We start from the raw sequence: 72,089 nt of genomic DNA on the forward strand, positions 1-72,089 counted from the left end.
GTGCTGGAGACCAACCTAGGAGCTTTGGATAGATGAAACAGGTGCTCTACATCAAGCTACAACTCCAAACCTCTTTCTGGTTTCTGTTTCAGGAAGACAGTGAAATTCCACTTCGGATGCATCTTTCACAATCTTTGTTTTATTTCTAATAGTGGCAGCATTTTTTAAAAAAAATCTTGCATAGGTTGCCATTGCTCCTAAGATACTCTGAATCCTTAGCATCATGGGCAGCACCCTCCAGCAACTTTCCCTTACCTGGACCTTGTACCTCCTTGAGCCTGTAAGTCCTCAACTCTAATTTCGATGAACTTCTCCAGTCCCCCCCACCATACCTCTTCCTATCCTTCAACTAAGACACCACATGTGCTTTTCACCTATGTAGAATACTTTCCCTTTATTCTCCCCATCATACCAGAAAACTCCAACAAGGCTTTCCACAATCCCATAGGAAATGTGTCCTGGCCATTAATCCTAGGTAAGGTACATCACATCTAAGTCTCCATGACAACTGCAGGCCTAGTATTTATTTAGAATATTACAGTAGATTATATGTTATGCTGTATTGGTATAAAGTAAGCTTCTTCCTAATGGCAATTGCTTTTATCTTTCTCTGGACTGCAATAAAGTGAAGATAAATCTCTAATGAAAAAGACTCCTTCATTCACTGCTGTGAATAAAATCCACATAACTTATCATTGTATCTAATAAGTAATATTATGTGGATGAATGAAGGCATTATCATTACAAATAACTATCATTCAAGATCAAACTCTCATTATGTGTCCATGTAATAATCTATGCTAATTTAACCAATATACATCAAAATATTGCTATGTAATTAATCACTGTACAACAATAATGAAAATCAATGACTTACCTCCAACTCCATCAGCATCAGAAGAAGATATTGATCCTTTTGTAAGTAAATCTGGTTGGAATTCCTGTGATTGTTAATATAATTAATTTGTAATTAATGTCATAATTAGATATAAATCATAAATTTGAGTTGTATGTCCATGTTAATGTTTGTCTTTCATCTATTTCATATCAATTAGCTTGACTGGAAGGTTTTTTATAGACAAGTTTTGGGTTTACTGAATCTGGTCTTAGAGAACTGAAAACAAGTTTAAGGTTTCTTACTTACTGACTTTACAAGGACATTTCACAAAAGTAAAGATTTATCTAATTGACTGATCCTGGGCTAATAAATACTACTTGAACTTATAATCATCCCAAGAGCATTGGATGCAATTTTCATGACAGTTATTTTACAGTTTTATGGAGGTACGAATTATATATTTTACAATTAACTGATTTTCAGTGGAGAGTTTGATTTTAGTACATTTATGTAGTTACGTATGCATAGTTGTAATCCACTTTTATAATACAGCCCTCACCTCTAAAAGTTGTGTTCATCAATCAGCTCCTGCTCTCTTTCTAGATTCTAGGTAATCAGACACCCTTACTGTTAAAATAAATTTCATCTTTAAAGGGGTCATATAATGTGTACTTGTGTCTTTTTTTTACTTAGTACAGTTTGGAGAGATAGCATCCACGTTTGTATTCATTACTAACCAGCTTACATAACTGTTATTTCACATTTTACTGGAAAGAAATGACATGTTCTTTTTATCTACTCACTGGTTGGTGTATCCTCACAATTTTGGACAAGTTTTTTATTATTATTAACAACATTATCAGGAACCTTTATCTATAAGAATTAGTGTGGTTACACAACTTTCTTTCTCTTAAGTAGATAGTTAGGAGTTCAGTTGTTTAGATCTGTGTGTGAAGTTTACATTCAACTTTCCTAAAAAGCTAACAAATTGATTTCCAAAGGAACTCTATCACTATACATCACAACAATTAATCAATGATTACTTCAGGTTACCTCATCCTGCCCCAAAACGAGTAACGTCAGATTAACTTTGATGATGCAAACTTTTGTCTATTTATAATAATCTCTTTGGGATTTAAAGAATGGATATACTATATATTTTATATATATTAACTATTTATTTTTGTTGCTGTGTCTGTACATTTTGCTGATTTTTAATTGGTCATATATATATTACTGCTTAGTTGGGCACAAGTGCTTTATGGACTATATAATTTGTAAATACTTTCTTTATGTAGTTGGATGATAGATACATGATTTGCAAATATTTTCTTTCACTCTATGTCCTGTCCATGTTTGTTTTAAGTGGTACTTTTCTACACTAATGCTTCTAGTTTCTAAGTATTAATTTTATGTGTATGTATGTGTGCTTAGTGTGCATATGTGTACCACATGCATGCAGGTGCATGCAGGGGACAGAAGAGGGCATTGGATCTCCAGAAACTGGAGTTGTAGGAAGTTGAGAACTACCCAGTATAGGTGCTTAGACTCAAACTCAGGTCCTCTGTTAGAACAGCAAATGCATCTCTTGAGCCTCTAATGTTTCTACTTTTGATGTAGTATAATTTATAACTTTTCATAAAATGGAATTTTGTGTAGTGAGAACTTTCTGCCTAGGTAAAGATCATAAAGATCTTCATGTATTTTGTTCTATAATTTTGAGTATATTTTCTGTATATATAAGATATAGTTCATCTTAATGTATGTGTATAATTTTCCAGTACCAATTGTTAACAAAACTGTCATTTACTCCATTGAATTTATTTGGTATTCTTTCAGTTACTTTTAAGTTACTATGACCACATATCTTACACAACCACATGTAGGGGAAGAATATTTGCTTTGGATTCATTCCATCATGGTGGGCAGTGTCATGGCTGGAACAGCTCCATTACTGGTAGTGGGACCTATCATATCACAGTGGCAGAGAAAAAGCAAAAACCTTGGGCCGAAGTGTACCCAATCTAGGATCTTGGCAGGCCTATCCTCAGTGTTGCACATCCTCCAGCAATACCTCCCACCCCTCCAGTCCCATAACCTCCCAAAACAGTGTCCCCAGTTGGGGACCACATACTCAAACACATGAGGCTGGGGACACTTCCCATTCAAATCACAGAGGGCATTTCATTAACAACCAATGAGTCCTTAACATGAGTGTTTATTTCTATACTGACAAGTCACTTATGAAAATCATTGTTATGAGTTTATATTTTATATTGAATTAATTCTGCAGCAAAACAATTGCTGTATATTCTGGCCATCCCTGCTCATCGAATAACTGTTCTCACCAACTGAGACGCTCACAGTGGTAGACTTCTTTTATACAAAAAGACATGAAATAGCACTGTTGTTTTACAAATCTGTGGCAGCTTTGCAAGAATAAATACATACAAGCTGGCCTACTCTGGCCAATGTGTGCACCCCCAGAATGATTGTTTTTTATAATGTCATGTAGTGTTATGGATGTTTGTGGTAAGAATGTTCTGAGCATTTTACAGAGTCATTGTTGGAATGTTCTTCCCAGTTCTGATTTTTATGGGGAAAATATGTTGTTTAACCTCATTTCAGAACACTTTCCCACAGGAGTTCCATCAAATTATATCACAAAGTAATTTTGGAACATCTGTGTCCATATGGCAGATTGAATCTACATGTTTATTTCCTGCTCCCTACAGAATGTCCCCAAAATAGCATCATAGACTAAAACATTCTTCAATGACAGAAAGTAAAAAGGAGAGAGAGAGAGAGAGAGAGAGAGAGAGAGAGAGAGAGAGAAACTGACACTGCTATTTTGAAAATACTATCTAAACAGAGCAGTGAGATATGAAAATTACCTGTCACCAAGAATGACAGAAAGATCTAAGTTAGCAACACACCAGAAATCCAGAAGGCTTGGGTACTGAAGCTACAAGAAGCTATTTAGTTTGCTGGCAAAACAGGACTAAATTAGAAGACAAGGGAAGTCTTTAAAAGGCAATCTCTGCTCTGGGCTTTCCAACCTATTCTGGATGCCTAAAAAGATAGTCTTCATATATTGATGTTAGCACTGAGGTTCTGTCATACAGAGAGACTAAACTAGAAAGAGTCTATGTTAGGGGACATCAGGGATAACTGAAGTCATGGTGAGCCACAGAAGACAAAGAAAAAGTTAAAATGAACCTATAGAGATTTAAATGCTACCCATAATCAAATGCAATTAGGGAGATATGTATGTCACACTGGGCCAAAGATTAGAGTACCCTAAGTGAATTGTCCAGGACAGGAAAAAGGTCTAAAAATAATAAGAATAGATGGCTATTTATAAATTAGGGAATCACTATCATTTTATCCTATATTACTGTAGTTCCAATCCGTGAATGTCCTGGTTTCAATTTTGTTGGTGTGATAACCTCACTAAAAAGCAATTTAGTGTAGAAAGGGTTAGCTCACACTTCCAGGTGACAGTTCATCATAACATGAAAATTAAAGCAGCAAGCATTCAAAGCAGCGAGTCACATCATATCCATAGTCAAAAGCAGAATGAATGATTGAATACATGCTTACTACTCAGACCACTTTTCCACTCTTAAACAGTCCATGACACAGGCCCAGGGAATAGTTCCACCCACAGTGGGCTAAGTCTTCCTACATCAATAAACATAATGAAGTCATTCCCCTACAGACATACCCACAGGCCCACCTAATCTAGACAATCCCTCACTAAGACACTGTTCTTGGGTGATTATAATTGCATTGACAATTAAAACTTATCATCACAATCCAGTCAACTAATTCCATTTATAGACATAGAGCTTCCTCATATCATTTCATAGTACTTAACTATGAATGGATTAGCGTGGAGTGGCCAGACATTTTAACAGAGATAGTGATAAGAAATACATAATTTTAAACAAACAGAAATTGGGAAATTTATACTAAATAGGCACAATCTAAGAAACAGAAAATGTGTCTCTGAAAACTGTAATGGATATAAAGATAAGGTAATAAATTATTGAAACAAAGACAGGCCTAACAGCCAAACACTAGTGGCACAAGCCTGTGATCCTAGTGATTAAAGAGACCAAGGCGAGAGGATCATAAATTCAAGGTCTGTCTGAGCTATAGAAGAAGCTCAAGACTAGCCTGAGAAACTGAGCAACTGAGCAACAGTGTCTCTCAAAAGAAAGGGTAAAAAGAAGGCTGGGGATATAGCTCAGTGAAGAAGTGCTTGCCTGGCATTCATAAGACAGATAACCTTATGAAGGATATGCAAAGGCCAACCTCAAGGTCATATTGCTAACTTTACAGAATATGCAAACATCTTCAGAGAAGAGGACAGAAAACTTGCTACAAAATGTAGAAAACGTGCACAACATTAAATTTCTCAATTGCAAAACCAGAGCAATGTCTTCACACATCAGGGTGAAAGTTATTTTTACCCTGGGATTCTATACCCAGCAAAACTATCACATGATATAAAGGTGTAATTATTATATTTTCAGAAATATATTGTCTCTAAATTTAATCTACAGTTCACTTTGTCCCAACAAACTACTATGGAACATATTGCACAAAAATGAGAGATTACACCTACAGAAAAGTACATGGATATCAGAAAAGGGACTATAATTCAGATCCCTAGACAATGACAAAGAGAAATTGCAGCATAACTGCTCTGTAACAAGCATATTAGCCTAACTAAAGCAATAAGCAGAAGGATTCCAGAAAAGATATATCTAAGAAGAACAGTAAAAACTAATTGAACATTTTACATATCTGTGGAAGCAATGAATCTCAAAGAATTTGTGTTTATATTAGGACTGGTACATTGAAATCTATGCAAAAGAAAATAATACAATAATTAAATTCCAGAAAAAATAGTACAAAATGCAATTATAATGCATTTTGTGACTTGACTGTGAGTAATTTTTGTGAAGCAGCCATAAAAATAGATATTGACTATTGTTCCAAATTTACACTATTATTAAATTGCAAAGATAAAATCAGCAGAAATACATATAGGGCAGCTGGAGGATAAAAGAGGAAAAGAATTTTCTGTCTTCCATATTAAGAAGCCAATATGTATCTACATTTAAAAAATATCATAATTACCTATTTGTTATTTAAAATGTAGAAGAGATAAATGAATAAACACTAAAATTGTTAGGATAGTTTCCTTGTGGGAACAATAATCAGGAGTGGAATGCAAGGAGCATTGAGCTTCGTTTTTTATTTCCTGAGTCTGCTAACACCATTTGAGTTTTTAAATTATGCTTTCATCCATATTTAATTTGAAATATAAAATGTAAAATAATGATGGGTATATTTGCACACTGTCTTCTAAATATGTGCTATAAAAGCCATTCTACTGAATTCCATTGCTTCCAAACTCCATCACATTTAGTCAACCCACAGGGAAAACTAAAATCTAATAAAGCATTTACAAGAATGGACAACGCCAAAAGTCCAAAGCTCCAATGTCAAGTTCTATCAGCTTGTCAGGAAACCCCTTGTAGGTGGTTGTTCCACTTGTTGTTTTTGCTGGTAAAACACTTCTGCCTTAGGATATGCTCATTTCATGCTTTGGATTTGGTTTTCTCCAGATACCATCCAAGCTGGATACATGATAATTAAAATGCACAAGGACAGATGTTTCTAGGTCTCTGTCAGGCACTGACAAATATTTTCATGTGTCATTTCTTCCAGTAACTGTGCACGAAAATCACGAGAATGGCATTTCAGATTTGTAGGACTGCTGTAACAAATTAGCTCAAACTTGGGCTAAAACAACAGGAACTTATTACCTCATGCTTCTTAAGGCCAAAGATCCAAGCTCAAGGTGTCAGCATGGCTGAGCTCACTCTGAGCTCATGGTGAGACTGTTTCACAGCCTTTTACATCTTCTAGCAGATGCAAGGCTATTGCTTAGCTTATGGTTGCCTAACTCCAGTCCCTGTTTCTATCTTCACATGTGTTTCTACTCTTGTCCTTGTCACTCTGTTTGGGTGCCTCCTACAGGGACTCCTGCCATTGGACTTAAGGCCAACCCAGATAATCCATGATCTCATTTTAAAATGTCTTGCTTAATTACATCTGCTAAACACTTCTGCCTGCTAAGGTCCAATTCACAACTTCAGGGTCAGGATATGGATATACATCTACAGGAAGCTGCCACTCACACTCAACCCATTCAAATTGTGCAGGAGAATAATGGAAAGAAAAGTCATGTGCTATTCACTTTAATGGCATGTCATATTTGGCCACTGCTAAAACTGAAATGTATTGTCCTAGAAATTGGAAGATGAAAGGAGTCAAGAAAATGTTGAATTCTGGAGACAGATTTGAAAGCCAGCCATAGATTCTTCTCTTTGGGAATCTAGATTTAACAATCTTCCAATTTGATTGTAGCTGTAAACTTGTTGGGCTTTTCTGTTTCAACACAGTGTTCTAAAGTAAAACCAATGTTGACTTGAATTTCTCAGTTGCTTCAGTTTGGGGAGTAAGTGAAAGTGAAGTCTTAGAAATGCCAGTCCAAGTCTCCCTGGGCAGCAGGAGGTATTTTTAGCACACTAAAGGAAACACATTTAACATAACTTGACAATTTCAAAGTTCTGTTTTAAAATCTCTGTCATCCCATATTTATTGGAACATCAAGGAGCTTGGGTAAGCCTTTGCATAATGTTAGTACCATGCACATAACCTGCTGCCTTAAATGAGTCACAAGAGGGTTCCTATCAACACTTCCTAGTATTATTGTTTTTCATTCATCAACAAACTTGTCAAGAAACCAGTGCTGACTCCATTGGCTCATTTGTCATGCTGCTTAGGTTTAACTGCATTCTTATTTAAACATTGCTAAGAAGAAATAATCCTTGGTTTCCAGGTGGTGAGAGTAAGTAATTAAGGTAATAAGACTTGGGAACCATTCAAAGACATCCACCTTTGTTCATTTGTGTTCTAAACCACATTTCTTACAGATTTTCTTTTGTTTTGTGATATGTGGGTATGTGTATTTGCTTTCCTTAACAATTAATGTTAAAGGTTAAATTATTTGTTCATTAAGTTATCACAGTGCCAGGCACATGACAAAAAAATTCAGTAATAATAAGTGTTCCTCTTATTAGTTTGTTACTACCATCATCAGTGTTGAATAATGACTTTCTCAGGCCTAGGGTGTTACTCTGTCATTTCTTTAGTTTAAATCATTCCACTTAGTGGTCTATTACATTCACAAATTATTTTTGTAAATTACTGACATCTAAATCCTATAGCTTTGCTCAGCCTTTATCTCATGCTTCTAAGGCTTGGTTGATGTGGATGGTATATGTCTAAACTTTCTTTTCTTTTGGTTTGCATTACAGGTAGTTAATTCTCTGTGTATAAGCTAATACCCGAATAAAGACTCTCTCAAAATTTATTTTCTAGAAATTCTCCTTCAATATTCTATTTTCACCTACAATCTCTATACCTGTGTGTCCCCCAAAGAAATACCAGTTCTAGAATTGCACCCATATTTAAGACCTGCATTCCAATCTCCTTGTTTATAATCTCCATTCTGTTATTTCTTTAACCCAAAAGGTCTAACTGTTTTTAATTCAAAGGTATTTCTTTACCAGATTCACTTAGAGGAATAGTATGTTTCCAAGTCCTCCAAATTAGCCATGGTATAATTTTTGAGCAACCTTTTTAGCTAAAAGATGGGATATATGGTATATGTATCATATATCTCTGATACTCCCTAATATATGAAAGTCCTCTTTGAATACCATAGCTATAAGCTCCCATGTTTATCAGTGATAAAGAAACAGGACTATAGTTTCGAAGCCAAAAAATAAGAACAAAATCTGAAAACAAATGGCATAAGAGAGATGAGTATAATATAACATCTTAAGTTGTTTGTTTCTTTTTATCTATGGTTTGTAACATTCAACGAATTCACAAGCATGTGCATTTGCCTCCCTTAAGGGCCAAAAAAAGTGAACACAGACTAGCTGCAGAGATGAAAATGATGCCCATTACATTGTTATTCACACTGATAACATCAATAAGGTCTAAAATGCCCCCAATAACATATAATATATAGTTAGATATAATTTTATATGTAAAATATGTGAATAATGCATAACAACTTAAATTTTGATGTAAGATTCTATGGATAGATATAAAATGGTACTTTATACACTGTTTAGTAAGGGGTCATGATTGAAGATGTAAGAAATAAATGATGCCAAGGAAAGATACTAAGCCTGGCCTTTCCTTCAGATTGCTAGAAAGAGCATCCCTGTGTATAAATTTAACAAGTCTACTTTCACTGTGTTCTTGGGAATCATTGAAAAGAAACAAAAGAAGTGAAATAGATTCAGATTAGGATAAGTAATTTAAAGGGCATCAATTTCTAAAGAACATTAGATTTAAAGTCAAAGCTCACTTTATGTGCTGCATGGCCATTGAAATGGAGTCATTTTTCACTGCTGTGTATCTACTAGTGACAGATGTGGAATTTGAGGCTTCTAGCATCACTGTGGTTGTCCTCAGTTTCTTCCTGTCACTGTCAACCTGATAACTACATCCACTCTGGGCATCCTAAATGACTGAAAATCAATGCATCCTCAAAACTTGAGAGCATCCACCCTTGTGGAAACCAAATTGTATTTTAAGAGCAAGGATTTGGGGAAACAATTTGCATTTGATCTTGTGTGTTTGGCTTCTTCAATGCTTGCCTTTAGACAAACTGCTTAAACTTTCTGAGCATCAGCTGCTTTATCTGCAAAATGGATGGCTTGCTATCTGTTCTACAGGGTGGGCCTGGGACTAAAACGAGGTAATATTGAGATCAGTCATCTCTTGTCTATAATGATGCTTCTATCAATGTCAGTTCCCTTCCTTCCTCTTCTCTGGATTTTGTGAACAGTTTACTCACTCCATAAACTTGTTGCTACTGAGAGTAATGGTTCCCTCTCACCCAGGAAGTACTTCAGTACAAATTTCTGCTGCTCAAGTACTCAATTTTAGGTGCTTTGTTATGCCAGCACTGAGAAGTTAGTGTACAAGCATTTTTTTTAAAGATTGGCCGTTATTTGTAATGAGATCTCTGAAGAACTAAGTCTTAGTCATACTTGTAAGGACTTTCATTTCCAAACTGAAGAAGAATGGGTTGGAAATGTCTTCCATCCAACTCTAGACAGCATATCTAGCAATATAATAATTTAATAATGAAGAATATAAGGGTCTGGGGAGATAAATCAGTTGGTAAAATGCTTGACATAAGAGTATGGGGACCTGATTTTCATACCCAATATCCATATAAAGAAGCCAGGTGCAGTGACCTACACCTGTAATCCCAGTGCTCAGGGAGTGGAGATAAGAGGATCCTAGGAGATTGTTGGCCAGCCAGCCGCCCTAACCAAACTGGCAAGTTCCAGGTACAGTGAGAGACATAATCTTAAAAAATAAGGTAGATAGCAATTGACATCTAATGTTGACCCCTGGCCTCGACACACACATCTTGCATGTGCTCTTACCTATACACATGTATACACCACACAGAGAGAGAGAGAGAGAGAGAAAGAGAGAGAGAGACAGACAGACAGACAGACAGAGTGATAATTTTTAAAAAAGAATATTAGGAGTCCAATGTTAATGACTGATTCTGAATTTTCAATAAATATATAGTTAAGTCTAGACTGTTTGTAGTAAAATAGACAGACACATGAGATTAGAGATACTAGAGAAATAGAGAGACCTCAATCCCTACTGTCATGTTTACATCAAATCCATACAATCTATATAAAAACCTTGTCTTTTAAGGCATATAATTGGACACTTTCTCCCCAATTAAGTAAAGAACTTACAACAAACATCATACTTGCACATTTCTATTTCACCAAAATTTGTCAACTATTACTATGTGAATAGGCAAACCATCGTCTTGCCCATTTTGTCACATTTTTCAAATAAAGCTGTCTTCATTTCACATTATTTCCCTGAGATGGTGTGCTTGAAGGACAATTGCCAAGCCTAAAGTTATAAGTATGTTTAATAGCCAGATTTATAACCAAATTGATTTGCAGAAAATCTGGTTATTCATTCATCTGGGGCTTACTCCCAAGGTAATTTTTGGTCTCAAGAGAAAGAGCTACATCATACGGAATATTGAGAGCTTCTGTGGTCAACTGCCACATTCAATAAGGAGCATTACTTTGTGGAAAAACTCAAAGGCATGCAGGGTGTTTGCAAAATGTGCAGAAATATCAGGTCACAACCTTCTCCACACTTCTGGAATGTAGTGTTTAAGCTCAATGCAAACTAAATAGCCAGCTGGAGGTCTAAAGGGCAATCATCTCTATTCTGTCAGCTCATGAGGAGGGTTCCAGTGACCTGCACATCCAAGTGTTTAGTTTAGAGATAATTTTCAATAAACTGTTGTCACTTGAAAAGAAACAGTCCAGACGTTGTATGGCCCATTTGGGATCCTGAGAAAATAAACAGCCAAGGGAATGCCTCCTGCTTGTCTATGCAGCCCTTTCTGGAATGCACTTTTCAGTTCCTTCCTTTTTTCCTTTGTAGCAGGTTTTCCTTAAAAAGAATGCTGTTTATTTGGCATGCCTTGGAGACCCTCTTTTGAAGACCTGCAGTCATGAATAGCTTTAGAGTCCTGCTTGGAAGCAACCAGTTCACCCTGCTGCTCTTCTTCCTTTTGCAGTTTCAGAGTCTGGGGCTGGACGTTGACAGCCGACCTGCTGCAGAAGTCTGTGCCACACACACAATTTCACCAGGACCTAAAGGTGAGGAAGAAACCTCACATTTCATAGAGCATGTATGATCTCTTTCCCCACCTCCAATCCACCCTAGCTGCTGTGTGACTTCTCTCCCTCTCCTCCAGTTTCCTCTGACTTCCTGTCATCTCTCTTGGAATTCACTGGACTATTAATTCCTTACTCTAGGCTGCCCTTGGTTGTCGGTAGGAGAAAGTAGGGGAAGGTGGAATCCTGAGATGTGCATCTGACAGCAATCACTGAGGACTGTGAGAAACTCTTCCATTGCACCTAACAGGAGATGAAGATTCAAAACCACCTTGATTAGAGCACTTATATTTACTCTAGGGCTGCTGTCCTTCCTCCTTTTCCTCACTCACACTGATTCTACAAAGAAACAACTAGGAGGTCAAAAATAAAAATTTATTCTGAAGTATATCCTTTGTAATTAATGGGCTCCTGAGTTCCAGGGAGGCAGATTATGTTTTAATGAAGGACCGAAAGTCATATATAAATGAGCATTTCTTTATTTGAAAGTGGAATCTCCAAGGTCAACTGCCTTCAGCTAGAGAATGGTAGAATATTGTTTTGGTTTTTTTTCCCCCAAGTAAGGTCGAGGTCCAAGGTCTAAATATGCTTCTAGCACTACTTGGGTTTTGTTGTTGTTTTGTTTTGTTTTTAATACATCTGTTTTCCTGGTTTCAGCTCTTACCCTTTTGTTCTGAAAGTGGCCACTGAACTCACTGCAGCTTACTTCGCTCTTATTAGTAATTCATGTGATGCTTCCCCGGGCTACGGGTGGAAGAATGGTAGCTGCTAAAAACCTGAGCTATAAAAAAAGGGGGATTTAAAAAAAAGAAAGAAAAGAAACATGGCTCAATTCTTGTCAGTTATGTAAATATATATTGCTTAAAGTGCATTTTTCTTAATCAGTGAATTAATTTTCTCCTAAGATGGCAGTCCAACTTCTAACCTTTGATACCACAAAATAAATGCAGGGAGTTACAGTGAGACCTTGGGGCTTCCAAATAATTTCTTGGGTGAATAAATGAATAATGTAAGGGCAAATGTTCAAAAAAGAAAGTTTGGGTTAGAAATAAAGTATTTACTTAAATCCATTACTGGATTTTTCACAGAATGCAAGAAAATTGTGTTTTCCCTGTGGTGTCATAGAGACTGACTATTGACGCGTTCCTCCATTGTGCAACAGAGGGAATCTAGTTGAGAATAACACCATTAAGTTTTCTTTTCCCTAGAAGAAAAAGCTACAGTTTTCACAATGGAATAAGAATGCACAAGAAACTCTTAATTAAATACCCTAAACATAGCACTAACATGTCTCTGGCAATTCAACTAATGGGCATTGACTGTTTATTGTTAGGCCCTGTTTTAGGCACAGCAGTACACCAAATGATGTATCAGTGTCATGAACAGCAGAGATAAATGGCTTTGCATAGGTTTCCTGAGCAGGTTTTGAGTTGAGGCTCAGGTACGATTCTTTAGAACAGTCGGGGACTGTTTGTATAGGTAAGACCAAGACTGCAGGAGAAGCTGGAGAAAGTCACTCATCAACTCTTCATTTTCAAAGGCTGCATGCAAAATCAGCCAGGTACCCCAGCATTCAGGGGGTGGAAGCAGGAACATTGCAAGTTCAGGGCCATACTTGTCTACCTGTGGACACTGAATTCATTTTTTTTTAAATGTAAGTCTTTATAAGGAAAAACAAGACATCTACCTTTAAAAAAATAAGCCACATTATTTCATTTATCACTTCAATCTATATATAGTGTTTCTTGAAAACCAGCAGTGTCGATGAGTCTTCTTCTGTTTTATTATTCACTTATATTCTCACTAGAAACTCAGGTACTGTTTTAATCTACTAAAGTTTAACTCTCTTCCTGAGCCCAGGGAGAACTGTGAACAGATCATAAGCTAATATGGAAGGATGGAGATGTGAGTGTACCTTGAAGGAGAAACTGAGAGAGGTGCTTTGGGACACTGTGTTTCAGAACTTCTCAGCTTAAAGATACGGATATGATTTCCTCTGCAGCATGTGGTCTTTGCAACAAGGGCGTTCTAAGTTCCCATCTCAGTAAAGAGATTCTATGACTCTGTAAGGTACCAAACATTTGCCAAGTCCAGGCACCATGTCAAATGACTTGGGTTTCATGCTAAGATAAGGAACCCAATTTAGGACTCATCTCTAAGTAGCAAGTTTGGGATTCAAGCTCTGAGGCTGAGCTCCTAGTTGACCTGAACCTTTGTGAAATGCCTTCACGGTACAGCAAGCTGGGTATGTTTACTGCTAGTGTTTCTCTGTTCTGGGCAGAGTATTGGAGTTGGGTGCATAAGAAATTCATGGGATGGAAACTACATCTCACTCATTCCTTGTAAAAATTACAACTCCAAGGAAGGCAGACCTGGATACTGGGCTCCTCAGAAGGAAAGCAAATTTTCTGATGGCCAAATAGACATTTTAAAGAGCCAAATTATAGTTTCTTCTCTCCAGTATCTTTTCTCCTGCAATCAAACCAGCGCATGCTTTTCTCCATGGCTAATCATCTCATTTCTGTGTTTACCAGCACAGGAATACTCTGCTCAGAAATTTCCAGATACTCTGAGAAACAGACAATTAAAGGAACTTAACAACTCTAAATTCGTTTGGGAGAGTGGAAACTAAATAAATTATTTAGACTTGCAGATGAAACGCCAATAATACTATCCAGTTATAGAATATGCTGTTCAGTAGACAGACACGCTTTCAGGGTCATTTCCGAAGCACAACCTAATGGAGGAAAAGTACTAGATTCTCTTTGAACTGCTTATGCTTCGGCTTCTTTATTTGAAAAGTGGGCATTCCTCATACATATTTCTTACTATTTTTAAAATGAAACAATCACCATAAATTTATCTTGTACAGATATCATTAGTGTATATTTAATAAATTTTGTTTCTCTTTCTTTTGCCTGCATATCAAGTGCACCCAGTAATGATTTTGGAATTAAGCATTCTAGTTACTCTAGATATCTCTGCTGAAAGTCCCCATTATATTTCTTTCCGTCCTTGAAATGTTTGTTTTAGATTACTTAGCAGGAAATGTTCTTTTTGGAATTTTATCCCTACCATGGTGGTGTCTTTAAGCAATTTATGTGAAATTCTGACCTCTGGTGGTTTGAGTGGAGAACAACAATGGATGAGAAAAAAAATAAAGACGACATCTGTAAGGGGTATTTGGAGGATGCTTGGCAAATTGAATACATCATCTTGTTTAATTTCACAGCATCCATATATTTGGATTTGCATAGTGTCCTTTATCCATATCCTAAGCATTCACATGCGGAAATAATCTTAGTTAGGCCAAGTGGATTCCCCAAGCTCAGTCAGAGCTCCAGTTAGTCGTGACAGTGGCCTCTTACTCTCTTATTCAGGCCCAGTCATTCCATGCCATTCATTAGTTTCCATTAGTTACATATTATGTTTAAAAGGGCAGCCACTGGCTACCTTCTGGTTATAACTGGTTCTTCATTATCTCAGGACATCGGGCTCATGTCATCTCAGCTCATGGGTTGTACTGGACACTAAAGTATGCTCAAATGATCAATATGTCCTCTACAATAATTAACACTGATTTTCATTTATTTGGAAGTAAGCACTATTGTACTCTAGTCTAATACATGTTAAGTAAAATACTTTCATTTAAAAAATATTGTCAGAAAGAGAAAAGAAGAAAAGAGAGAAAAAGAAGAAGAAATATTGTCATTTGCAGCTATACAAGTACTTTGTTACCCCAATGCACTTTAATTATCTCAATAAAGCTTGTAAAAGGTATATAATTCCCATTGGCCATATAAAGAAACTGAGGTTCATAGCTACAGTGTCACTAGACCCATGCCACGGAGCTGGAAAGGGGAGATTAGACTTGGGTTCAACACAGTTCCATTTGTATCATCTGTTCCAGTCAGCCCGCTGAATGCTCTAACTAAGCAGAAGGGCCCTCAAAGCCATGGTGATTGTATTGTATGCAGCAAGAAATTAGCTGCTTTGGGTTTCACTTCAAACCTCCCGTGGTCCCCGTGGAACTCATTTGTGGAGTGATGAGGGCACACATCTGAGCACAAAGCAACAAGGGTGTGTGGTTCTCTGCTCTTTTTCAATAAGAGAGATTGTGCAGTGAGGGAAGACAGTGGAGATCACCCTTACTGGGAGAAATAACTTTTCCCCAGAAAAATCCATTAACCATAAGAAAAGGGACATACATTTGGTCGTCTTCTTTATTATTATTTTGCATGGCTATATATTGCAGACTGATGCAATTTTGGTTATTTCTCCAAATAATTCCCAATATCCAGTTATGAAGGTTTCTTGTGACTTCCTCATATATAAGGCTAGGTATGTCTGGTGGTATTTGAATCCCTCACGTTCAAATGTAAAGGCTTATCACTTGCCAGGTAACTCTCAATGATCTTTGGTTTGTAAATTTGAGGTCTAGTGAGGCACAATGTCATGACAATCTCATGGGCATTGGTGGCCAAGTTACAAGTGAAACTGAGATCCTAGACTCTCTTCATCCCATCCTGTTTCATTATCCTTGTCCTTACTGTCTGTGAATTGATTGTTTGGTTTGACAAGTTAGCGTTAAAAAACAGATCTATGAGATCAGTGTGTGGCATGGCTTAGGATCACATTAATTAGGTCACTTCTCTATATTAAGCAGCCAGTTCTTTGCAAGTGACTTTCACAGAGAATTTAAGCAAGTAGCTTGACTTCTTTAATTTTTATATTCCACATTGTAGGTGTTTAGAACCATTTTTCCTCAGTTTCTTTGAGTATATGCCAAGAAAACATTTCAAAGCTAAGTTAGGAGGGGACATATAAAACTCTAATCCACCAAAGTGTAAAGATGAATCAGGAGGTAGTAAATGGTAGTGATTTTAAAAATTATTTGTCCTATTTTAATAAAAGCATAACCCTTATTCTGTTCCTCTCCCCAATTCCCTTATGTAACTATTTGGCTATGGGCAAATCACTGCTTGAGACCATAGCAACAGGTTCTTGTGTATTGATAAAACTTGTGGGCTTTGAAAACAATATTCAATCATAGCACAAGGACACTTGCTTGACTATGTCTATGGCAGCTTAATTTGTAATAGCCAGAACCTGAAAATAACCTAGACGTCCTTCAACTGAAGAATGAATAAAGAAAATGTGGTACATATGCACAGTGGAATATTACCCAACTGTTAAAAACAATGACATCAGGAAATTTAAAGGCAAATGGATATAACTAAAAAAGAAAAGAAGAAAAAAAAAAACATCCTGAGTGAGGTAACCTAGATCCAGAAAGACAAACATGGTATGTACTCACTCATAAATAGACAGTAACTTTAAAGTAAAGGATAACCATACAGACCCAGAAAGGCTAGGTAACAAGGAAGGCCCAAGGAGAAATACACGGATCTTCCAGAGAAGGGAATAGAGGAGATCTCTTGGTTGGGCTGGGGGTGGTTGGGCATGGGAACTTGAAGGATCAGATTGGGAGGTGGCTGGAGGGAAGGTATTAGAGAGATGACTGAAAAGGGGATGCTTTTGTGGAGTCAAGTAGAAGCCTGACACCAGAGAAACTTCCACTAGCCCAAGGATGGCCCCAGCTAAGATTCCTGGCAACAGTGGATGCATCTCCTGAACTGGCCATCCCCTATGATTGGACTAGTGACTACTCTACTTGTCATCAGAGAGCCTTCATCCAGTGATAGATGGAGGCAAGTTCACAGACCCACAGGCAGACATTGGGCCTAGCTGAAGGAGTCTTGCTGAGGAGAGGGAAGAACTGTAGAGTCAAGGGGGTTAGGAACATCAGAGGAAAAGCCACAGAAACAGCTACCCTGGCTCGTAGGAACTCATAGAGTCTGAACCAACAACCAGGGAACCTGTATGGGACCAATCTAGGCCCTCTGCATATATGTGACAGTTGTGTAGCTTGGTCTATTTGTGAAACTCCTGGCAATGGGAGCAGGGCTGTACCTGGTGCTTTGTCTGGCTCTTCGGAACCTATTCCTCATGCTGGATCACCTTGTCCAACCTGAATACATGGAAGCTGGTTGTTCTTACGGCAGCTTGATTTTCTATGCTGTGCTGATGCCCATGGGAGGCCTGCTTCTTTCAGAGCAAATACAGAGGAGGGGTGGATTGATGGAGGGATGAAAGGGAGGTAGTGGGGGAGAGTGAGAGGAGAGGAGGGAGGCAAGGCTGTGATCAGGATGTAAAATAAATTATTGCAAAGAAAGATTTAAAAAACTTGTGGGCTTTGGAGAAATATATACAATTTTAAATTTGAACTCTTCAGCTTATTTAGCTATGCTACCTTAAACGTTGGTGCCTTCAACTTAAGAGGGGGAAAGAATTATCACACAGCTTAAACACTTATTTTAAAACTAAAGCAAGTCTAGCATGTAGCCTAGCTATTGCTATTTCTTCTGTCTCTGTTGCTTTGACTGGTCATCCAAGTTTGCTTTCCCCTCACTTCCATTAAAAAAAATATATATCATTCATAGGCTTATCAAATTGGCTTTCCAAATGCAACTCCACTTGGAAAATACCCTTTTTGAGATTTCACGTTAGGTTCTGGTTCCACCTCAAAGTCACTTTCAGTCTTCCACGGCATGCAAACCCAAGACCCCACATTCCAACTACTTGTATTCTCCTTTTTCTGTAGCTTTCCACCCGAACTTGCCATCTTTTATTACTAATGTGGGAATGATAGCAGCATACATGGCGGGGCTTGTTATGAGGACTAAATGAACTTCAGGACACATCTAATCAAAGCCTGGGTTTTCTCACCTGTAACACAGGGAAGAGAATTTTCTAACTACTTTATGGTGTCATGGCGAGGAAGAATGAGTTGAGCTGCATGGAAGACAATACAATATCTGACCCCAGGGACTCTGTAAATATGGCCAAATAAAAGGCTTGGCAAAAGCAAGAGGAGAATGAGCCTGGTCCTTGCAGTTTTATTCCTTTTATTCTCCTTTAAGAAACACACTATCAGCTCTTATCCATCCTAGGCAACACATCCTGTTGGTCTCCAGTCATTGTTGGGAAGCTCAATCCTCACAGTTCATGCCATTTCATCCCTAATGAGACTGCCTGCTTTTATGCATCAATTATTTGAGCTACAATCTCCTACCGATGCATAAAAGTCTTTTAAATTATAGTTTATAGTTATCTTTGCTCTTTTAAGGATGAATTGTAAACACATGCAGTAAAATTCTGGACTGCCGATATTCAAGTCAAATGGCATCTAAATAATTTAATATTTTTGTGTTATTTACTGTGATTGTGCTTGATGTGAGAACTCTGTAAGCATCATTTTATGTCTCTTGTGGCCACTTGAAAATATTTGTATCTTTTTAGCAAATTATATTCACATCACTTTAGAATTTACAAAAAGGCTCATCCATTGTTTCATTTTTAGCTCTGCTGACATGTATAGGGATCACTTTACCTGTTTTAAAGAGAAGAAAACTCAGGCATACTGATCTTGCTTTTGATTCTACTGAACTACCATGGGCAAGTGTTTTGAAGAGAAATGAAGTCCAGCTTATTCTCACTCCTTAACACAGTGACCCATTTTGCTTATGTAACCATCACTGATACCTTGGAACATGATCTATTAACTGAATCATGTCACATCAGAAGGAAGAGTAGATGGACCACTGACTCCAACTTCTTTGAAGAGATTCCACCTACTAGGCTTTGCACTCAAGCTTCAGATTCATTCATTCATTTCAAGCCATAGTGCTAATATAGTAAGAAATAGTATTTGATGAAGTAAAACAATGTTTTCAACAGTGGTGTTTTGACTGTCCTAAAATGAACCAGGGAAAACACAGCCATGCAGAGACAAAAAATAAAACAAAGTCATCTCTATGTCGCTGGTCCACATGCTGGGTCACCAAATGACAAGGCAATGAAAGATAGGAGACTCATTAATCTGTGCAAGTTAAGAGATGGAATGAAGTGGGACCAGTAGCATGAAGGAAGCCAAACTGAAAGTTCACTCAGAAGAGACTTCTGGAATGATTCATTCATCAGTGTCAGCTTTTTGCTAAGTGCATTCTTCAAGAAGCACAACAAACAGTCTTGCAGGGATTGTGTGGCAAAGCCAGCACAGAATGCACAGACCAAAGGAGCTAGCAAGGTCACAATGCAGGGAGCATGGCCTATTTCCCTATATTGCAGCATAGCTAAGGTGACATTTTCTTTCCCAAATTAAGATGAGCTTGCATTGTAGCTTGCTTATGGAAGACTTAACAGCTGACATCCATATATATATATATGTGTGTGTGTGTGTGTGTGTGTGTGTGTGTGTGTGTGTGTGTGTATGTATGTATATGTGTGTATATATATATATATGTGTGTGTGTGTGTGTGTGTGTATGTGTGTGTGTGTATGTGTGTGTGTGTATGTATGTATATGTGTATATACATATATACACACATATATGTATATGTATGTATATATGTGTATGTATATGCATATATATGCATAAACATTACTGTATTTGTCTTTCTGGGTCTGGGTTACCTCATTCAGGGTGATTTCTTTTCTAGTTTCATCCATTCACCTACAAATTTCATTATTTCATTTTTTTATCATCTGAGTAATATTCCATTGTGTAAATGTACCACATATTTCCTTATCCATTCTTCTGTTAAAGGCCATCTAGGTTGTTTGCAATTTCTGGTACATAATAATGAATAGAGCAGCAATCAACATTGCTGAGCAAGTGTCTCTGTAGTAGGATGAAGCACACTTTGGGTTTATGCCCAAAGTGGTATGACTGGGTCTTGAGGGTAGACGATTTCCATCTTTCTGAGGAACTGTCATACTGATTTTCATAGTGGCTGTCCAAGTTTGTATTCCCACCAGCAATGGATGAGTGTTCCCATTATTCCTCATCAGTATGATTTGTCATTTATTATATTTATTTTGGCCATTCTGGCTGGTATAAGGTAAATTCTCAAAGTAATTTTGATTTGCATTTCTCTGATGGCTAAGGCTACTGAACATTTCTTTATGTGTTTCTTAGCCATTTGAGTTTCCTCTTTTGAGAATTCTCTGTTTAGATCTGTACCCCATTTTTAGTTGGATTAATTTTTTGGTGTCCAGCTGAGGGTTTTTTATGTATGTGGAGTTGGTAAATATCTTCTACCATTCGGTAGGCTGCTACTTTGTCTTAATGATGGTGTCCTTTGCCTTATAGATCCTTTTCCATTTCATGAGGTCACATTTATTAATTGCTAAAATTAGTGCCTGTGCTAAAAGGTGTTCTGTTCAGAAAGTTTTTTCCTGTGCCAATAAGTTCAAGGCTATTTCCCACTTTATCTTATATCAAGTTCAGGGTATCTGGTTTTATTTGATTCATTTGGACTTGAGTTTTGTGCAGGATGATGAATATGGATCTATTTGGATTTCACTTCATACAGCCATCTAGTTTGACCAGCACCATTTGTTGATGATACTGCCTTTTTCCAGTGTATATTTCTGGCTTCTTTATAAAAAAAAAAAAAAAAAAAAAGGTGTCGATAGGTGTGTGGATTTATATCGGTGTCTTCAATTCTACTCCATTGATCAATGTGCCTGTTTTGTGTCATTACCATGAAGTTTTTATTACTGTAGTGTAATTCTGTAGTATGAATTAAATTCAGCAATGGTAAGACCTCCAGCACTTCTTTTATTGTTCAGTTTGATCTTGATTTTCTTTTCTTACCATCTACTCCTTCTAGGTGTACTTTCTTCCTTTTGTTCTATAGCTTTCAGGTGTGCTGTTAATTCCCAGTATGAGATCCCTCTAGTATTATTATGTAGGCACTTAGTGCTATGAACTCTTAAAGCCTCTTAAAACTTCTTTCATTGTGTCCCAGAAATTTTAGTATGTTGTATATGTATTCATTTTCATTCAGTTCTAGGCAGTTTTTAATTTCTTTCTTAATTTCTGTCTTGACCCATTTTTCATTGAATAGAGAGTTGTTCAGCTTCCATGAGTTTGTAAGCTTTCTGTTGTTGTTGATATCCAGTTTTATTCTATGGTGGTCAGATAGGATGCAGGAAGTTACTTGCTTTGTGTATGTGGTCAGTTTTGGAGAAAGTACCATGAGATGCTGAGAAGAAGGTAAATTGTTTTACATTTGTGTGAAATGTTCTGTAAATATTTTTTAGTTCTATTTGGTTCATAATGTCAGTTAGCTCCAGAAGTTCTCTGTTTAGTTTTTGTCTGACTGGCCTGTCTATTGGCTGGAGGGGGTATTAAGTCTTCCACTATCAGTGTGTGGGTCAATATGTGATTTTAAACTATAGGAGTGTTTCTTTTATAAATTTGGGTGCCTTTGTCTTTCATACATAGATGTTAAGAATTTAAATGTCCTCTTGGTGGATTTTTCCTCTGATGAATAGGTAGTATCCTACCTTACCTCCTCTGATTAGTTTTGGTTTGAAGTATCTTTTGTCATATATTACAATGATTACACCAGCTTGCTTCTTAGGTTCATTTGTTTAGAGTAACTTTTTCCAAACTTTACTCTGAGGTGGTATCTATCCTTGATTTTAAAGTGTGTTTCTTGGATGAAGCAGGATAATAAATTTTGATTTTGCATCAATTCTGTTAGTCTGTGTCTTTTTATTGGGGAATTGCATCTACAGAGTCTCTGCATGGGTCTACATGTTTTTATTAACTAGGACTGAGTTGCTCCAAATTCGTCCTACTATTGCATATTCTCCAACACCCTCTTGTTTTCATTCCAGGAGTATAGCAAGAAATATGAGTGTAGGGTGGGAAGTGATCTGCGGGAAGGTGATCACTATACTGAACTCATCGATGATGAGAAAAAGCAGTATCCTACCTCCAAGGGTCAATGATCTTTACAAAGGTTCACTTGTTAGAACAGCATTGCAAGACACTGTCCAGAGTCCCTTCACTAAAGTCTTAGGCACAGATCAGATTTTGTTTAAGATGATGTTCAATTTCTTAGGGCCTGACACAGAGCTTCGTAGCCAACAGAACAGAAATGCAACAGATATTTGTTCAATAAATAAGTCAGTAAATTGAGCTGTGAATGACACTTGATATCCAACATTAATATGAAGTTAAATATCAGTGTATTACTTAAATAGTATGTCAAGACAGCAGTTAGAAAGTAGTAAAAAGGAACCAGATGGTGAATTACCAAGGAAATAATGCTATCAAGAAACTCGGATAATATAGGAATTAACTTGAGACAGAATTTATAGGTAGGATTTACAAATCAAGAGAAAGGGGGCAGAACTTTTTACACGATTTTTGGCATATTTTTCAAATTGTGAGAGCATTTCAGAGTGATGATGTATAAAGAAAAGCTAATGGTTTTTTTATTTTAAAGATATCTTCTGTTTCTGAATTCATTTCTCTCACTGGGGCTTATCTATATATTCATTCTATTTATTTTCCTTATTATAATAGTGCCATACTATACTCCCTAAGAGACATGATGTACATACTAAAATGCAGACCACTCTCTCTAATCCATCATTATTACTATCAGCAGAAAACTGTTTTGTATTTTACTACAACTGTAATCATTGGAATATAATGTAAATCAACGTTTGTTTCAACTAATTTCATAATGACACATTTTCAGATATTTACAGTTTCTGCAGTTTTTTTGCTCTAAACATTCTCGTATGTGTACTCAATTATGTCTATAAAGAAAGATCCTTGAGGTAAACTAGGGTACTTCATTTTTCTGTTTTAGTGTTTTGTCCTTTCAGTAGTAGGAACTGAACCTAGTACATCATTCATGCTAGGCGAATACTCTACTCTTTATATCTCCAGTTGTCTGTTTTACTTTAGAGGATGATGATGAAGATGATGATGATGATGATGATGATGATGATGATTTTACATTTATTGACTGATTTACATATGCATCCATGCCATGTGTGGAGGTCAAAGTGCAGCTTTCAGAAGTCAGTTGGCTCTCTCCTTTTACATTGTCGGTTCTGGGGCCAGAACTTACATCTTCAATCTTGTCAGCAGGAGCCTTTACTCAGTGGACCATCTTACTGGCCTATCGTTTTTTACAGGGTCTCACTGAGTTGCTCAGGCTGATCTACAACTCACTGTGTGGCCTAGGCAAGCTTTAAACTTGTAATCTTTCTCTATTAGCCTCCAGAGCAGCCAGGATTACAGGCTTATACATTTGTCAGATTATTGTCCACATGCATTCCCATTGTCAAGAACCATGAATGAGACATTTCAATTCTCTTTATCTATTTCAGATTTGGATCTGATGTGAAATACAGTGTAGATATTTATTTATATGTGAAGTATAATGTAGATATGTACATATTTATGGTGTAGACATTCTGTGCATTTCTCATCAAGTATTTGTTATTTAAACCCCTGAGTGATCTCTGGAAATCATTCATTGCCTTTCTACAAAGGAATTTTCCTAAGTTCTTTGTATACTATGACAATTACTTGTTTCTTATGTCTAGTATTCACTTTTCCTTTTGCCATTTATTTGTTTATAAACCTTGTAGATTTATGTATATTTACCTAAACTCTCGCCAGGTTGTTATGTCTGGCCTATCTTTTATGATTTTTGGTTTCTTCTTAATGTGGACAAATTTCATATAGAATGAAAGCGTATGTGCTGTTCAGTGAGGCAAGAGATGAAGGGCATTTGATGACCAAGAAACAAAAAAACTTGGACAAGAAGGGATTATACAAGTCAAGAATAGAAAATAACTTTCCTTGATGTCAGTATGAAAGGCTATCTACTAGAATAATAAGTGTGGCCTTAGCCTACAAACAGATAACTGCTAAAACATTTTGTATGAGGCAGTAACAGTGATTTTTTTTTTTTTAGATTCACTTGCAAGGTGGTTTGAAAAGCAAAATTTAGATCTGTGGAAACCAGTATGTTAAACTGTTTGTTGAACAAAAAACTATTTTAATTGTGTTTGATGCATCAATTAATTAAGCACCATGAAGACCATTTAGGAATCCACTATTAAGGTCAAGAATTGGGGCATGAAGAAAGACTAGGTAAGACAGAAGTAACAAAAACCAGAGAAAAAAGAAGGGTTAGAAAATTTTTTTAAAAAGTAAGAATCCAGATGGGCCTAAGAAAGGAATATATATCCACACACATACACACATACACACATACCTGGCTTAACTGTTGAGCCTAGGAAATTTGAGCATGATGGAAATATTGGGAGAGAAAATAAATTAGAGGAAGAAACAAAAACACTGCAGGGCAATAGCAAGAACGGTGTTTTGTGTGTTTTCCTGGGCTGCCTTATTGCTTTATAAGCTGTTACTACAGACTGAAGCCAATTCATTAATCAGCCAGTATTGAGAATGACATTTCAATCAATCACAAATTCATTTGACTGTGTTGTCATTAAGCTCACATTTATCCATCTTGTCTTTGGGGATGTTGTTCCTTTTATTTCAAGATCATTTATTGAGCAGGCACCTATTGCAGCACAGACTTGGTGCCAAGTGCTAGGAACACAAGGAACAGTAAGTATGTTGCTTCAGATCTGTCCAATCCTGGGTGACACCTCAGGTGGGAAGCTGTGAAGTGCTAGAGGAAGACCCTTCAGGGGGCACCATTAATTCTCTCTGCTAAAGTGGAGTATACCCGATCCAGGCATGCCTGTACTTAGATGCCTCTTGACCTAGGCCTGTCAGGATTATGTCACCTAGAAGAATATAAAAATTCACATGAGCTTTTATTGGTGAGAACATTTTAGCACATGTTTGCCTTATTAATATACTGAAAATTTTGTATGTTAGCTCATTTTTGTCTTAGATGTAAATCTATTCTGTTGATGCTCAATCAGAGATGCTCCTTTTCCCTAACAAAGATAAGGAAGAGCTGGGATGTGGGCAGATGGAGGCAGGTGGCCCTTTTCTGCTTCTATAACAGACTCTTTTAACATTTGTTACAGTAATTATTGGCTTCCTGCGGCTGTGCCCTTGCCATAGAGAAGGACGTTGTTGTCTTAATCATCATCTAGTAATTACATTATTGGGGAACTTGTATTAGCAAGTGAAAGAATCTAACACCAGCCAAAACAGCAAACAGAGGGGAGAATGCCAATTTACAGACTTCAGTATCAGGAAAGAACAGAGTCAGGCTAGAGCCACACACTTGAGCACTATTCATGCCTTGGTGTTATTCCTCCCTTTAATTACTTCAATGTAAAGGCTGTTCTTTCCCATGCTGTGTGGTTATATTCAGAATCTTCTCTGCAAACCCTAAAGACAGATTGCTTCTCCTCTAGTGTTTGTAAGTTCTAATTAAAAAATCCTTAAATTGAGACTCATGGCTTCTTAGTGGGTCACATACCAATTGACTGCCCAAACCATATCAGAATGAGTGACTGTGGATTCCTACAGAACATTATGAAGCTGTTATCAGAATCCCAGGAAAAACATACAAAAAATATCAATGGATGCCCAATCACTATATACACAATATTTATAAATGAAGCACTTTTGATTGAAGGACTCCATTATGAGTTTCATCATCCACAATCTCATATAATCTTCAAGTAGTTCCATAAAAAAGGCATTATCATCTTTTTCAATGAAAAACTATGAAGAATGGAAGTCAAGTGTTTAGTATAAGATTTAATTTAAATTTAAATAATTGAGTAATTTGGCATTATTATAATTCAATTATTTATTAAATACAATGATTTAATGAAGTGGAAGTATACATTATTTAGCATATGATTAAGTAGCCATTATTTGGGAAATTCAAGATTTGAGCCTGCCTGTATATGAACATATAGCATATGCATATCCAAAATATATATAAATGTACATTAATATGTATATATTTGAATGAGTATCCTAGCACTTAATAAATATGTGCTTCCCAAAGATGGAGCCCGTGGCAAATTATATCATTTTTAAATGGGTATGCAAATTTATTTTTTATATAGAAAATAAAAATTGGTTAAATATGCAATTCTACAGAACACCAAGCATCTTCAAAGGATCTTCAATCAAATTATAGAGAAGAGCAAAGCCAAAGCTAGAAGACTGATCCCAGAACAAGTTGCTCAAGCATGTATAACTAGCATGGTTCCATCCTTCCCTGACACCTAAGTCAGTAAACTGATATTTGCCAGAGCTCATCAATATTTTGAATTTATGATTGTCCATGCTGAGGTCATTGCTTTTCAAAAATTACTAGTGCTGTAGACCAAGCAGAGTCAGTAGTTTTGGAACATTTTAACTGTGTTAGGAAAACTCTTCAAGAATGGTTCCCCGTGAGTAGAACCATGTAGTCATGTACACTCAGCATGATGATGTAATTCAAAGTTAGATAAGAATCTTGGGGAAATTCCCCGAAGGATCTTGCCCCACTGCCAGGTAATCTCTGGTTCTGTTTCTGGGCAACACATTGTTGTTTGTTGTTTTTAAGTAGCCAAGACTTGACTTCCCTATTTTTATACATAAGCTGCCATGCAGAGATACTGAGAGCAGACCTATAACCCCTGTAAATCACCCTTCATTTTCTGATCTTGCTGCTTTCCTTTTATGATTTTCTGAAGACAAACGAGAGGACAACTTCCCCTCAATGTGTTAGGCTAGAGAGAACTGTGATAAAACATCAGCATGGTCCCATAATCTCCACAGTGTACTTCCACAGCTCCCTCTGAAGGCCAGCTAACCCAGTTTCCTGGTATGTTGTTGTTGTTGTTTGGGATTTTTTGTTTTTGTTTTTTTAAGACAGGGTTTCTTTTTGTAGCTTGGAGACTGTGCTGGAACTTGCTCTGTAGGCCAGGCTGGCCTGGAACTCACAGAGATCCTCCTGAATGCGGGGATTAAAGGCTTGCACCACTACCGCCGGGCCATTTTCCTGGTTTTAAGGCCTATTTTACATTATACATCACCTTATTCTGTTGACTCCCATCAACTGAGTCACTGCTAAAATATATGACTATTTAGACAGTGACAGATCCCTCCTCGAGACAATCAGTGGTAAAAAATCCAAGAAGGATAGCCTTACTCCCCACTACATTTGGCAATAAATAGAAAACTGTTTGACTGGTTTCTCCTCCGCTGTCAGTTTCCATCCCAGAGATATTCTTAGTTATTCAAAGAGTGACATGTTGTGGGTGGATGAAATTGCCCTTGGTATGGGCAAGTCTAACATGGGTAATTTAAAACTACCAATGAGAATGAAAACAAAGACTTTGGAAAGTTAACTAGTACACATAAGTTGGAAAAGTCTGAGTATTAGTCAACTTTCTGTAGCTGTAACAGAGTACCAGAGAAAACTAACATGTAAAGAAAAGGTTTTCTTTAATGCTTAGCTTTAGAGAGATCCATTACTTTTAGGCCATGAGTGGCGGCATATATGACAAAGGCAGAGTGTGTGGAAGAGAAAACTGCTTAGTTCATGGACAAGAAGCAAAAGAAGAGGGAGGGCTAGAGTCCTAAATCTCTTGTAAGGGAATAGTCCCAAAACCCAAGGAACTTCATATTAGCGCGCGCGCACACACACACACACACACACACACACACACACACACACACACACACGCGCGCGCGCGCGCGCACACACACACACACACACACTCGCGCGCACACACGCACATCCCGCTAAAGGTTCCATCACCTTCACTCCTTTTACAATCCCTTAAGACATGGATTGCAGGAGACCACTCGCCACCCAAATTATAGCAGCTGGTCATTGATATGATGAGAGCTTGAACTTGTGATGTTTATGATTAGAGCCTATGACTTTACCAGTTTATACCCAACCTTCCAAGTATGATTGCTTCCTATAGAGGATCAGTAGGAATTTGTCTTCCCCCAAGCCTTCTTTGATCTATTAGTAGTTCTTTCAGCAGAAAAAAAAAAAAAAAACAAAAACAAAAAACTATTATTGTTTACGATTTGTTTTCTAAGAACTCATGCCTTTGTATTTCGGCTTCTCTTTCTAATTGTTCATTTCTCCTTCTTATTCTATTAGGCTGCAATAGCATAATAATATAGGCTCAGGATAAGCAAAACCACAGAATTCTATGAAGCTGATCTTAGTAAGTACTTGAGTAAAAAGCAATATTGTTGTAATAGTAATGTGTTTGTACAGGAGAATATTCCTACCCTTTAAAGATATTTGGTGATGTATTTAAGGATAATATATAGACATGTCTATAATTGAATATTTTTATCAGCCAAAAATATAGCTGAAGCAGTGGCATCAAGCTAGTGGTTATGTGTTAGTGCTGGTCCGTCTGTCTTTCATCTTTCAGCACATAAAAATTTTCACGGTGAAAAGAAAAAGACCATGTAGTCCAGTGAAATGTAATAAAGGTTACAGTGTAATGGCTGAGGTAGTAAATACATAAGGATGACCACTTTTTAACTTATTAAAACACCAACAGAGGAGCACACCAAATGAATACTCTTCAGCAATTGGATGAGATACCTCTAATTTGAAACCACCCTATGAGGTAGGCAATGTGGAGGTATTGTGTTCCTGAAAATATTGTGTACCCTAATAAACTTATCTGGGATCAGAGAACAGAACAACCACTAAATATAGAGGCCAGAAAATGGTGGCACACACGCCTTTAATCCTATCACTTGGGAGGCAGAGATCCATCTGTATCTCTGTGAGTTTAAAGCCACACTGGAAACAGCCAGGCATGGTGATTCATGCCTTTAATCCTAGGAAGTGATGGCAGGAAGCTAAAGGTATTTAAGGTGTGAGAACGAGGAACTAGGGCTGGTTAAGCTTTTAGGCTTTTGAGCTGCACAGTTCAGCTGAGAGCCATCCAGTCTGAGGAAACAGGATCAGCTGAAGAACTGGCAAGGTGAGGTAGCTATGGTTTGTTCTGCTTCTCTGATCTTCCAGCATCCACCCTAATAACTGGCCTCTTTAAGACTCTTTAAGATTCATGCTACATCACAGGATTTGTCCCATTTTTACAGTAAGAAAACTAAGACTCAGCAATGTGAAACAAGAATTTTCAACAATTCTATGCAGCCCCTCTGCCTTAGGGAGAGCTGTATAGAAAGGACTGAATGGAAACAACCTCAGACAGGGAAGCAAATGAAGGTACCAAGAGAATGATAAACCGATGAAGGGAAGCAAGGCAAGCAACTGCAGGTCCTGAGAAGGTGCACATATTTCAGCAAAGTATATGGAGAAGGAACAGTACGCAGGTCCATTACAACAACCGTATTCCCCGAGGCACAAGAGGCATCTCAGGAATAATCAGTCCTTCTACAGAAGGCTTCTGCTGAAAACTGGAGACGAAACTGAATTTGAAAAGAGAATGCAAGGAAGGAGGAGGAGGTTGTTTTAGGACTGAATGAAGCTTTGGGGGGGGGGGGGGCTCATGCCACATGTGCCACTTAATTCTAATGGTGATCGGATTGCTGACAACACCTCTTCTGCCTCTAAGATTACTTTTAACAGGAGAAAAGACAATTTCCAGTGATTCACTCAGCATTTCCAAATGAATGTGAGAATTTTTTACATACTTACTCCATTTGAATTCATGGAACAGACTTGAGTTCAGCTATTTAATTTCAAATAAATCCTACCTAAGAAAATGTGGTCAGCTGTAGGCTCTGGTGGAATTCTGCTGGAAAAATTACTACAATATTCTGATAGCCTGGAGGGGCAAACAAATGATCTTTAGAAACTCAAAACCAGGTTATAGCTTAGTTTTTCCTCGGTTTTTTAAATGTAAGTGGCTGTTGTTTTTTGTTTTTTTTTTTAAACGAAGGAAAGGTGGCGTAAATATGCCCAGTAATCCAATGAAATATTTCCAAAATACTGAAAGATAACAGTAAGACATGGGCGCGGGGCTTTCCAGGGCTTGTTTTTATGCCTCCCTTCTGTTTTCATTAAAGTAACTCTCAAAGATTAAATAACTAGGACCCAAGTGGAAGGAAAAGATACAAGTTGTTTACTTCCACTCTAGCAGGCAGGCTGGGTACAGTCAGACAGATCACAAGAACCATAATCCCGTTTCTGTCCTCCAGGATCTCCCATCAGGAGCCACCAGGGAGCAGCAGATAACTAAGTCACTCCCCTTGCCTCATCCAGTGAGACGCTTGCATGGAAATGAATAGGAAAGATCACAGGGAGGGAGGAGGGGAGAGAAACACTAACAGTACCAATACTCATATCCATGTGGCTTTACGATCTTCCCCATTACTGAGCAGGATGTGTCTCTTTAGTCCCTTTGCGTAGCTCAGCAATCCAGGTCCCAAGAAGGGGAGAACAAGAACTCATCCAAAATCATCCCACATGTGCCAAACATGGGATTTGAAGAAAGCCACGTAAAATTTTAATCCTAATTTTACCATTGACACATGCCTCAGCCATGTTGATGCTCCATTACCTCTACTTGACCTCATTCCCTCATCTATAAAATGGAGCTGAAAATAGCGTCCTTCTGAAAGGTTGCCATGGGGATCAAATGATAAAGTACATGTCAAGTAGGATGGACACGTTGGCTCATAATATTCAATAATGATATCATAATATCTGTAAAGTGTCATATGATTCATACAAAGTATAGCCAGTTCCATTACATTCCAAGTGCCAGGCAGTGCTAAATTGTCTATGTGTAGCAAACACACACACACACACACACAAAAAAAAAAAAAAAAAAAAAAAAAAAAAAAAAAACCAACAACAACAACAACAACAAAAAAAAACAATTGTTTAGTATGGCAGCCAATCCCTTAACTCACAGAGAACTGGATGTAAGTTCTAAACAGAAATGAGCTGACACATTGTATATAAATAGATATTTTAAACAACAAAGGTAATCAGAAGAATTTAACTCAGTCTGGTAATGGTAGAGAAGAAAACTGTTTTCTACCTGATGTCACTATGGGGCAGGAATGAGGGAAGAAAGGAAAGAAGAAATGAAGAGATGAAAAAAACTCCTGGAAAACACACACACACACACACACACACACACACACACACACACACACACACACACAAAGTATTTTGTCCATTCTATCACTGACTAAAACAATACTCAGAAAGATGAAAAGGTTCCCAGAATGCCGGGCGGTGGTGGCGCACGCCTTTAATCCCAGCACTCGGGAGGCAGAGGCTGGTGGATCTCTGTGAGTTCAAGGCCAGCCTGGTCTCCAAAGTGAGTTCCAGGAAAGGCACAAAGCTACACAGAGAAACCCTGTCTCGAAAAACCTAAAAAAATTAAAAATAAAAAGGTTCCCAGAATGCAGAATCCCTCAGGTAGTGAGTGGCAAACCCGGGTCTCAACAAATCTACCTCCAAGATACATTCTATGTGACTTAAGTCATTGGAATACTAATATGATTCCTGCTATCTTTCTTGTTTGAGGATAATACTAATTGTCCAATTATTTTCCTTGTGACTTCCTTTTTCTCTCTGAAAACCTTGACAAAGTGCCAAGTTTCCTAAAATCCAGCATCTACTGCGAGTCACCTATGACAACAAAAAGTACCAAGCTTCCATTAGAAGGGCAGAAACAGACATGGGAGGATTCTCCTCGGAATACTCAGAAATCCTATGATAATTCACAAGTGCTTTGAGCACACAGGGTCCTGGTGGGTTTTTGGTCTTGTTTTTTTGTTTTTGTTTTTACTATGAATTAGAGCAAGAATAGTTTCTACCTCCTGGAATTGCCACGATGCCATGTCAAAATCCTTAGCTGGAGTGCACAGCACATACTAACCTTGCTAAATAAACATCCCCCAGCACTGGAAAACACTACCCAGTCCAAACATAACTCCTCTAGTCTGACCACAGAAATCATCTAAGAATCTTTATAAAAAGCCAGTTCCAGAAGGATCCTGTAGATATTCTTGTAAAACAGCAAAATGCTTGAATAATCTCACAGCCTGGAATCTAATTTTCCCATCATTCCTCAGGCTTTCACTATCCTGAGATTGTTGTGGTGATAATGTGGGTATCTCATCACAGCATGGTATGTGTTATGCTCTTTATTTCCAAAGCACATTCACATTCTGATCTTGTTGATTCTAAAACAATTGGGCAAGTCAGGGAGAGTAGGTAATATCCCACAAAAGGATGAGGAAACACAGAAAACAGGAGAGAATAACATTAGCCACTATCATTACACACCAGGTGTGCCCCAGTGTCCTGTGTATATTAGCCCTTGTAAACTTCTTAGGAGCCCATTCAAGTAGGTGTTGTTATTTAATTTTCAGGAAAGAAAAGTGAGACTCGGAAAAGAAGGTCATATGTTCATATGTAGCTGGAAGTTATAGTTTTCCTTGTTAACAAATTCAGAAAAAAAAATCACTAAAGATGTGCTAAGTGTGTAAGTTTGAAAGACATCAAAAGATAGTTTTAGCTTGGTAATACAAGTTAGGATAGAATGTGAATTAGGTACAACATTTTGGACTCACCAAAATAGGATAACTAATGGAGTATTTTCTCTGAATTTGTCAAATGTTAATGGACTGGACATTGTTATTGTAATTATTGACTATATATATTGTATATAGTTTTCTTATATTAGTTATAACCTTCCTTTATTATTTTAGACAAAAAGGGGGAAACGTGGTGATATTTTGTTGTACTCTAATAAAGCTTACCTAAAGATCAGAGGATAGAACCAGTAGCAGAGTTAACCTCAGAGGTCAGGCAGTGTTGGCACACACTTTTAATCCTAGCACTCAGAGGCAGAGAACTGTCTGGATCTCTGTGAGTACAAAGCCACCCTGTACTACACTAGATTAATCCAGTTTAAAAGAGAAACAACCAAGCAGTGGTGACACACACCTTTATTCCAGCACTTGGAATCACACACCTCTAACCCCAGTACTTGGGAGTCACATACCTTAATCCCAGCACCACAAAGGTTGAGACAGGAAGTGATATGGCAAGGCAGAGAAAGGAATGTAAGGTGGGAGGAGACAGGAATTAGGCCCTTTCAACTGAGGACTCAAAAGCAATCAGTCTGAGGATTTGTGGAGACAGGATCTTCTCTTTTTGGCTGAGGAGTTGGCTAGGTGAAAAGTGGCTGTGGCTTGTTTCCTCTGATCTTTCAGCATTTACCCCAATATCTGGCTCTGGGTTTTTATTATAAGGCCATTTAGGATTCATGAAACATTCACATTCCTCCAGATAGGTAGTGGAGGAGCTGGGACTCAAATCTGGACCTGCCATCCTCCAAAATCAATCAACTCTATCACCAACTTACTAAAAAATCACTCAAACTATTAGTCACTAGCACCATATTATAATTTGCATATTATTATCTTCTACCCTAGTCCAAGGCACCTTTAGTTAAAGCCATTCATTCAGCCAGTTTGAATTGTTCAAGGTGCTGACGCTATACTCATCTGTAGCTGAGACAGTCTCTGCCACATACAACTGCTTGTCAGCTGTCCACTACTTCTAGTCACTTATTCTTAGCTGGATTTCCAGTCCATGCCTCAAATTGTGTGGCTCCTCTAATGATGACAGAAGAAAAGTGAAAGGATAAAACATATTGCATATTTCTTCTCCTTTTATTAATTTATTAATTAATTTGTTATTTGATAACTTCATGGGTAGATTACATGATGAGTACTCTAACGCCCTACTGTCTCTTTCACTCCCTCCCACTCCTATCTACCCCTCTATTGGTGAAATTATTAAGGCCACTCCACGTAGTTAAAAAGGAGGTTTATTTTGTGGGGTAACTTACAAATGAAGGGATAGGTTACAGGGTCTGGCAAAGGTATGGCGCAGTCCGGCAGTGTTCTCTGGAGAACTCTGCTGGGTCTACCTCCAGCATCCAGGGTCCCAGAACCAAGAGAGACCTCTCCTCTCGATCCTGGGTCTTCAGCTTCCTCCCTCAGCCCCGCCTTGTGGGCGTGACCATTACCGAAGCCTCAATGAGGGTTGGAACTTCCAGGCCAAGGCTGGGATGGTTACCCCTACACCCCTCTTCTTCCAAAAAAATCTATTTCTTACATTCATGTCTGTTTCTTGTATTCTGTGACCCACTGAGTCTAACCAACACCTTCTATGGTTTGGAGCTCTCTTCCATGTGACCATGCATTTGGAGCTATCAAAGTCTCGTGGGCTCAGCAATGGGTTCAAAGGCAAAGAAAATGAGCCATTGTCCACTCCCAGCAATAAAGGACAGGGACCCATCCACGATAAATTGTTGACAGTCTTGAGGGGGCTGGGTACAGGTAACTGCAGCTGCTGTGATGATTGCAACTGAAGTTTTCTTTTCAGCTGTCCAATCCTTGTGGTCTAGGTATATTCCCGTATCCAAGTTGCAATGGCATTTCGAGCATGATCTCCTTCCCCTGGGAGAATGTTCTCAGTCCTTCTTTGGGATGATCAACTCTCTCTTGCTTTGTTTTAAAAGGGGCTGATGGTGAAAAAGGAGACACAGGAGAAGGAGGCAAGGATGGCAAGGTGGGACGCAGGGGACCAAAAGGTACGCTAACCTGTCTGAAACTGCCACTGTAATGTGCACATGTTCATCCTTTCCTGCCCCTTGTCTTGGAAATTAGCAGTTTCACAAAGCTCTTTGGTCCAGAGATATATGTAATGTGCTTCAGATGTGAGTTACAGAACCAACCAAGGCTCCTATGAGCTTGCCTAATGGCTAGACTTCGTCGTATTTCTCAAACTATATCATTAAAGCTGGTCAGGAGGGTTCACACTCTGTGGTGCAGGGAGTAGCAGTCTCAGAGAAAATATAAGATGGTGAGTTATAGGAAACATAGCTGTGTTCGTAGAAAGAGCTGCCTGGTCCTTTGAAGGACTCATCTTTTCCCAGTCTCTGTATTTCTTTACTCCTCTTTCCTTATAATAGAACATGACATAACAGGGCGATGACGGGTCCTGTAGGGAGCAGAAGCACAGCAGACAGTGGTAACACAGTAGCTATTTGGATGCTTTAATGAATCAACCCAAGATTAAACATTACTAAAGCTAAATAACAATTAAAAAGCTTCTAGGTTGCCACCATGTATCTTCCAAACACCTGAGTTCTTCCTCCACTCACCAAATGGTTCCCATGGACCACTCATTTTAAATTTTTGAATAATTTAAAATACCCTTAAACCCCCAGAACCTCAATCTGAGAAAGACTGATTTAAGCTCATTCTGAAAGTTCTCATGTCAGTTGCTAAGTTATTCTCACGAAACCAATTTGTAACTAGTAAATGTTTTTTATATTATCACTTCCTGTTACTTATTTATCAGGTTGTGCGGTTTTTTTCTTTTGTTTTGCTTTATGCTATTTTTTTATTTTTTTTTTATGAGAGTTCTTGCTATGTAGCCTTGGCTGGTTTGAAATTTGCTCTGTTGATTCAGGCTGGCCTCCAACTCATAAAGATCTGTCTGCCTCTGCCTCCCGAGGACTAAGATTAAAGGTGTATGCCAGCATACTCATTTTTATCATTTTTGACATTATTTTTATTTTTAAAAGCAAGCAAACAACTTTAGAATATTGTAGGGATGAGTTTTAGGATTACAAGCTTAGCAATAAAGCAAGCTGTGATGGGTCACATATGCAATCCCATCATTCAGGAGGCTGGAGGTGGAACCACTGTATTTGAGACCAACCTGGCACCCACAGTGAACTCCAAGCCAATCTTGGCTACAGTGCCAGATGCTGTCTCAAAAGACAAAAACGAGCAACAGAACTTCAGCAAGACAATTTCTGGTGTCTCTTTCCTCACCAGATTTTATGGCTACACATTCCCTTCTTTGTTTTGAAGTAGCTATAACTGTCAAATCTTGTTTGAAAGCACAGAGAGAAATCAATCCTAAAGCAAAGCCAGAAATGTATCTAAAGGTGAACTTATCTAAAAACAAGCTCCGCTGCCTAGTTACCCTTTCTTTCACAAATCCTCTCCTGAGAATATTGCTGAAGTAAATGTTCTAATACTAACATACTCAGAATTGTCAAAATTACTCACATTTCAATGAATAGATAGTGTCTGACTCTGTTTAAACATAGTATATATAGTATAAGATACATGTTAGTGTCTTGCTTTCATTTCCCAGTACTATAAAATGCTCTGAAAAAAAAAAAAAAAAGCAACTTAAAGGGGAAAGTGCTTCTGGTTTTGTGTTACAGTCCATCACAGGTAGAAAGCCACAGCAGTGGACGCTTGAGGGATCGTACACATAGCAACCACAATCAGGAACAGAAAACAAGGGATGCAAGTGTGTCTACCCACCTCCTTCTTTTCTTTTATGTGTGTGTTTACAGTCTAAGACCCAAACCCAGGAATGCTTCTACCTACGATGAATGGGTCTTCCCACCTCAATGAATATGACCAAGACAGATATGTCTGCAGGTCAACCTAACTGTTGACAAAGTTAACCATCCAATTAGGTCTTGATAGATAGATAGATAGATAGATAGATAGATAGATAGATAGATAGATAGATGTATATGTATGTATATATTTCTTTGAATTAAAGATCATGTTAGTCACATCCTTAAAGGAAAGAAAAAGCCTCATACTATAATAATGACTTGCTTTGTTTTTCAGGAGTAAAAGGAGAGCTGGGTGATATGGGAGCCCAGGGCAATATTGGCAAGTCTGGCCCCATTGGCAAGAAGGGTAAGTTGGCCATGTCATTTTCCAGTTCAAATAAAAGCAAGGTGAACACATTATGTCATAAAAGATGGCTTTTCTTTCCTTTAAACAAACAAAAAATGGTGTTTTTTCTGTCTCCCTAACTTGAGTCTTACACAAGCAAGCTCTCATAGCTCAAAACCAGAAAGACACGGAGCAAATTTAAGCAAGATTTCAAAACAGAGTCAAGCATAAAGTTCTGGAAGGCTCTATATTGAATTCTGTCCCTGGATCTACTGCTAGCTATTAACCCTTGCTAAAACCCAATCACACTGTGATTCAAAAACTGTCATGATTACTCATAAAACACAATGTAGACAAGTATAAAGTAGAGGAATTAATAATATTGTCTCCATAATATATTAGTAGGACAAGAAACTGAAGTATATACAAAAATGCTCACCATTTCTAATATATTCTGCCATAAGTGCAACCTCAATATTAGAAAACACATAGTTGCTCCTTATTCCCTTATCTCCCCTTCCCTGCCCTCTTGTCATAAAGCCTCACAGTGGTAACAAGTCCCAATTGTTCTCATATGCAGTAATTCATATGCAGGCATTGTTCCATTGGAAACACAAAGCTGAAGGATAATCAGCAAGCGTTGCCAACAGTTCAGAGATCGTTCAGAAAGATAAGATTTTTCTCAAGAAGAATTATAAGCCTGAACAACATGAGCAGTCAATGCACCAGAGGGGAAAGAGAAATAAGGTTGATATGGGGAGAAAGAGAAATAGGTCTTGAGGAACAACAACGTGTTCCTATGCAGCAGATAAAGACATTTGAGAGAAAACGGAAGAAGTAGTCCTACAAATGTTCAGATTGGAAGACGCTCAGTACCACGAATGTTATGATTATTCACCCTGTATATACTCTCCATAATTCATAAATATTTGAGCCTTTGAATAATTGATCAAGTACCTCATGGTGCTCAGCACTGGATTCTTTTTTTTTTTTTTTAAGTTTCTTTTTTTAATTAATTTTTAAAATTTATTTTACATACTGATCACAGTTTCCCCTCCCTCCTCTCCTCCCGGCCTGCCCCCCCTACCTCCTTTCTATACCCACCCCCCATCAAGTCCTCCTCTGTCTCCATTCAGAAAGGGACAGGCTTCCCATTGGCATCAACAAAGCATGGCACATCAAGTTGAGGCAGGACCAAGCTCCTGTGTGACCGTTGTATGGCTTGATCTGTTTTGGGGGGCTCCTAGAAGCACTGAATTCTTAGAGTTAGGTTGCCAGAGTGGAACCTGAACTGAGACTGTGGCTTTTAGTCCCACCTGGAGGCTCTGTATTTCCTCTTGTCTCCTCCTCTCCCCCAATTCTTCTCCACTTCGTCCCTTAAGGGTTTCCCTTCAGCTGCATTCGAATACATGGATGGGCATCTCTCTTGTCTATTCACCACTGGTTGAAGTCCTCACAGCTGGGGAAAGCTACACACTAGCTCTACACAGTGCAGACAGCCTGCTGTAGCCCGAGTCAGGTGGTTTTATCAAAAGCTGAGGAGTGTTGGCTTCAGAACTCTTCATTTGCACAGGCCCTTCCCCAAACCCTGGGTGGCAGCCTAGCATGGTTTACATGACCATATGTCCTGGTAAAATTTGTAAATTAAGACATTGCATCTCTGTCAGCTGAAGTAGTGATACTCAGTTTTTTTAAAAATGCCCCTCCAACAAGCATAACATGCACACATGTATACATACATATAGATATAGATGGATGTAATATATTTATAAATATTAAGGTACATCCCTCTTTCAACCCCGAAGCCATTTGCACTCCTGAAGTGATATTACCACTGACGAAGCATGGGTTAAGACCACCCCACTATCTCCAGCTCTAACTTCCTTCTATCATCCTTCTTGTGTTGGATGGTTTGGGAGTGGACACAAGTATTCAGGGAGTGAATTAAGATGGGCTTAAGTGGAGAAAAACATTTAGTTTGGACTTAAGGTGATACGTTTATGTAGTTTGAAGTTACTTTCATAATCAGTCAAGTTATTACTAACAAGCACAATGAAGGAATGACTTCCAAGAATACTCCCACCGCCTACTGTGCAGGTCAATACCAGTCATGAAACAGAAGTACTGACTGTGCCCAGCGGTATTCAGCATAAGAAATGTGGAGACACCGACAAGTTAGGGAAAAAAAAATGTTTGACAAACATAGGGCCAGAGAGAATCAGGAGTTTTCCAGATCAGACATCTCAGGTACGACGTGGCAAAGGATTTACCAGATTGTGTTCTCAAATGTGCTGATAATCTGAACATGTGTATCTTATCAATAACAAGTTGCAAGGATGGAAGCACAGTAATATAGTTAATAATGAAACAAGTCCTGAGCAAGAGGCTACAGCCTGTATCAGGCTAATCTTTCTGAAAATTATAACTGGCTAGGTTTAAAAGAAATAAGCATACATATATTTGAAGAATATTTGAGAGAATTGTCCAAATTAATTGGAGTATGACAGCCATCCTCTGGAGCAGAAGGGATCACACTAATGTTGTGTATTCTGTGTGACTCTTCTCCTAGGGTACTCACCAGTTCATATACAGGAGAAGGCAACATTAAGAATCTGAGATGTGAACAGAAAGTTGCTCAGACTCAGCTGATTCTGAAAAACTGCCAAAGAAGGAGGCCTGGGATAACGCTCCATATTTTTAGTTATAACTCCAGAAAATTTCAAAATACTTTAATTAAACATATACCAATTTGTGTTTTTTAACATAGCAAACTAAGTGTACAAGGAAATACTTGATCAAGAGGAGAATATAAATAACAAAAAATTATTTAAAAACATTCAGTGATTAAAAAAAATGAAAATGTCTCTCTCGAGATTGGTAACAAGATTAGTATAGTTCCCTAGCACAAACTCTAACCAACATTTCTCATGAGCTTCTACCCATAGCACAAATTCAAGAAAAAGAACTAGAAATCACGAGAGTAGAACATAAACTGAGATTCATTATATGTAGATGATTTATTGCAGAACCAAAAAATTCTAATAAGCTGCAGATGAGATATCTGTACAGATAAGATTTTTAGGATGTCAAATAAACAAAAAAAATCAATTTGATTTCTACATAAGAGTGATGAAATTAAAATAATACTATTTATCATAGTATCAAGGTTATTATGTACCCAGGAATCAATCTAGTAAAACTTAGATAAGCTCTCCACAGTAAACACAACACAATGGTAGTGTAATTAAAGGATACTGGAGAAATAGAAACAAAGTTGTACAGATTATGAAACTCTATGTTATTTATATGCCAGTGCCCCCAGACATGATCTTTATATTCAATACCTTTTTGACCAAAATCTCAGAAATATTCTTTTGAAAAATCAATAAGCTAATGTAAAATGTATGTGTAAATGAAAAGTACTAATAATACTCAGAGAGTCATATAATAAAATAAACAGTGTTGGAAGACACAAATTACTAAATTAAAATACTTACTGTAAAATTATAGTGTGGAGATAATATTAAAAGAAACAAACCAATGGAAATGAATAGAATCCAGAAACATCCAAATGGTTGATACCAATTTTCAATAGAATATCAGCAGCCCATCACTAAATAGAACTGGGTTAGTTAGATATTTATGATTCAAAATTAATAATTGAGCCACTGAGTTGTCTCAGTGTGTAAAAGTACTTGCTGTTTTGCATAAACATATAATTCAAATGGCCGAAGTATGTCTAGGGTCATTTCAGAAATTGTTGAGAATTCTGTCCAAATCCCAAGCCAAAATTTACTTAATGATATTTTGTGAAACTCAAGCCAGCAATTCAAACAGCAATTTTAAATATCGAACCCTCTAACACTACACAATCAAAAGCTACACTACATTGATATTTACCTGCTAGGGAATGACAGTAGACAAATGTGGTCTTTGTTTTCCATAGCTGAAACACTCTGTTTACATAACTTTGTATATACACGAAAAACACTAACACCCATAGTATACAGTCATTTTGAGTCTAAAGCAAGGTATTTCAGACAGAGTTCAGCCATGTTGTGTAACATGACAACACACACTATGCAAAGTGTGCATGCTGTATGCTCAGAAACAAGGGTGCAGTGAAGTCGTGGGCTGCAACATGGGTGACCTCTGCCACAAACACATCAGATTCGTTATATCATTAATTTCGAATTAACTTTTTTTAATTTTATGATTTAATTCAATTTTATATATCAGCCACGGATTCTCCTGTCCTCCCTCCTCCCCCCAGCCCTCTCCCCAACCCATCCCCCATTCCCATCTCCTCCAGGGCAAGGACTCTCCTGGGGATTCAGCGTAGCCTGGTAGATTCAGTCCAGGCAGGTCCAGTCCCCTCCTCCATTCACCCAGGCTGAGCAAAGTGCCAGCATAGGCCCCAGGTTCCAAACAGCCAGCTCATGCACTAAGGACAGGTCCTGGTCCCACTGCCTGGGGGACTTCCTAACAGTTCAAGCTATTCAATTGTCTCACTTACCCAGAGGGCCTGATCCAGTTGGGGCTCCTCAGCTATTGGTTCATAGTTCATGTGCTTCCACTAGCTTGGCCATTTGTCCTGTGATTTTTTCCAATCATGGTCTCAACAATTCTCACTCATACAGTCCCTCCTCTTTCTTGCCCACTGGACTCCCAGAGCTCCCTAACTGTTGTAGAACTCTCATCCAATGACTGATGGAAGCGGATGCCGAGATCCACGCCCAGGCCCCAGGTCGAATTAGCTTTTGCTCTTGGCGTTCTCAGAAACCTTTTATTCCTGCCAAGTTTTTCCATGACATCTACATTTACTTATGTTACCCCAAACGTGGTCACAACCCACACTTTAAGAAACTCAGTAGTAAATGACAGAGATGAGGAAGAGTGGCACATCTCTAGTGTGGCTCACTAAGCCCCAAATGGATGGACTTCCAGAAATGTTGATGTGTTAATGAAACTTTCCTCCTTCAGGTTCATTCTCCCTTCACCACTCAGGTATGCAGCACTCAGAGTATGCCTCTGTGACTGTACTCACTGACAGGCCTGATTTTCTCATTCACCCCTGTAGAATTTCCTTCTGTGGGTACAACATGAACAAAATACTTACTGGGTCAGCTGACTTACAACAAATAAGCAAGGTGTTAGACAGATAACATGGTAGGTAAGAGTACTTGCTGAAGAAGCCAAGGACCTGGGTTCAAATCCTGAAGACCAATTTTAAAAAATGGCGTGGCAATTGATTGGCACCTGTCATCATAGAGTTGTGGAGAAGAGAAGGGAAGTGGGGACAAGAGGATCCCAGGGACTTGCTGGTCACCAGTAAGGTTCTAGGTCTAGTGAGAGACCCAGTCTGAAAGAAAAAAAAAATCAAGGAATGATAGGAGGACAGGGCATTCAATGTCCTCTTCTGGCTTCTGCAAGCACACACATACACATACTCACACGTACAGGTGTACATACACCATACTCACACACATAAATATGCCTACACCCACAAAGTGTGTGTGTGTGTGTGTGTGTGTGTGTGTGTGTGTACACCTGTAAACCAACTGAGGACAGTAATTTTACCTTTCCTACAACACAATAAAACCTTTTTAATAATTTTTTTGTATCAAGAATGCAGAAAACTGGGCTGCAGATGTAGCTCAATGTAGCAAGCTTGCCTAGCATGCACAAGCTCTGGGTTTCATACCCAGAAACACACACGTTTACCCACACATGCATGTTCACAGGTCTACATGGGTATGGGTAAAACTGAATAATAAAACACGCTCTTTTCTACAAGGTAGCCTGATTTTCCTACTCAATTCCTTTAAGCAACACTTTTCTACAGAACCAGCTCCACCATGGACGCCCCGAATTCCCTCCCCTATAGAGATGTGCCATCAAAATTTATAAGCAAGTCTTAAGAAAAATGGAGATGCAGTGTTTGGGCTCACCTTGGTTAATTTCATTTCTAATCAGCACTTGGAAATTTATTGTCCTCATTTGGCCATGGCCCTCCTACGTTTTTCATGGACTTAGATCAATCTCCACTTCCCTTCTAGGCTGACCTTAAGGCTGTCACCTGCATGGTTAAGGTAGCTTTCCAGACGTCAATATTTCATTTTAGGAATAAGAAATAAGAATGATTTAGTATAGGTAAATCCAATCTCATGGCAAAATAAATGTTTTTACTTAAGGCCAATAATCCTTTCACACTGCAAGCATTCTGATTTCTTTTTGTTCCTCTGACTATGACCTCTAATTCTTTACTTAAGACACTTGTTATAGACATATTCCCACTCACAGGCCCAAATAAAGTTTTGTGGGTGACTTGAAATCATAATTAGTTTTGGAAAGATAGATATACAAAACCCGAATACTCTGTAAGGGAGCTGAGAACACAGCACTTAGCTGACCTGTGGTTTAGGTTTGCCACCATCCTCTGAATGGAGGCCAGTGTGGATTCCATTATAAGACAGGATTGCTTCATTTACTCCCCTAATGACATCATCATTTTAGGTATCATGATTCCCGTTTAGGAGATGGAAAAATACAGACTTAAGGAAATTCAGCAGCCTGTCCACAAAGCAGCAGGTTCAGGATTCGAACCCTTGGACTTGCACTGGTTTGTCTTCCAATTTGTCACAGAAGGAAAGAACTGTATGTCAAAGCACTGAAAAACAGTCACAGTGCTTTCAGCTTCTTAAAAGAAAAGCCACATGTGGGTTCAAGAAGCCAGTCTGTGGTGGTGTTGTGTTCCCCGAAATATTGTGCACCCTAATAAACTTATCTGGGGTCAGAGAACAGAACAGCCACAATATTAAACATAGAGGATAGTGGTAGCAAACGCCTTTAATCCTAGCATTCCAGAGGCAGAGATCTACCTGAATGTCTGTGTGTTCAAGGATACAGCCAGGCATGGTGACTCACTTCTGCCAGGGTGTGATAGCAGAAAGGTATATAAGGCGTGAAGATCAGAAACTAGAAGCTTTTAGATGGTTAAGCATTTAGGCTTTCAAGAAGCAGTTCAGCTAAGATTCATTTGGGTAATGACTCAGAGGCTTCCAGTCTGAGGAAACAGGATCAGCTGAGGAATTGGCGAGGTGAGGTAGCTATGGCTTGTTCTGCTTCTCTGCTCTTACAGCATTCTCCCCAATAACTGGCCTCAGGTTTAATTTTATTAATACATACCTTTAAGATTCCTGCTACACCACTCCCACACAAAGATCGGGCCAGACTGGCATTTCCATGCAGCCTTTTCTGCTGCAATTCATGGGGGGAGGGGAGGCTTTTCCTGTTCTGACCACCTACCAAGCTTTCTATTTATTTTGAAATGTTAGTACATCATGGTGTCAATCTCCTTGTTCTCTGCTGTGTTTTTATTTCCTTAAAAGCCCATCATTCTTCCAAAGCAAATACTGACCTTCCTTATTCCTGACAGAAACATCCAAGATTTGCCGTGGACACTAAAGCTGTGGATAATAATCCAGAGCCTTTATATATTATGAATTTGTTCCTGATTCATATATTCTTATGATGACATTTAATTTGTAAGTCATGTAAAATAAGAGATTAACAACACTAATTTAAATGAGAAACATTATCACAGTATATTCTGAGAAAGTTTGTGTGAATGTAGTTTCTCCTTTTTTTCTTCCATTCAAAATATATTGATTGCACTGTGTACCCTCTTGTGAGAATGTAAGATGATGTGATGTCAAATATGAGCTAAGAGAGCCAAATACACAGGCACTGTAACAAGGGATCATGATGCCACATAAAAGTTATTTTAAAACATTTTAATGTGGCAGTCTACCTATCTAACTAATGGATGGGTAGCATATACAGGGTGGAAACAATCCAAATGGAAGATTCATAGTCCAGGAAAAAAAAAATGAGATGTTTTATGCTACTCAGAGTAGTATGTAATTTAAACTCATGTATCACTTATTTCTGGAGTTTCCATTTAATAATTTTGGACTATGGTTGAGCATAGGGGGCTGCAACTATGGAAGTCAAAACAGCCAGGAAGAGGAGATTATTGTTCACTCTATTTATTTTATGTCTTTTATGAGACCAGAAGAGGTAATACAACAGAATTAGGATCCATGCTCAATCCACATCAATTTGAAAGAGTTTTAAGTGCAAACAAAATATAAATTATAAGAATTTAAAATATTAATCCCACACTCACAGAACTATTGTGCTAAGTGATGGTGACTTTGGATCTCCTAAAAACTCATTCCTGGTTTCTTAAGTGATTTTTTTATGGCAAAGAGTACTGTTTCTTTCAGAAATGTTCTGTATTTTATTCTTAACTGACATCATTATACACATTTAAGGGGTATGATACTCTGATACATATATGTACACCGTGAAATAATCCGATGGAGTTAGCATGGCTATCACCTCAAACACTTATTGTTCCTTTTGTGGTGAAACAGTCAAGATCTCCTCCAGCCATTTGGAAGCAGAGAATCTGTGACTGTCAACAATAGTCAGCCAGTTGTGCAACAGAACACCAGGGCTTGCTCCTATTAATTCTAACTTTATTCTCCTGAACCAACCTTCCCCTACTCCTCCTTGATCCTACCCTCTCCAGTATCTGCTAGCGATTATCCCACTGTCTAAGTCTACAAACCTGACATTTTGTTCCATATATAAGTAAGATCATGAGGTCTTTGTCTTTCTGTACTTTACCTATTTCACTTTGATAACATTTTCTCTTTAATTTCCTTCATTAAATCATGGGCCAACTTATCTGTGAGGCATTGTGAACTGGGGAGCCAGAAATGGTTGGATTTGAATATCAACACTGCCATTCAAAACACTGAGCATATTATTTGCCTCCATGAACCCCAGTTCCTTCAGTTGTAAAATAAAGGCAATAAACAGCACTCTGGAGATCAGGAGCCTCTTTGCTTCTGTTAGGCAAGCACTTAAGTGTCTGACATCACTGTAAAGAAAGCGTCTACACAGATCAGTCTAGAAAAGCTTGGGAAATCTATAGGATCCCAGTGAAATTACTTTCTTCGATGTATAAGAATCTCTCAGTGAGAAACATTCAATAGACAAAGGTGAGAATAATGAGTGACACCCTCAGAGCAAATGACATAAGGAACCCCATAGGCTGTACAGTGGCCATGGGACAGATGACATCAAGCAGAATATCAGTGTTGACAGCATTGTCCTTTACTTTGTCCTACTAGATCATAAGCCCAACTCCCTGCAATCCCTTACTTCTTATCCAGCTAGGACTCTGCTCCTTCAGCCTGGATGACCTTCAGCCTGTGTTTACCCTTCATAATTTATTTTCTTATACTGCCAGATCACCACTGAAGCATGAAGCTTTATTTCGCTCCTCTCAATGTCTTCTCTTTTGATCTTCAAGAACCTCGACCAAACATTTTCTTTTGTAAATCAAAAACTTTTCCTTTCAATTATTGTGTCTGATGTGGGCTTCAGGAGTTATTTTGAAGTTTTTTTTATCTTTATTTTTTTCTTTCTCTCATTTCAAAAAGCCGGCTTCTTTAAGAATTATTTTTTGGAAGCCTCTGAATGGGTAAGATAATGGTCCCATGAAAAGGAGAACAGAAAGAAGAATTACCAAGGTTGACATTTCAGTCTAATATGATATGACTTTGCAGAGCAGTTATTTGCATGTGTTACTTCTTGACTAAAAACTGTCAATGCTTTGAAGTCCAAGGTTTAATCTTGTCCCCCTGTATATTTTCTCCAAGTATCTAGCTGTTCGTCTTGCACAAAGTAAACAGCAAAAATTTGTTGAATTCATCTGAAAAAGAAATCTGTGCTACTTTTTTTTTTTTTAACCCAAGGTCGAAGTCACCTAGAATGACTTGGAAAATAATAACTACAGGCAGCTCAATGTAGTAAATAGTGGATACAGATTTGCAAAGAAATTGTGTTTTCAAAATTAAAACCATGCTGCACATTGTATTGGCCTTGTTGCTAAGGCCAAGGCCGTATTGTAAGTGAGATAAGTACCGCAAATTCAAATGTTCTTTACATATCCTGCAGGAATTTCAGCAATCAACCTAAATAAACTGTGATTCACCTGATTATCTGTGCCTGTGAGTAACCCAAAGCAAATCAGTTATAAAAAGCAAGGGGTATTAGTTGGAGATTATGAAAATAAAACTTTGGGAGCTGTTTCCTCTGGTTTTAGAGATACACGATGTGTTGTCAGCTTGAAACTACTCACTATATATTTATTGTGCCTTTTTGCTGTTTTTTATTTAGGTGACAAGGGGGAAAAGGGTCTGCTAGGGATTCCAGGAGAAAAAGGCAAAGCAGGTAGGAATGATATGCTCATTTTGTTTTTCATTGATTTCTGACACCACTCCAAATGTGTCCAGCTCAAAACTACACTGTAAAACAAACAAACAAAACAAAACAAAGCAAAAAAACCCTTTCTATGCATTCAACCTTATTTCCAAGGGATAAAGGACATGGAAGAAAAGAACTTCCTGTCTTCCCACTTGTGACTTCCCAAGCCCTGGGGCAGGAAATGAGGGCACATTCCATCCCTGTCAAACTCCTGATGAAAAGTAAGCCTACCAAATCAGGGAGCAGAGGACAGTGTCTGGAACCAAGAGGAAAATCCACACCAGAAGCTACATCAAGAGCCATGTTTTGTGTCCTGAGCATCTGAGCAAAATGCTAGCCTGTGGTTGCCCTGCTGTGCTGATCCTTTAAGGCAACTTGGCTTCAAGAGCTGGGGGATGGGGTTGGGCATTTAGCTCAGTGGTAGAGCACTTGCCTAGCAAGTGCAAGGCCCTGAGTTCCTCCTCAACTCTGGACAAAAAGGAGCTGGGGGAGTCCTCAGAGAACTCAACTTGTAATCTTTGTTATGAAGAAATGCAGTAGGTAGTTTGGGGAGAATTCCAGTCGTTTCTATTCACAGTGGTCTAATGAAGACCCATTCAAAGAACTACCTTGTATTCCGTGTGTTTATCTGTGTACATGGATCAATTAAAGAACAGGGTATTTTTTCAATTGGCTAATAAAATTAGATTAATTTATCATAGTGCCATGTAGTAAAGAAATGGAAAGCTATACACAGCCACCATTACACAGAAATAAAAGAGAATCATTTGAATTCACCACCATGTTCTTTGATCTGCTCCTCCTCATTGTAACACGAGGCAGTTAGAAAGCAGAGTGAATAAAGGAAGCCGCACAACAAATTAAAATAATAGCTACCCCATAAACTGGACGGCTGCCCTTTAAAATTGAACTGCATCTATTCCCAGTATTTAAATGTAGTCTTTGAAACTTGACAGCTTTACTTTACATGGATAATCAGAGTTAACATGTGATTGAATCATGAAAAGTTTCTTCTATCTTGGGAGAGCTGTGTGAGCTCGTGAATAATGCAGTACCAGGAGAGAGGCCTGGCTGCAAATATGTTTTAAGGAAGCTGTAAAAAGTTTCTTCTGAAATTGGGCAGACCGTTTCTGGACTCAACAAAAATGCCAAGTGGCCCACCGTGTGTACACAGTGGTTTGTCTCATTCATTCTTTATAAAACTATTTAGAGTTGTATTTTTTAAAACTCATTCTGAACAATTTCTAAAGAACGCTTTATGAATTCTTAAAGATAAAATAAAATAGAAACTGTGTTTTAAATGAAAAGGTAAACACTTGGTGGTTCATACAAAGATGTACCCGAGCTAGAAAACGGTAGAAAACATGGAAAACACTGAGAAGAGAAATGGTTCTCTCCAGTGGGTTTTCATATTCTTCAGTGTGAACGCATAGCTTTTGCATTTACCAGGTACCATCTGCGACTGTGGGAGATACCGGAAAGTGGTTGGACAACTGGATATTAGTGTTGCTCGTCTTAAGACATCTATGAAGTTCATCAAGAATGGTAAACATAGGAAATGCCTTGAGTCAAGCAAAGTATCATAGTTCAAAAGCCTCCCAAAATATTGATTGTCCTCTCAGAATTCAATATTTTTTATTTCACTGCACAGAATCAATTATATGCATGTGGTATTAATTCCACTGAACAAGAGTAAAGACTATTACTTAAATTCTTTGTTCAAATTAAGTAAGTTTTATTTTCTGTCTGACAGGGCTATCTCCCTAAAGAGGGGTTTGAGAAAATAGCATTGAACATAGGAAGAAGTAGGGCTTATATACCCTCCACACTACAACGGTAGGGGGTTTCCAAGGGTTTTTGGTTACACAGAAATGTGGCAGAACATCTTAGCTTATCAGGGTGTAGGTTAGGGTATATAAGATGTGGAACGTCAAATTCCAGAAAATGAGTCAAGGCCTGGTCAAATCCAAGTTTAGAGAAAATGGGAATGAACTTATTTTGACCTTGTAACAAGATGGCTTCTAATCTTAAAATAAAGTCAGGCTGGTCTACCAAGGGGAAGAAGAAAAGAGCAGAGTTGGGCAAGCTGTGCCAACAGAATAAAGAGAGACAGAGTCAAATAGAAACAGCACCTTAGAAAATATGAACAGAACCAAGGCCGCTTCCTTGAGTCCTGGGATAGCACATAACTACTAACAATATAGCATTTAGTGTTTTTCATTATTATGTTGCAATGCTGTGAGTTAACCAAAGCCTGGAAAATGCCATGCCCGAGGATACAGATAGCCGAGTAGGGTTTTCTTTACTCCTCTACCAAAAATACATTCATTGCAGGTCTTATGTGTGTCTATAAATTTTTCAACTTGACCGTTTTTCTCACCCCTTGTCTGTTTTCCCACACTAAACAGCAGTAAAGTCTTCAACTTGGAAAGGGCAATGCTGAGACAGTTTTATTGAAGGAACTGATGCAGTGACTGTCATGGCTAGACTTTCACTTAGTGTAATCTAGATGTATGTGTTGCACATTAGCGGAAGCACACAAATGCCATCTTGTGTTCAGAGTCAACATGTAATGATAGAGGCCTAGGATATACTAAAGCTTAACTAAGCAACTTAATTGGTTTTAAGTTCTAGTTGTTAAGTCATAGATAAGATTCTGTAACTTGGGGCTGGAGAAGATGGCTCAGCAGTTAAGGGCTTGTACTGCTCTTTCAGAAGATCCCAGTTCAGTTCCTAACACTCAGGTCAAGCAGTTTACAGCTGCCTGTAACTCCATTTCCAGAGGATCTGACACCACATCTGACTTCAATGGGCACCCTCACATAGCATGGTCTATACATAGAGAGACACAATGTATTTATATGTATATTTATGTGTGTGCGTGTGTGTCTGTGTGTGTGTGTGTGTGTGTGTGTGTGTGTGTGTGTAATTTAAAAATAGAATTCTATATCTTACATGACTCAGACAATCACGAACACATCAGAACCAAAAGTTATAGAATTTCAGTGACCACAAATTTCTTGGTGAAGCTAAAGACCCCAAAAATGAAACCAAAAGCACAAAGAACATATTATGAGTTGAAGTTGATTTTCAGTGCCTAGTTGTATCTTGAAACTGAGTCCATAGCTAAGTTTCACTTACAGCTGTGTGGATAATCTCAATCATTGTGTATGTCCGTATCCTAGAAACTCAACCTGAAGTGGACAAACATTTTTATTATTCCTAGACTGTCTACTTTATTTGCTTTTAGTAAGCATTTGTCATGTCTTGGGCTGTTCCAGGCACTGGACTGAAGAGTGTCAGACATGAGCACCGACCTCACGACAGTTCCCAGTTCAAGGGAAGATACACACAAGCAGACAGCAGATTGGAAGGGACAATGGGAATATAGACAACTCCATGTCCAGCAAGGGGCATTGGAAAATTTATATATAAAACACATTTTCTCTGAGATCTAAAAAAAAGCAGTGTCTTCCCAGGCATGAAAAATGTGAATATAGAAGAAAGGGGGACAAGCATACCTGCAACATCAGCTAGATTAAAAAAATACTGCGATGCTATGGTAACAGCTCTTGTTAATTGGGCTTTGTTACCAGGGCTGCTAATGGACAGATGTGTGGGAAGCTAAGGAGGAAGGGGAAGGAGGGCAGATGGTAGACTTTTGTTTTCACTTGATAAACAGACAGGCACAGAAGAAAGGAAAGGAGTGACTGACTACTTCCTTATGACCATGCAAAACAGCTCTTGAATGCTGAGTAAGTGCATTGAGATCTGACAATATTATATAGGTATTTGCTTCTTCTTTTCTTGAGACGTGTTAATGATATTCTTTCCTCCCTTCAGTCATAGCAGGGATCCGGGAAACGGAGGAGAAATTCTATTACATCGTGCAGGAGGAGAAGAACTACAGGGAATCCCTGACCCACTGCAGGATCCGGGGAGGAATGCTAGCCATGCCTAAGGATGAGGTCATTAACACTCTTCTTGCTGACTACATCGCCAAGAGTGGCTTCTTCCGAGTGTTCATCGGGGTGAATGACCTTGAGAGGGAAGGGCATTATGTGTTCACAGACAATAGCCCATTGCAGAACTACAGCAACTGGAAAGAGGGAGAGCCTAGTGACCCCTATGGCCATGAGGACTGTGTGGAGATGCTGAGCTCCGGCAGGTGGAACGACACAGAGTGCCATCTTACCATGTATTTCGTCTGTGAGTTTGTCAAAAAGAAGAGATAATCTCCCGCATGCTGCACAGTCAATCTTCTCTTAGGCCCCCCAACAGTTTTATCCACCTTTGCCCTTTCTAATTACATTCCTTTATCCACTGTGTGGCCTAAGAGTCCTGTATCCACTATCCTCTTCTTCTTTGTCAATTGTGACAATTTTATGTGACATACTGTTTGCTTAGTACATTCTTGAGGATCTTTCTCTTTACCCTTCTAACTTAATGGAAAGAAGGCTCTAGAACTCAAAACAGGGAAGGAGAGGGTTGTTCCTAAACAACACATGTTATAGTCCTTTTGTTAAATTGCCCCTTGCTATTAATGGCTCCATTTTTTTCATAAATGTATTCATGTAAACATTCCTCACCTTCAATATAGTTCTCTATATTGAGGGGGGTGGAGTGAAGCCTTCAGAAAACTCTCAAAGAGTTAAATTTAAGTGCTACCACCTCCAAGGCCCCTCCCCCTTCCATCAAATATGTTACTCCTGGAAAAATTTCATGGGGGTGGGCCTTTCACTCTCTATAAATGAATGTTGCTGGAGGTGCCCTGCCTATAGTTTTGACATCACAGGGCTATATGCCAGGCACAACATTTGTAATGTATATAGAATCCTTATTTACCGAGTTGGCAGCAGGCTACCTTTAGCTGCAGATCAAACCTCAAAGCAGCTTTCCGTCTGGCATTTGAAAATAAATAGTTGAACAAATCTCCAGCTTATCTTCTTCTAAACTGATGCTCCACTTACAGGTTGTGACACATGATTCGATTGTTTAAAATGTTGGCAAAGTAGTTAATGACATAAGAGGAACAGATCAACAGCATATGTTCTCCTTAAGCCATCTGTTCATGACGTCGCCCGTGACTAACAGGTTGAGAGATGGGATTTACTGACATTAGTTCAGTAAATTCGAAAAGAGTCACAAACCCATGTCCTACAGAGTCCAGATATAAGGCATAAATAGATGAATTGGAAGGAGTGAGGCCCCTTATCCACTAAGCACAGCCTGCTCTTTGAAGGAATTAGGTATTCCTTAACTACTGCAGTTGCCGCCACACAGGACCCAGCATTGCTGCAATCCAGTGTCCTGACATTTGAACAGAAGTCAGACAGCTGCAACTTTGTAACTCCGTATTTTTAAGTGTTGACAATTAATCAATATCTAGCCTAGATTTTAAGACCTCCAAATTCTGCTAGCCAAATTGTGAACTTTCCATTTCCGTCTCTGGGGAAAGTTCTAATTGCGCCAGGTGTCATTAGGAAATGATGACATCAGAGTCAGGTCTCCCATGAATGCCTTATTCAGTTCACCTCAACAGGAGAAATGTATTAACTCTTTGACATTTATCAGGTTATTAAACTAGTTACAGAGTCTCTTTTGAGAATGTGGCATAGGATATTCTGAAGGCTGAGCAGTTAAATACAACTACAATTCAGGGCGCCAAGCCAAAGGCCAGCCAAGATCTCAGAGAACTGGAACACCCAGAAACATGCAGAGGAAAAAAAAAAAGGGCTGAAGAACTGAGAGGGAAAGGAGGCAGCCAAGAGCGAACACAGCCTAGGGCGGCTCCTGTTGGATCCGTGCTCACAATTGCTCTAAGTCCCTGAAGTCTGAATGTTTTGAACACACGGCACATGCTATCATTTCTATCATAAATGGTATAATGCTAACAGTTCTCTCAATAACTCATTTTAGTTTGGAGGAGGCTTTTAAGAGTAGATGACAGCTTCAAAGAATAGGCTCTATCCTGCAGCCTTGCCTGGAAGAACCTCCTAAGACATTACATATTTTATTAGAATTACATGAAAATGCATACCTTTTTTCTATCTTTCTTTCAAGACAGAGCATCAGTATATGACCCAGGCTGTCCTTGACCTCTCAGTCTTCCTGCCTCAGCTTCCCGGGTACTAGGAAGATCCCTAGATTGCATGCTTGGAAGATAGCAAGATGTGTATGGGGCAGGGAGAAATTCAGTGAACAGCATGACCCACAGCATTGTCTACAAAGAGACTGAACTTGTGCATGTGTTATTGCTGATGAGAAGGTGGTCGTGCTGTTTCCTTCAGGGTGATGCATGTGTGGCATTGTCAAAAGTTCAAACCCTAGATCTGGCATCATGGCTGCCTACGTGTCCTTCTTTCCTTACTGTGACCTTTCCTGGCCGTATTATGAGAATAATTTAAGTGTTCTTTATCTCTTGTGTCCTTATCATTTTCTCTTTGTGGAGAACCTTGACAACTACCAAGGAATCATGGTGAGGTATTTGGAGGAGTACCAGGTAGACCCCAGTTTGTGTGCCCCAAGACTTAGACATTACTGCTAGCCACGTGTGCTATGAGATGCATGAGAGAAGAATATTTCCTGATATATAGAAAATGCTTAAGTAAAGATATGCCAGCATATTACAAATAGAGAGCCTATATTCAACTAAACAAAATACAAGTTTTAAAACAGAGAAGTAAAATCACCTGGAGAGACAGCTCAGTGGCAAAGAGTCCATGTTGCTCTTTCAGTGGACTCCAGCTAAGTTCCCAGCGTCCACAATATTTGGCTAAAATTTGTAACTCCAACTCCAAGGGGTCTCAGACCTTTATCTGGACTCCATGGACACCTGCTCTCACATGTGCACCATCCCATACGCAGATATACATGTGTGCACATACCTTTAAAAGTAAAACAAATCTTTTTTAAAAGTAAAACTATTAGCTGTGTTGCCTTTAGCTTATTATGCCTTCATGCTACACTTGAATCCTCTCGTTTATGAGGGAAAACTTCTATTATATCATTTCAAATGGAAACTGAAGAATAATCATTTTCCATTCATCCTGTATATATAAACCTTTATATAACATAAGGAGATGTTTCACTGTAACTCTAACAGATGGTCATTCAGTCTGTATTTGAATGTTTTGGTAATTTCATAAGCTCTTATAGCAAATTAAAATACATTTCATCTAATTTGCACCCATTGTCCTTGTTCTGCCTTTTGGCATTTATAATTGAGAAATTGAGTCCTGAGATCAGCTAGGGAATCAACAGCAAGCTCTTAAGGAAAGGCAATGCTAGAAAAAGAATTGCCTTTGCCACGCCAAACATCATCAAAGTGATGTCCAGCACCACTACATTCTCAAATCCTAAATAGTGAGCAACATGACCAATAATTCAAATTGTGTGCATGAGTCACAAGAGGCAGAGATGAAAAGTGTGGATAGTCATCGACTGGGACATCTCAAACAAAGATAATTTATTCATTGGGGTGGAGTGAATATGTTACACGGGGTCTAACATCTTGGGGAAGACACTATAAATGGATGGTTTGTAAAGCCCATAGAAAGGAATAAGGATGACTGTCCAGTAGCAGTGGGATAATGAAGTCAAGATCAGGATCCATGTGCAGAAAAGCATGAAGCTTCCTTGAGGAGCAGTTAAATAAGCTATGTTTAGTATAACAGGAGAATATTCATTAACTTCAGCAACCATCATACATACTATAGTCTAATATGTTTCGGGTGGTGCCATGTTGAGATGGGAACTGAAAATACCATGGAGAAGACAGCTCAGATTCAGCCTCATGAGCAAAGCTTACTTCGGATTCTTTGTACATCAAGCCTATGATAATGAGGTTCAAGATTGAAGGCATTGCCAAGGTTATATAAAGGCATGCTGCTTTTATATCATGTTGTTATAACATAATCTCTTCTACAGTATGCTAAAATAAATTGGCTGAAGAATTTTTGTAGGAGGATTTACATCACCCTTCCTCAAAGTGTAACACTGACACATCTGTTCAAATAAATTAATTCATCTATTTTGGCTTACGCATTTTTATGTGAACACGAAGTTCCCATGTCATTGTGTACATCCACCCACATAATTTCCTAACAAGATAGACTATCCTTGTGTTAGTACATGAATGAACATTGACAGGTGCTAAATGTTCATTCTGCTGACCTGAAGGGACTCGAGCCAGCCCAGGCCTAGAAACATGGCCCTGGAAGGCCTTTCCCTTCTCCCTGATTCCCTTTGCCTTACTATAAACCGTTAGATTGTGTTTCTGGAGCTAGCCACCAAGGTCTATTCCCTTATTTGGCCAATCCCTCCTCCTGAGGCTGACTACAAAGGCCCAACTACCAAAGTGTTGAAGTCCAACAATCAAAAGCCCCCTTTGTCTCACCTAGTTAACATGCCCAATTAAAATTAAACACCTCATCCTAACACAGGGTTTCCCATTTTACCTTTATAAACCACCATTTCCTATGTGCCATGTCTGTCTCCTCTCTATCCAGAGACAGTCCTTTGTCCCCTGTGACAAATACCCCTGCCCAGTCTTCCCTGCCCTTCTCTCCACTCTCCCTTGTTCCTTTCCTCCTCTCCAGATTCCTCTAGCCCCTGTCTTTGTCAGTTATCCCTGTCTTCTGTCCTTCTGGGGCAAACAAATCTCCTTTGTGCTGAGAACTTTGTCTGGGGAGTCTTGAACTGACCCCATTCCTTTCATGACCTACATCACAGTCAGTAAAGCTCTGATTTGCCCCTGATTGTCAGTTTTAAATGAAATATGAAGTGGGGAGAAAAGTGATACCTTCATTTTAAAATTGACTAAACTGTGATTATAGTGAACCTAACCTACTACTTGCAATTCAGTTTGGGAAGTAAAGATTTCTGTGCATCAATACAATTTAAAAGTATAGGCCCCTTTGGCACGTGTGTTATTCTCATTATGAATCTTAGCTTAACTTATCAATGGTTAAATGCTGCTTTTTGTGTATATCCTGTCAGTCTGCTTCCAGGAGCTGAGTTCAAGATGGGGACTGGTTTCAGTCCACCCTTTGATCTACTGAGAGGATTCTAGTCCTGGAAAGAGTACTCATAACTTCAATCATGATGTGTAAACTCTCCAAGAAGCCACTGAAGCATAGCCAAGCTTTGAGAAAATAAAGTAACATTCGCTTTCAATGCAGTCAGGTGATTGTTAAACTGAGAAACATAGTCTACATTGTATGAAATTAAGGGATGAGAGGCTCTTCCCTGACTATCCACAACTTTACATAGCTATATACCGAACCAACTCACATAATGGAAGTCTAGAGAAAGCCCGCCAGTGGAAAGCAGGTGTTTTAGAAGTGGATGCTTTCCGGAAATGTTAATGTTTTAAAACCTTTTCCTCAAATTTCTTCTGAGAGTTTATCTTTGACTCTTCTGTGCTTTTCAGGGATGCACATTCTTAGATGCTGAGGCACTTCTGTGCCCCATGGCTCTCCATTTCATGTGACACAGATGCTGTGCTTGCCCTAAAGAAACTTAGAACACAAAGAAAAGAGTCAATAAGCGCAGTTTATATTAGCTTGCTCATGGCTGTGACCAACTTCCTGACAATGTAATTTATGAGAGGAAAGATGTATTCCAGCTCAAATTTGAGCTCACATAGTCCATTACAGCAGGGAAGGCATGGTGGTGGGCAGCTCACTTGCGGGACTGTGCAACAGTTGCTCCCATCTTGCATCAGGTCAGGCAGGTGAAGAGAAAGACTAGGATCCTGGCAGGTGCACACTTCCCAGTGTTTCTGCTCTAGGGTGACCCAAGCTTCTGCCCACAGCCCTCACTCAGACTCTGTAAATGGCACTGGTCAACTTTGGTTTCCCCAGGCTGAACTTCAATGGAAGTGAACTTTGGTTTGTGTCTAAGACATTAGCAGGAAGAGGTAAGAGGCTGCCTAGTCCCCCCACCACAACCTAGAGCTAAAAATTCTTGTGCCAATTAATAAATCAAATGGGACAGTATGTCATATTGCTTTTCACCTAGGTGATGGGATCATGGGCCTACTAGATACTTTTAATGGAGACCTAGTTAGCCAAACATGAAGTTTCTGAAGAAGTTTCCAAGAACAAATGAAATATGATACAAGAGAGGATCAAATTTGACAAAATCTTGAAGATGTAATTTTCCAAGACTTCTAACACCCATGGGTGCCCAAGGATGTCTTCTGTCTACCACTGTATGGAGTAGGTTCCCTGCCACCCTTCTTCACACACACACAGTAGCTGCAGCCATATTCTTCCAGAAGTTTGAAAAAGATGTCTGAAAAAGAAGTGAGATTTTCTTTCTTCCCAGACAAATATCTTTGCAAACACAGACATTTGGGGTTTTTTGTTTGTTTGTTTGTTTTATTTTTTGTTTTTTTTTTAATTTATTATATTTGTGTTTTAATTTTACACATCAGCCATGGGTTCCCCTGTTCTCCCCACTCCTGCACCCACCCCCACTTTCTCCCCAGCCCCTCCCCTCTATTCCCATCTCCTCCAGGGCCAAGACTCCCCTGGGGATTCATTTAAACCTGGTGGATTCAGTAAAGGCAGGTCCAGTCCCCTCCTTCCAGGCTGAGTAAAGTGTCCCTGTGTAAGCCCAAGGTTCCAAACAGCCAGCTCATGCACCAAGGACAGGTCCTGGTCCCACTGCCTGGGTGCCTCCCAAACAGTTCAAACTATTCAGTTGTCTTACTTATCCAGAGAGCCTGCTCCAGCTGGGGGCTCCACAGCCTTTGGTTCATAATTCATGTGCTTCCATTCATTTGGCTATTTATCCCTGTGCTTTTCCAGTCTTGGTCTCAACAAATCACACTCTTACAGTCCCTCCTCTTTCTCGACAATTGGACTCCTGGAACTCCACCTGGGGCTTGGCTGAGGATCTCTGCATCCACTTCCATCAGTTATTGGATGAGAGTTCCAGCATGACAGTTAGGGTGTTTGGCCATCTGATCACCAGACCAGGTCAGATCCGGCTTTCTCTCGACCATTGCCAGCATTCTGACAGGTGTAAGGTGGTATCTCAGAGTCATTTTGATTTGCATTTCCCAGATAATCAGGGATGTTGAGCAATTCCTTAAATGTCCTTCAGCCATTTGAACTTCCTCTGTTGAGAATTCTCTAATCCCAGCACTCCGGAGGCAGAGGCAGGCAGATCTCTGAGTTCGAGGCCAGCCTGATCTACAGAGTGAGATCCAGGAAAGGCACAAAGCTACACAGAGAAACCTTGTCTTGAAAAAACAAAAACAAAAACAAAAACATTTGTTAAAGTACCCGCTATCCAGGTTGGATGAGCTGAGGTAGACTTTATTGAATGTGCAGTGAAGGAGATTCATTTGCTCAAAAGCTTACACTAAGGTCCCTTAACATACAGAGCCATTGAGTCCATACACACTAATGGAGGTGGAGACAGGGAAATAACTTTCAATGGCCTTGGTAGGAGCCCTTTATTCTTTTTGGTAATTGGTAACAAGGAAATAAGTTATGTCAAGAGTAAAGGAACTGAAAACTTATCATCTCAACAGGTTCATGCACATCACACTCCAAACAGTGTGTCTGAGAGTGTCCAAGAATTAATGATAAAGAAAATTTATGATCAAAGCAAGAATGCTTCAGAACCTCAAGCTCACAAAATGCTCAGGAATGCAAAGAATGTGACAGCAAAGACTGGAATAGCAGGAAGCAGATACACAGTGATTTCTGTCCACTCAGAGCTGAGGGCTTGTTTACAGAGGACACAGCCCTTGCTTTGTGAATATCACCATGCAAATATTATCTTACTAATTTGTGGTACGGAAATTAGTAAACTCCAAACATTAGTCCAAATCATATTCTTTTCTTTTTCCTTTGTTTGTAGCTGTTGTTTTTTTGTTGGGTGGGTGGGTGGGCTTTTTGTTTGTTTTGGTTTTGGTTTGGTTTGGGTATTTTTTTTGAGACAGATTTCTCTGCATAGCCCTGGCTGTCCCAGAAATCACTCTGAATACAAGGCTGGCATTGAACTCATAGAGATCTACCTGGATCTGCCTCCCAAGTGCTGGGATTAAAGGCATTTGCCATCACTGCCCAGTCAAATCAAATTATTGAATTTTCTAAAATGTAAGGAAAGCTCTTTTGGAGATTCCTAGTGATATAATGCCCACGACTGCCCCAATGACACTGACCATCTGAAGGAAGAGGAGTCCTATACTACTTTTTTTGTTTGTATTTTCAAAAAGAGAGACACAAACATATATCTTAACTTCCTGAATTTCTAACAATTGTCACTATATAGGGGTGTTTAGAGTTATTTTCAAACTGACTCAGAAATTGCTCTGTGTGGGGGGGGGGGTGGGAGGGTAGGTGTGTATGAGTGTGCATTCGCTCAGATATGGGGGTGCAGGTCACATGTACCAGAGGACAACCTTTGATATCGTTCCTTGGGAGCTAAATACATTGGTTTTTGAGATAAATCCTCCAAATGGCTTTGAGCTGGCCAGTAGGCTAAGCAGGATAGCTAGTAATCCCCAGAGATCTGCCTGTCTCTGCCTCCCCAGTGCCAGGGTTATTAGGGTATACTACAAAACCTGGCTGTGGCTGTATGTCATGACGCAGGTGTGTGGGTTCACTCAGATCTGTGGAATGAAGACTCAGACACATCTTAAGAATGAATCTAGACTTTCATGGCTGCAGGGGGGTCCAGCCTCCAAGGACTGAAGCACTATCCCTTCACCTAGGTCATTATTATTCCTCTCTATCAAGGTTTAGCCAGTTAATTTCCATACCTTCAAAGCAACCTGAAAGGAGCTCCCACAGATAAAATGCCAAGTGCAAATTCCTTGATTTCTCAGGTACCACGGGTTTCCTGAACCAAGTTTTGCATAGGCCTTTGATCCTTGGGAGACCCTCTGATCCTTGACACTCAGACAAGATGCACATAGGGCGAGAAGAGAAACAAAAGGTAAGAGAAACAAAGGTGTGGTTAAACAAAGGAAGGATTATGGCTAGGTACTGCTCTCTGGAGCCAGGCCAGGAGCTCAGCAGGAATGCAGCCACACCTGGCTTTTTCAGGTGAGTTTTGGTGATTGAGGGGCACAGTTGATCAGATAGAGATGGTGGCAATTCGGCTCAGAGAATAATAGTTCTGTACAATGCTGATGACCTGAAGGAAACAAGCCTTTCTCAAAGCCTTGTCTCTGTGTTCTAATTGTTCAACACTCCACAGCAGCTGAGAGTAGTAAGTTTGTTTCACCTTTCAAGAATGTCATGATAAATTATCTTTTCTTCATTAATGGAATATACCCAATAAGCCTTTGATTCATCTCCCACCATGCCACTCTGACACAAAGGGTAGGTTATCCTTGTTTCCTTTCATCTCCAATCAGCTATTAGATTATTTTTACTATCTAGCTCATATGCTAAGAATGTCTTAGGCCTAGATCAAAGAAGTAAGGGATGACTTAAAGTGCTGGAGAGATAAAACTCATGCACATTTGATTAATTAATCAAGAATGATATCTACCAAATTATACATCTAAGCAAGTTTTCTATCTATTACTCATTAGGATACAGTCATGTCAATGGTGCTCAGCAAACTCACACAAGACAAGAAGCACACTATGATGGAAAAGCCCTGGGCGATCAATTTTCTTCTTCAAAAGGCTTTGTCAAAAACAACTTATGTTACACATAAGACTTTGATTTTGTTTCTCAGCAGCCATGTCACATATAACTAAGGACCACATTCTAAAGCTTCACACGTTTTTAGTGTCAACTTTGCAATCTTGTATTACCTGATCCTGTGTCATAAAACTTAGATGGTTTCAACTTACATTTTTTCTGGTACTTTCCATGGGTGAGTTTGGCTATTGAGTACTGTACAAACTATGCACAGACTATGACTTCATGGTATACAGTAGGACTGATTGAAGAAAAGATGTTGAATTTTAAAAGTAGGTTGAAATCCAATATATTTTAATATGTGTTTTCGTTCTTTGAGAGTTTCATGCAATGGGTTTTGATCATATTCACCTGTCTCCCCTAACTCTTCCCAGATCCACTCTCTTCCTTACCCACCCAACTCTGTGTCTTCTTTTTAATCCTCCAAGACCAATTTGTACTACCTAAATATTCTTGGCTATGTGGTCTCCAACTGGAGAGTAGTTGACATACCAGGGGCTGCACTCTGGAGAAGAATGTCTCTCCCTCTCCTAGCAGCTAATGATGGCAATGTCTCTGTTACTAAGGGTGTGGTTGTGTGCCTAAACTCCATGCTGGGATTAGCTCTGGCTGGCACTTTCACAGGTTTGTGTGTGCTGTCAGTTCATATGTACAGCTGCCCTGCTTTACCCTGCTTTTACTATTTCTTTGTAGTCCTTTACTGCTTCTTGCTCTTTTTGGTCCCCTTTTCAGTAAGGATTCCTAAGCCTTGGGAGAGCAGGGTGCAGTATACATGTTCCCTTGAGGGCTGAGCATTCTGCAGTCTCTTACTGTCTGCACCTTGGCCAGTTGTGGGTTACTGAGTCAGTCACCATCTACTGCAAATAGGAGCTTCCCTGGTTGGGGTTGAAGGATGCATTGATCCTCTGTGAGGTGCATACGAAGTTAAGAAGGAAAAATGAGGAGGATCTCTTTAGGAAGACATTTAAAAATAGCCAGAAATGTTTTAACAGATTCAAAAATGTTCACAGGAGAAAACCATCAATTACATTGAATGTCTCTGGAAATTTAAGTATAAAGAGGCTTAAAAGTATCTATTGGGTTTGTCAATATCACAATGGAGGTGGAAGACAAAACAGAGTAAGACTGAAGGGAAGATGAGTGGTAAGAAGTCAAGGAAGAATGTATGGGTAATATTCTCCACAAGCTTGTGTGTGGAGAGGAGAGGGAGTAACAAAATCAAGAAGGTGCCTGGACATGGCAGCCAAAAAACAATGCAGTTGCCCACTTTCAGCTCCAAAGGTTACATTCCAAGACCTCAAGAAATGCCTCAATCTAAAGATAATACCTAACCCAAATCATAACATACACATCCCCCACCACGCACATCTCCCCACACACATCCACAAATGCAATGTCTTGTCCATGCATTTATCCTGCATTATGGCCGTAACACCTACAGTTTGAGGTGCAGCGACAAAAGCAGCATTAGTATTATAATTTCACAGACGTGAGAACGATGCTTACCTCAGCATACACTGTTTTTCTTTTCTTATTCACTCCAGAATTTTCACCTCTTTACCTAAAGGCAGTCGCTTACATTTTCTTTTTATTGTATCCAGCTTCCCAGCATCCATGAGCTCATAATTTGGAGGAATCATTAAGTGACAAAAGAGTTACCTGAACACCAGCAGTGACAGTCTGATAACCAAGAAGGCTTCCACGTGACAAACGGTCAGACAATGTTTCGTGTGGATTCACTTTACAAAGAGATTATTTGTGTCCTGTGGAGTTGGACTGGGGAGAGAGAAAACACACAAGATTTCATCATACTACTCAGAACAGTAAGCTGTTTTAAATTATTAATTACTTATTATCTGGAATTTTCCATCCAAAACTTGTGAACCATATTGAACCCAAGCATTTGAAATGATAGGAAATGAACTAGCAAATAAGGATGATTTAGTGTAATGATTTCTATAACGTGAGCAGGATTCTAAGCATTTTACATATAATTTATTATTAGTAGTATTATCATTATTATTGTTATTATTATTTCCCATTTTATATAGGGAAAATTGAATCACAAAGACTAAGTAACACCCTAAGGTCACCTTGTTAAGATTTCACTGTTCCAGTCTATCCACTTCAGTAATAGTAAACCACTGCACTACACTGTCTCATATAGTACTGTCATTTGGGAGGCTGTATTTTATACTATGGCTTTGCTACTTGTGTTCTAGGTGACTTCCTCTCAGTTCCTTCGAAGCCTGTTATTTGCATGTACAGCACATATATTCATGGATATATGGGGGAAGAAAAACTGCAGAAAAACATTGCTATTCTGCAACACTTCCATCAGTCACAGGTAGGCTTGAAACTTCAGAACATTTCATCCATTCCTCAAAAGGAACAAATAGATATTTCAAGAATTCTGAAGATTATTCTTTTCCCCGTCCCTCAAAAGGCAAGGAAAAATACAGCCTTACATAAAGGAATTGATTTTAATAGAGATAGAGTGTTCTGAGGGGACTCGGTTGAAAACACTTAAAGTCAGACATGATAAAGTTTCCAAAAAGAACTTGAGAGGCGGCTGCTCAGACAGAAGAAGGGGGATGATGTATTGCAGTCCCCTGGGCTATGACAATGGGGACAATGAAGTAGAGTAAGACAGAAAGATGGAGAGAAAGGGCCCTCTTAAAGGGCGTTGTGAGTGCTACTGGAGAGAAGCACAGACTTAAGGGTATACAGTGTAAGGACATTCGGTCCTTTCTTTGGGATTCTACACGTGGTTTTACCTGGAAGGCTAAAGAGTGATCTTTTGTTTGGGATTCTAAAACCACATAAGTCTTTTACTGTAGAAATAGTATCCTAGAGTTGAAAATGACCCTCGTCAGTCTAAAATGATAGCAGTCTCTCTCTCTCTCTCTCTCTCTCTCTCTCTCTCTCTCTCTCTCTCTCTCTCTCACCATTGTGATGTATGTACCAGGCTGTGTTGGTTCTATCTAATATATGAAGTAGCATTTAATTTATCTATGACAAGAATAATTTTTCTCACTGTTACATAGCCCTACAAAATAAAGCTATGAATTCTCAACATCTGCAAAGCTTACATTTTGATAAATAAATGAATGGGTAAATAAATAAATATGCATTCTTTATAATATAACCTCCGCCTATAATTTCACCCCATTATTTGCCAATGCTTGCTATGTGTACATTTTCAAACCTATATATATATATAACTATACCAGTAGTTTCCATAGTATATTCATGTCCCTGATTCATGCTTATTAACTTGGTGTATCTATTGTCTACTGCCTATTGTCTACTCACTTACTTCACTAGGATTGCTATAATGAATGCCATAAGTTATGCAGCTTATATTCAAGCATAGTAGGTCATGTTTAATTCCAGTGCTTGGGAGACAAAGGCAAGTAGATCTCTGAGTTCAAGCCCAGCCTGATCTACAGAGTGAGTTCCAGGACAGTCAGAGCTACACTAAGAAACCCTATCTGAAAAAAAGAAAAAAATTATGTGGCTTATAAACAACAGATAATTTCTCATAGTGCTAGAGGCTGTGAAGTCCAAATTCAAGGTGCTGCAGATTTGTGTCTGTAGAGAGTTCAATTCTGAATTCTTAGATAGATGACTTCTCATGATGCCACATTTATCTTTGTAGCACAAAAGTCAAAGCGAAGTGTCCAGGATATAACAAGTAATAATGTTTACCCAATCATTACTTTATAAATGGTACACCTGGGAATAGAATATAAAATCATTTGGTACTTCTGGGTCTTAGTTTGTGCAAAATGCTATTAGGGAAACTTTGAGAAATGTGGCCCATGTAATCAAGGTAGTTTGGTGAGTAGTAAAGGTGATTTGTTTACAAAGGTCTTAAGGAAAATTTTCACTGGATAATGAATACATAGAGAAGTCACAGCCTGGGAAAACAGGGGTGGGGACAACTTACAGACCCTGAGATTCACACAAGATTTGGCTGACAGGAACTTCCTGTGAGGTAAGGAGATACCTTGCATCAGTCAGGGAGGGAAGCCAGAAGCTCACCAGCTCTCCTGAGCCTCCTATTCTGTCTCCATCATGTGCTTCACGTTGACCAACCCAAACCGGAAGCCAGAGGGCAATGCATGCATTTGTTGTATAAAATTTAGTCTCCAGACTATCTAAAGAAGGTAGAGGCAGACAAAGACAAAATTAAAGGGACAAATAAAATGCCCCAAACAGTAAACTCTGAACTTGCTTCTTTAGCTAGAAGAGGTTAATCTTTGCCTATGAGGAATATTTTTTTTATTATTATGCTTGTGTTTTAATTTTACATATCAGCCATGGGTTCCCCTGTTCTCCCCCTCCCACCCCCACCCCTCCCAGCCCCTCCCCTCCATTCCCATCTCCTCCAGGGCCAAGATTCCCCTGGGGATTCAGCTCAACCTGGTAGATTCAGTACAGGCAGGTCCAGTCCCCTCCTTCCAGGCTGAGTAAAGTGTCCCTGTGTAAGCCCAAGGTTCCAAACAGCACAGGGACAAATAGCCAAACTAATGGAAACACATGAATTATGAACCAAAAGCTGTGGAGCCCCCAACTGGATCAGGCCTTCTGGATAAGTGAGACAATTGAATAGCTTGAACTATTTGGGAGGCACCGGGGCAGTGGGACCTGGACCTGTCCTTAGTGTATGAGGAATATTTTATAAGAATAATGATCCAAAGAGCATCAAGCAGTAGACAACTAAGATTAATATGGGCAGTCCTATGTGGCTTGGAGTTAACAATTGGAAAGAGTGATAAAAACTTGATGTGATAGAAAATATATGATGCAATATTGAGTTAGAAGAGTTTCAATGACAAGAGACAGAAACCCAACTCACACAAACTGAAGCATCAAAGGAAACAGGAAGCAGCGCCATGATTGTCTTAGTCTTTTTTTTAATAAAAGTTTTTTTTTTTTTTTTTTAATGTAACCAAGTCCCACCACTGGAAGTCTGGCCTGGCTACAAAACATGGCCAGTTCAGGCTCCATATCCTCCGTTACTAGGAGATCTCACTAAGGTCACCCTCATAGATTCCAGGAAGTTTCTATTGCACAGGGTTTCCAACCCTCCCCAAAGCTCCCCAATTCCAGTTGTCTCTCCCCAAATTCTCTTCCTTCACCTCTCTTGCCCCAACTCACCTAATCCTTCCCATTCATCCCTGCCTGCTCCCAGTCCACCCACAAAATTTATTACATTTTCCCTTCCCAGGGAGGTCTATGCATCCCTTCTAGAGCTCCTTGTTCATCTCATGTTGTTTAATTTTCCATCCTATTAGGGGAGAAATTATATCTGTAAGTTCCAGCTCTCATTCTTCCTCTCTATAAACTCATTGAAAATATAGTGAGTCCTCCAGAATGACGGTATGACCTGTGTTGCCCCCAAATGGTGGGTCTTGATCTGATGCATGTCACTGTCACCACTCTAGAGACAGAGCCATTTAACCAGGCAGACTAAAGTCTCATGAAATAGCAACTTTATTCTGAATATTCTTCAGACAATTTATGCTCTGAGGGTTAGGAAGAGTCACATGAGTAAAGTGTCCAGTCACAAGGACAAACCGCACATGGCAGAAAGGCTGCATATGGCCGACAAGCCCCATGTGGCAAAAACATGTTTTTCCATAGAGACATAAAAACAAATAACAGTAGCCAGTGGCAGTGAATGGTCTAAAGTAATCTCATTCCTATCACTATGTGAAAAAACATTCCAAAAACAATTCTGTTTTTTTAAATACTGAGGTCACAAGACTCATGTCTTGTTTTAGGGTTTTCTCACAAGCACTCAGAACTCTCCTCCTTGACTCCATTCTTGGACTGTATTCTGACACATCATCATGACAAGTGTGAGGGTAGTGGGGATATGATGGAGGATTTCATCAGCTTGTGGAGTTGATGTATTTCTGTATCTATCTATCTATCAATCTATCTATCAATCTATCTACCTAGACATTAGTCCTCATATGAAGTATTCGTGTTTGAACTCTATTGACTTAAATTTAAATGAAGAGCTGAAAAGGATGGACATAAACATATGGAATGCAGTTAACGGGTATACGTACACTATGACTTCACCATTGAAGTTACTGAGTGCTTTCCACCTTAAAAGTCCTCTTACCATCTAGTTCTTCTAGTCAGTGTGCTCATGCCAGTGGGACTTTATATAGAACTATCACAAGGCTTTGCTAGCTATCTTGTTAAATTGTAGAGTGCCTCCTACACTCCTTCTTTCCTTCTGTTCCCTCTCCCCCCCCCCCCCCCCCAGTTCTCAGTTCACTTGTCCCTGCCAAGTGATTCAGCCCAGGGAGGGTATCAGATATCACTGCTGTAAGCATGAATTCATTTGCAGTTATGTGTCTCATCTCAAGACTCCTTCTGAAAGATTTGATCTATTATTCCACAGTGCAGGGCATTTATTTTAGTGTAAAATAATGAGTCCACTCAGCCTTCAAATAAAGCTTGTAGTAAAGAAATACGGGCAAGATTTCCCTTTGCCCTGCCCTTCCTTGGCATGCTGGTTTGAATCTCAATCCAGCCAGCAAGAATATGCTTACTGCATACACAGAAATCAAACATGAATAATACCGTGAGGATGTAACTGCTGGCCAGAAGTCAACCTTATAATGCAATGATCACTTTCAAATTCACTGAAATTATAGTTTCCTTGGGTGTTTTAACAGTTCCTGGAAGTCTCCCAAGTAGGGAGCCAGCAATCACAATTTTCTACAGAACAAGCATGCAAGCTCTATGAGGTATTTCCAATTGTTACAATGCCCATCATTATCTTATTGTCTGTTGACACTTATTTCAAGATGACATTTCAGGGATGAAACAACGGTTGTTTCTGTTACTTAAAGCAACAATTTTGCTGTTCAGATGACTCATTATATCTGGAAACTTGACAATACTGTCAATTTGAGAACTTGGGCTTGTTCTGGGAGTTAGAATAAGTGCACACACAACTTTTCACTTTGCTGAGCCCATCACCAGGGCTCTTCTCTGGGAAGAGAGCATGCCTTTGAACATGGTGTTCCACTAGTCATCATTCTGTGGCAGGGTCAACCTCCTTGCCCATTGTTCTTTCCAGCCACATCTAATGTGGTTATTGGAGGTCATGCTTTATATTTGGGCTGTGACAATCTTTGAAGCTTGACTCTTTTTCTTCAAAAAGTTTTGGACCTCAGGGTACTTTGAGGTCTCATACAATCAAAGGATTTTTCAAGACAGGATTAGGATTATGGTTTCCTTAGTAGTGTAAACCCTTCAAGAATTACTAGATTTCTGGTGTCCTTGCTTTTTAGCCCTGTGTGCAAGCACCAAGTTCTTTGACAGGAAGAGTTCTTAAACAATATTCATATTTTTATCCTGGTTCAGAACCTGTTTCACTACTCACCTTGTCACCACGGTCTCTCTTAAGCCAATGTCTTTTTTCTTGGAAAATCTCTGAAACCATAGGTTCGCTATATTAGAACCTTCTTCAATTTCTTGTGCCTTCTCATCTTCAATGACTTGGCATTTTCTTACATGGTAAGAGTCCACTGTCTGCCCCCTGCTTCTCTGAATTCACTTCTGGACTGGCCAGCTCCTCTCTGAGATGTGTGTTTATAATCATCTTGCCAAGACAGCCAATAATGACCAAAGCACATGAATATTCTTGCCCTATCCAGCCATTTCCAAAACCACAAATTAAAGGCAACTATTATGGTATATTTACTAGTGTTAACAGTCTTTCTAGTAACATATAACAGAATAAAAGCAAGAACTAGCTTCTCATACATCCCAATATGTGCTGTGAACCTCCTTGTTGCCAACAATGAAGTCAATTCCATTCTATAGGTTTTCTTTACAATAGCTTGGCTCCAAGTACCATTTCCTTTCTTCAGGATATGTCATGTGATATCTACACAAATGTGCCCTCCAATCGTTGTGCAATACAAAGTTTATTTTTACTCACCTAACAGTTGGGTAGATACTCTTTTCCATCTCATAAGAATCCAATATGACACCTTTAACCTCCTAGGTTGCCACAGAAAACGAAGAATTTAGAGGGTTTCACTGAGTGTCTTCATTGGCCCGTGCTAGAAGGGGGCATTAGGGCCATTTCTTCTGTTCTTACATATGGGATTTCATCATTGGACCTAGTAGAAGGATATTCCTTTCTGAAAATCAGATTAGGCCCTCATGGATTATCAAAGTGACACTTATTTTTTAATTAAAATATAATTACATTATTCTCTCTCTTCCATTTCCTCCCTCCAACCTCTCCCATGTGCCCTCCCACCCTTGATTTCTCTCACATTCATGGCCTCTTTTTCTTTGTTGTGCCACACACACACACACACACACACACACACACACACACACACAAGACTTTTTTGAGATGAAAAAGGTTATTCCTATCAGTTGAAACAAAAATCCCTATCAGTTGTTGAAATGGCCCATAATGCCCAGCAACTGGAATAACTTTTATGAATGTCTTTTCTCACTGAAAAGAACTCAATCTAAAATGAATCATGTGGCCAGATGTGGTGGCAAACACCTTTATTCCCAGGACTTGGAAGCCAAAGGCAGACGGATCTCTATGAGTTTGAGGCCACCCCCAGTGACATCCAAGTTTATACAGTAAGATCTGTAAATAACTAAAAAAGATAAAATGAATCATGTGAGCATTAAATGAGAAAAAATAAATGTTCTCAGTGTTGTGTGTCCTAGGAAAGCTAGTCCTTTCATGGAATCTGGAAGGCAAATGTGCCATGCATGTGGCAGTAATGGTATTGAAAGCTCCAGACTAAGGGTATTGGCAGGGACTTTAAACAAATCACTCAACTTCTATGCTTCAGGTTCCTTCCCATAAAATGAAAATAATGAAGGACTTTCCCCACTAGATGGTCATAGATCTTATACATAGAAAGCAAAGAGAGAAGTAAGTATGGTATGTAGTAAGTACTAATATGGTTTTTAAAGTGCCACATAATTTTGGGTCTGAGGAGATGGCTCACTGGGTAAAATGGTTGCCACATAAGTGTGAATATCTGATTCAGATCTCAGGAAACTGCATACAGCCATATGTAGTAGTGGGTGACTGAAATCCCAAGGCTTTTGTGGTACAGGGGATGCCAAGGAAGGAGAACCCCAGAACCCTTGTAGATTGCAGACCAACTATGCTGGCATAGAGTGATAAGCAATAAGAGACCCTCCCTCAGATGAGGTTGGAGGTGAGGACCGATTTCTAAGTTCATCCTTTAACCTCCCACATGCACAAGGATGACATGTAATTGCATGTGAACACATGTATGTGCACACACAAAAAAATATTTTGAGTGTTACATTAAAAAATGTTGAAAGATAAGTACACTGTGCATCAGATAATTAGCAAATATAGTGTTATCTAATAGATTAAAAAGGCAGATATAGACATAGATATAGATATAGATCTAAACATCACCCATGTGGCTCTAATGCCAAAATAACATGCATTTTCAGGACTTGTTATCTTAACACATTTATATTTGCATGTTTTACTCTATTTCAATTCTCTTGATGCGAAGAGACCTGAATAAAACTTTTCTATATGGCCTAATCTGGTCATGCCTAAAAAATATTCTTCCTAAATCTCATGAAGAAATTATCTGATCGGTGACTGGTGACTTTATCATGCATACATCTGAAAAATATTACCTTTAATCATAAATTAAGCTATTGCTTTACCAAATTTTTTCTGGCATTTTTTTATTAGGAAAGTTTTTTATTCATTTTACATACCAATCAAAGATCCCCCTCTTCTCTCCTTCCATGCCTCCAGCCTCCCCCCTCCCAATTAAGCCTCCAATCTCTCCTACAAGAAGGGGAGGTACATTTATTAGAGGCAGGTCAAGCCCCTCCCCCTGCCTCAAGAGTGTGTGAGGTGCCTCATTATAGTTAGTAAGCTCCAAAAAGCCTGCTAATGCACCAAGGATGGATTCTGATCCTATAGCCAGGAGCACCTTAAGCAGGTCAAGCTATACAACTGTCTTCCTATGCAGAGGGCCTAGTCCAGTCCCATGCAGGCCCCACAGCTGTTGATCTAAATTTTATGAGTTCCCACTAGTTTGATTTGGATGTCTCTGTAGGTTTCCCCATCATGATCTTGACCCACATTGTTCATAGAATCCCTCTTCTCTCTTCAACTGGACTCCTGGAGTTTGGCTTGGTTTTTGGCTGTAGATCTCTGCATCTGCTTCCATCAGTTACTGGAGAAAGGTTGTAGGATGACAGGGTGTTCATCCATCTGATTACTAGGGTAAGCCAGTTCAGGCACCCTCTCTACTACTGCTAGTAGTCTAAGCTGGGGTCATCCTTGGGAATTCCTGGGACCTTCCCTAACAATAGGTTTCTCCCTATCCCCTTGATGTCTTCCTCTTTCATGGTATTTCTTTCATTGCTCTCCCATTGCACCCCTGTTCCAGCTCAACCCTCCCATTCCTTTATGTTCTCATCCCTCACCCCCTACCCTCCATTGCCCCCCTCAACCCCAGTTTGCTCATGGAGATCTCATCTATGTCCCCTTCCCAGGGCAATCCATGTGTCCCTCTTAGTCCTCTTCTTGTTAGCTAACTTCTCTGGAGGTGTGGGTTATAGTCTGGTTATCCTTTGCTTTATATCTAGTATCCACATAGGAATGAATACATTCCATGTTTGTCCTTCTGAATCTGGGTTACCTCACTCAGGATATTTTCTAGTTCCATCCATTTGCCTGCAAATTTCATGATGTCATTGTTTTTTAATGCTGAGTAGTACTACATTGTGTATAT

The 72,089-nt window shown here is 39.0% G+C and overlaps 1 protein-coding gene across 1 annotated transcript; it reads left to right on the forward strand.

The window, feature by feature from the left end:
- The first annotated feature begins 11,513 nt into the window (after positions 1-11,513).
- Positions 11,514-51,831, forward strand: Colec10 (collectin subfamily member 10). Its single transcript, XM_036207642.1, has 6 exons — positions 11,514-11,661; positions 35,056-35,127; positions 37,202-37,273; positions 47,510-47,563; positions 49,046-49,141; positions 51,440-51,831. The coding sequence occupies exons 1-6, from the start codon at positions 11,514-11,516 to the stop codon at positions 51,829-51,831; spliced, it is 834 nt and encodes a 277-aa protein (XP_036063535.1).
- Positions 51,832-72,089: the final 20,258 nt, after the last annotated feature.

The sequence above is a fragment of the Onychomys torridus genome, chromosome 16, assembly GCF_903995425.1.
Source record: "Onychomys torridus chromosome 16, mOncTor1.1, whole genome shotgun sequence".
Taxonomy (NCBI): domain Eukaryota; kingdom Metazoa; phylum Chordata; class Mammalia; order Rodentia; family Cricetidae; genus Onychomys; species Onychomys torridus.

What these genes read in the sequence shown, in the direction of transcription:
- Colec10 (XM_036207642.1), top strand. Translation starts at nt 11,514, where the DNA reads ATGAATAGCTTTAGAGTCCTGCTTGGAAGCAACCAGTTCACCCTGCTG. An exon ending in TGGCCCCATTGGCAAGAAGG is followed by an intron (nt 37,274 to 47,509) that starts GTAAGTTGGCCA and finishes TTTTTTATTTAG; the next exon opens with GTGACAAGGGGGAAAAGGGT. An exon ending in TATGAAGTTCATCAAGAATG is followed by an intron (nt 49,142 to 51,439) that starts GTAAACATAGGA and finishes TCCTCCCTTCAG; the next exon opens with TCATAGCAGGGATCCGGGAA.